Here is a 60,948-nt window from a genome sequence, read left to right on the forward strand (position 1 = left end):
CAAACATTAAAATCTATTCCTGAATCTAAATTCGTTGCAGAGATTACTAGTCAGAAAGTGTGTGCTGCACATAGGATCAATATTAGGTGTAATGGCTGTTTAATTCTTGGCCAGCATATCGCTTTGACGTTTTCATCCCCAGAAGCACATAAATTTTTAAGGTCTGGTTACATACCCCACAATGTCAGAATGTGTGTGCCGAATCCTCTTTAAGTATTAACGATATATATAATTTCCAGAGGAAAGGCTGATTGTTACGAACCACATACCGAAAGAAGAGTTTTCATATGCTTTGATTCTTTAAAATCCGTCTCAGGTATCGGTAATTTAGTAGGATCTAAAGGATCTCTCAGTACCTACTAAAATTCTTTTCCCTAGAATATCTCAAAAAATAATTTCAAAATCCTCTAGAAAGTTCTAGTTCCTGAACAAAGAAGTTTATGGAAACTTCCAAATCGCAAAAATCATCAGTTACGATTTGTATTCCTTCAACATCGAATACAACTCCCAAACAATATCACAAATCGTCTAAAAAAAGTGAAAACTTCTCTTTCAAAAAAGAACAAAAGACCAAAAACGTTTTCTTCTTAATTCTTACTGGGATACATACATCTGCTACACTCTCGGGTCGCATTTTAAGTAAAGATGATTTTTTTTTTACATAAAAAAAAGTAAATAAAATAATCAATAAAAGCAGCGACAGTGAGATTATTGCTGCGGATCTTTTATATAGCGAAATGTGGACTAGTTAAATTGAGGATTTTGCGTCATCTACCAGTGATATATGAGTGAAGACCGATTTAAAATATTGGGACTGCAAATAAAAATATAAAAAGAAAAGCATGCAGTTAAATCCTTAACATTATAGTCCCCCCCCCCTTTTTTTGAAGTAATCGTCATGGTTTCTGCCAGAAACTTGAACGTATGAAGAAATCTTGTCTTCTTATGGTTGAATATTCTTGTTGTATGGACTTTATTCATATGGTATTCTTATCTTCGGTTTTATTTTCCTCAGTGTTGTGAAAGTGTATTTTATTTATTCAGTATACTCAATCATCAGTTGATTATTGAAGGCAGTCCTTTTCAATTAAATAAATCACAAATAAAAATGAAATTAACTATTTTTTATAACTGTTTTTTTTTAATCTTTTTTTTGTTAGATTGTCATGGTGAGAAAATCATGCAGTTTTCAGCTTCTAAGAAACGAAGAATACAACACAATTGTGAACTGTGTCCTTATAGTACATTTTATTTAACTTGTCTCAAGACACATATGCTGAAACATACTAAAGAAATGCCATTCCAATGCGCTGTATGTAACAAACGCTTCAAAGAAGAGTGGAAACTCTTACTACATTTCACCAGTTTCACTTGTCATATGAATTCATAATAATTTTTTAAAAGATCTATCATTTATTGATCTTTATAGTGATTCTTCGAGTTTTGAAATATTGTGTTTTTATATTTGCTTTGAATGCATTTTTCTGGTCTGCTTATTTAATCTTTTTTGTTAAATACATTTGTTAATTATTATTGTTGAAATAAAATAATTCTGAAACTTGAAAAGTTGATTGTCATTATTGTAATAATTGTCATATATATTTCACAAATTTATATTGGATAATATATAAGGTAAAAATGCCAAGGTGAAAAAAAAATTATATTATTTGCAATATTTCTTTTCGTAATTTTCTTTCCCTATTTTCATTATCCATTTTCCTATATGCGAAAAATGTATATTTCTGCAATCTCTAATTCATATTGTAAGAATATTATTTTTATGGTATTTATATCATTGGTTTTATTTTTCATGTTGTTGTTATGATCTCTTCAGTATAGTAGACCAGTTGATTATTGAAGACAATTCCTTCAATTAAATAAATCGCGATTAAGAAATGATATTAATTAGTATTTATAAACATGTTTTTTTTTAAATTTGTTTTTACTCTCTTTTTCTTTTTAGCATTTCATGGTGAGCACACCATGGAGTCTTCAGCCTCTGAAAAAAGAAGAAAACGATGGAAACGTTATCAAGAATTCAATTTGGGTGATGAAGAGGAGGAAGATTCTAGTGATAAGCGCTATAACTCATGCTTTTTCTGTGACGCACGCATCAAAAATGACGTGAAATTTATAGAACATGTCAATGTTCATGTCTTTGGCAAGGGAGGCAGAAAGAAAAAATGATTTACATTTGTTCACGTTTATAATTATACTTCGAATTTGGAAATATTGTATTGTTTTTATGTTTGCTTTGAATTTATTTTCTGATCTGCTTTTATTAATTATTATTTTGAAATAAATTAATTGTGAAGCTTGAAAAGCTAATTACAATTATTGTAATAATTGTCATAAACGCCCAAATATGTCATGTAAAAATTAAGTTAGAGAATTTGATTATTAAAGACAATTCTTTCATTTAAATAAATCATAAATAAAAATGTTATTAATATTTGTAAGCATATTAAAAAACATTTTTCTTCTATATTTCTTTCCCCGTCAGGGGCTTACCTCAATTAAGTGAGTAATTTTGTCACTTGACAAGCTAATTGTCATAATTCTAATATTTATCATAAGCACCCAAATGTTGATATAAGTAGTATAATGTAAATAAATAGATAAGTGGTGAAAATGTAATGTTAGTAATAGTATACGTAATAGTTGTGTTGTAGATAAGTAGAATATTGTATGTAATGTAAAAAGTCGCATGGTGGGGAAAAATCGTATTGTTTTCAGGTATTCCTTTTCTTAAATTTTTTGCCTATTTTGCATCCTCCATTTTCTCATAATGCATGTTTTTGAAATCTGGTATTCTTATTGTTTGTACAATCATCACCAAAAAAACCCCTCTGTTATTTTCTTGTCTATTTTCTCATCTTCATAAATTTAGTGTCGATGGAAATGGTTCGTGAAGTCGGGTTTGTCGAGATCGACAAGCTGATTAGCCAATTTAATTAATATAATTAATTAACTACTATCTCGAAATTTTTCCCATTACGTTTTTTACGGAATCAATTTGTGGTCCTAAAATTAACCTCTTAATAAAATTTTATGGAATTCTGATGATAATTTCGAGAGTTATAGGTTTTTGAAAAATGATACTTCCAATGTTTAATGAGTCTTATGAACTTTTGGCGATATCTCGGAAACTATTATATATTTCTCGAAAAAATTTTTCTTTCACCTAAAAAAAAATTATTATTTTTCATAAATTAAATGCATGAACAACACAAATTTAATATTTTTTAAGAATTTAAAAAAAATGAGTGTGGGAAAAAAGTGAGATGTAACAGTAAAATTTTTTGCTGACATGCTGCAATTCCGGAATATTAAAAGAATGTGCACATATCCTTAATAATTTTAGAAATATTCGCGAAAATTGTGAAATTCCCACAGTCGATTTGCAACGCCCACTTTCTGAGAGATCATGTATTAAATTTATTCGTATTTATAGATCTACTTTTCATGAAGCATTAGCTTTAATGGCCATTATAATACTGCAGCTAGTTAAAGATAAAATGATCTATTATGAAAATAAATTTAAACTAAACATGAAGTTTGCTTTCTTTTTGAGGGGGGAAAAATGCCTCTATCACGGAGACGACATAAAATTTGATTACAAAACAGACTGATTGTTGGAATGTTTAATTTTTCTTCTTTACCAGCAGTTATTGTTTGCAAATAAACGAAATAAAGATCTGTGGAAATCCGTAGCATTTCTAACCACTCAGTATATTAATTTACTCTAAAATAAGGAAGCCTACATGCCAAGGAAATCCGTTCTATTTATTACCATTTAGGAAATTAACGGTAAAATACGAATTAATTAGGATCTATTATTTATATATCCAGTGGCTTAATGTTGAATATTCATTGATGATTTTTTTTTTTTTCAAATTAGGTTGCAAATGCTTTTAAAATATGTGTAAAATGTTTCCCTTTCAGTTATGAAGTAATTTTTCTTTGCAATGGCGTTTATTTTCATAAACGTAGCATAATTTTCGAACCGCTAGTTCGAGATACTGTAGCCTCATAAAGTGGTTGGCTCGGTTCGTTTGTATTTATTTGTCTTTATTACATCAGCCATTGTAAACAGAAATAATATCCATCGCTGTGTCATTCTTACAGTAACTTAAAATATCTTCTGTCGGATTAACAATGGTTTCCACCTGAATATTAAAGTTTATCCTGTTAATAAAAAGCGATAATTTCATTGGCTTACAATGTCTCCGGTATTCGCAACTCACCTATGAGCGACTTTGAAAGAAAATGATGGGCTAAACAAAGAATTTTATTCGCCATAAAAAGTAAGACGTATATTGATTTCTTAGATCGAGATGAACTAAAAAAGCTTAAATGATGAATTGATTTTAAAAGTAACGGAGTTATCCAATATTTAAATAAAAAGAAAATATTTATATTTTGAAAAATCATACTGATATTAAAGATAAATTGAGTCGAAAGATGTCAGTTCTGAAATTCCTGTAATAAAAAGGTGAAAAAAAACCCCTTTATTTTTCAATTAACAAGCCGATACTTTCTTAATATACGGTCCCGGGTTGGTTTTGTTTAGGCGGAGTTTTCAGCAAATAAAATTAAGTATATCTTGAGAACTACTGTGGATTTTGATACGCATACATAAAAAGACCTACTGAATTATTAAAATACAGACGAAACAGATAAATTTATTAACCGATTTAATTAACCACTATCTCAAGAAAACCTGTCCCTTTATGCCGTTTCCATCGACATATTTTGTAAAAATGCAATAATAAATAAAATGACAGAGGTTTTCCGTTTTTTTTTTTGACGACTGAACCTTATTATTATGGTATTCTGATTATTGGTTTTATTTTCCATATTGTTATGACTGGGGATTTTATGTATTTAGGGCAGTAGAACAGTTAAGTGTTGAAAACAATTTTCAATTAAATAAATCACAAATAAAAGTGTAGCTAACTAATATTTATAAACATGTTTTTTAATCTGCTTTCTCTCTTTTTCTTTTCACATTTCATGTTGAGCACATCTTTCAGTCTTCAGCTTTTAAGGAAAAAAAAAAAAAAAAAAGAATGTTATACTGTGAACTGTGTTATTATATTATAGTTTCTTTACAACTGTCTACACATAACTTGAGACATTCTAGAAACACGCCCTTCATTTGCACAGAATCTTCTACAGCATTTCAATAATTATTTGAATCCATAATGATATGAAAAAGGTTTTACATTTGTTCACCTTTATATTGATCTCTTGTTTTGAAATATTGTAGTTTTTTTTATACTTGCTTTGAATGTTTTTTTCGGATCTGTTTATTTAATCCTTTTTGTAAATACTTTTATTAACTATAATGTTGAAATAAATTAGTTTAGAAGCTTGAAGAGATAATTGTCATTAATTTAATAATTGTCATGAGCACCCAGATGTTTATTGGATTAAAATATGTGAGGTAAACGATATAGTAGAGCATTTGTTTATTGAGGACAATTCTTTCAATTGAATAAATCAAAAATAGAAATTTAATTAACTAATATCTAAACATATATATTTATATTTTTTTATTCACTCAAGGCTCACCTTTTTTCTGTAAATTCGGGTGTCCCATTCCCGAAGTACTCTTGGATTCTTCCTCACTTTAAATTTCTCCTCCTCTATGCCCTCTGCTGTCAGAAAACTACTTGTATCCTATGGTGGTATACGAGGGATCTCACCATGAGTAGCTGTCGCCAATCTTATCTGTTTCGTCCTTCTCATGGACCTCTAAAATCCCTACATATTAACCCATTATATGGGTGATCCACTGCTGGTCTTCGGTGTATCATTGAGGTGTAGCTTGGTCATCTAAGTGACCAAGGTTCGAGGAATCAAGTAAAAGTTGTCTACTTCTTGGGCTTGGCATTAAGAGTGGTCAACGTTCCCAGCTCATGTTCTGAATGTATTGGTTCAGTTTAGCACCAAGGTAAGCGTCGAGGTTGGGGACATCTTAAACTGGTGGCTGCCTTCCCTTGTTGGACTCGGTGGCATGACTCTTCTTACTAACACAAATGTTTCTATTGACATCAAATTCTTCGTCATGAGTACTACTAATACATTTCATGGCGCTTCACCATTAATGATTTAGAAATCTTATGTTAAGAATTTGCGAAGAAAGAATATCCCCCCGAAAAATTCATTCTACCAATTTGCTAATCGAAGCATTAAATCCTTCACAGGCCACAAGTTTTAACTCAATTCGGCACTCTACCATAACAGTCTCGCCTCATCAATCTTGTAACGTTTCCTGTGGTGTTATTTTGGATCAAAAATTAAAATCAATTCCTGAATTTAATTTATTGCAGAAATTACTTGTCAGAAAGTGTGAGTTGCTCATCTGTTAAATATTATGCGTAATGGCTGCATAATACTTGTCCAGCATATCGCTTTGACCTTTTCATCCCCATAAGCACCTAAATTTTTATGGGCTGGTTACATACCCTACAAAGTCAGCAAGTGTGTTCCAAATCCTCTTGGATGCTTTAAGTATTAACGATTCAAGCACTGTCATTCTATTTGCAGTGCACCACCATGCGCCAGATGTGCAGATACCAATCTTGTGGGTCTAACACACTTAAATGCATGAGCGTCTCTGGACATCATCCTATCAATTCAAGAAATTGCCCAAAATGGAACTCTGAAAAAGCGATTTTATTTGTTAACAAATATATATAAATAATATAAATTTCTCAGAGGCAAGGAAAATTGTTACAAACCATACACCAAAAGAAGGGTTTTCATATGCAGTTCCTGACAATTTAATGGAATCTAAAGAATCTTTGAGTACTTACTAAAATTCTTTACCCTAGAATATCATCAAAAATAACTTCTTAAACCTCCAAAAAAGTTCAGAGAAAGTTCTAGTACCAGAACAAACAAGTCTACCGGAACTGCTAAATCTTAAAAATTCATCAGTTATGACTTGCATTCGTTCAGCATCAAATACAAGTTCGAGACAAGCCCACAAATTATCAAAAAATTCAAGAAATGCAAGACCTAAAAAAAAAAAAAAAAACTCCGTTTTTTAGCTCTTACTGTTAAACAAGCATTTACAACGTTCATAGGTCATCCTTTATATAAAATTTATTTTCCCTGAAAACCAAAAATTAACAAAAGCAGCGATAGTGGTACTGTTGTTGCCAATCTTTTAGATACTGACGAAATGTCGACTTGCGAAGCGAAATTGGGCATTTGGTATCCTCTCCATCTGATGTGAGTGAAGATACATGTTCAATTTCGAATGTTCGAATAGCAAATAAAAGGTTTAAAGAAAAGCTTGCAATTAAATTCTAATCATAATGGTCTTTTTTACTTGGAAATGTTGTGGTTTCTGTCATAAGCGTGGCCATATCAAACATCTGATTCATAATAAACATCCAAATTGCATAGCATTGCCAGAAACATTTTTGAAACCAACGGACACAGCTAAAATTAAAAGATACAGTACAGTACTTAAGGATCTTATCTCTCATACATCCTGAGGAGGTGCTGCTATGCTCACATAATAGTTCAACCTCAGGTATTCCTTTGCATACCAACTTGCAAGCTGTGGCTGCGGGCGTCTCTATACACTCATCAATTACTGTGTGCAATCCATATATCATTGTTCCCATTTCTCGGAGAGAGATTGATAAGTTGAATGAGGATTTACCATTTCCCTTCATTACTTTTGATGACCACAGTCCACTTTGGGGAAAGTCTGTTAATGCTCGAGGGAGGTAGATTGAAGAATTTATCAATGGCCACTCTTTCGGTAGGTTGAATAATGGTGAGCATACATCATCTCCTCAATGGAACATAATATTTCATTCAATGGAGAACTTTGTACTCCATTTTTAGTTACTAATTTCAATTTCAGAGTAGGAAAAGATTTACTTGAAAACGATTATTCTCCCATTCTCATTGAATTCGATTGACTCTTTGTTGCAACGTCCATCTCGATATATCCGCCAAAGCTGACTAAAAGAGTTTCTCGACTAGGGCTATCATTATAAGAGACGTGGTAGACACTGAGAACATTAATGATGTCTTTGATATGATAATTCACACTCTTAATTGTTGCTACAAATGCATGCATTCCAAAATCTGGAAATAGTTATTCCAAATATTGAAACCCATTGTGGATGGAATTCAAATTGTACGGAAGCCCGGCAGCAAGAAAAATGGGCGTGGGATAAATTTAGAAGATAACCTACAACATCGAAGCTTATCGCTTTCCAGCTGGCATAAGGCATTGTGTTTTTAATTAGACAAGGCAATCAGAGAGGTTCCTAGATAAATTTTGCCTCTATAATTAATTCCTGTGTCACTGCTAAAGAAATGTAATCCAATGTTAAAGGAGCTTACAGAATTTACTCGGATTCCCATTCTTCATATCTCAAAAAGGGTGGCAGAGACATGAAGAATGATGATGTAGAAATAGTTAACATACTTGTGGATGTTTTTGCATCTATATGCTTTTTCTGCAACTATGAAAAGCCTTTCGTCTTAATAAAAAGGAATAAAAAGGATTATTTCAATACGATTTCACACAACACGGCACCTTTTGTATAATTCAGACTGCACTTTTCAGGAACTACAACGTGCCTGAATTAATATAAAACAGACAACACCTAAACCAGACAGCATCACCCAATGCTAAAATATTGATTCGCTTCGATTTAAAGATTTTAGTTCCGACATTTGTTATTTACCATATTTAAATGGGTAAAAACCACATATTAACATCTTTGCAATTTTAGAAGAAGCGGGTGTTTTACGTGATATTTGATTTTATTGACATACTTTTTTAGCTTCTACCATTTCTAGTTTTATTCCTTATACGTGGCTTATATTTACTTTCTGAATAAAATTACAGTTATGTTCAGACCTTAAACTTCGACGCAGTTTATCCTACAAAAGAAAAATACGCAATAAACCATCATCATCTACTCTCTTATTTCTTCTAGCGTTTCATGGTGACATCACACATTCTTCAGTTCTAAGAAACAAAGAATACAACACAAATATGTCCTTATATTATAGTTTATTTAATTTGTCTAAAGGCACATACGAAGAAGCATTGTAGAAAAACGCTTTTTGAAAGCACTGTATGTAAAAAATGCTTCAAAGTGGAATTTTCTACTATATTTCACTAGTCATTTGAAGCCAAAATGATTTTAAAAATAATTGCATTTGTTGACCTTTATAATGATGTCTCGAGATTTGAAATATCTGCTTTGAATGCATCTTTCTGATCTGCTTATTTAATCTTTTTTAAATACTTTTATTTTTCTTGAAATAAGCTAATTTTTTCATAAGCATCCTAATGTTGGTTCGATTAAAATTATTAACATAAAATGTTTCAAGGTGAAAAATAAATGTTATTATTTGCAAGTATTCTCTTTCTTAATTTTTTTTTTCCTATTTTACATCACTCCTCAGAGGCACATTTTAAGTTGTAACGGGCGTCACAGCACCGAAGTACCCTTGTGATCTGATCTGCCTTTCAGATTCTCCCCCCGTCAGCCCTTTGCGTTCTCTTTATTTCTTCCTTCCTTGAGTACAAGCGAGGGAGCTCTCCATGAAGATAATCCTCCATCCTCTTTTCGCCATACTATTAATTTCTGGTTTTTCATGGACAGCCGTGAACACCACTTGTTGGCCGTTCATGGTGACCCATTGAAAAGTTGGTGCACTGTGTGTGTGGCTTGGCGTTAAGGATGATCATTGGAGGTGAGTCCCAGGGCTTAGGTTCCAGCTAGGACTAAGTTAAGCGCTAAGGCTGGAGATGACCAGAGTCGGTGGCTGCTTTCCCTTGTAGGGATTCATGTTCAAAGGAATCGTCAGTCCTGAATTTCTATCGATATCGTAGGGAGAAATCAAAATGTGTTCCCTTCAATGAGCAACACATTGCATCAAATGTTGAACAGAACTTTCCATAGTTTTTTTTATTATTCATAACTATCTTATTCAAAAGAAAGATTTCATGGTATCACAATTTTCTTGTTCAAAAGGGCATTTCTAGCAGCATTGGCAAGGTGAAATAGATCTAGAAACTTAGATCAGGAGACTTTCTGGTTGAAGTAGGTTTCTTTAAACAAGCAAAACAAATTGTTAATTTGAAATCCCTATCAACAATCCTTATTCTTGTCAGTCTTTACCCAATATTGAATACATACATCTAAAGGAGTCATATCCCGTGGGGAATTATTCAACATCCGAATTGAAGAGATTACTGTAAAACTAAAAAGTCATACAGCGACCCATGTACGGCGTATTACAATACGAAAAGATTGTCATCTCCTGAATACGAAATACCTTGTATTAACTTTCAATTCAGCTACATTATCGGAGCTATTAAGGTAGGATACATACGCCTATCTCTTAGAACATATAACTGAAATTCTTTAAGGAGCTTCCAGTGCCAACGTTTCGGGCATTCAAAATTTTCTTGCCACAGGACACTGACACGTGTCCGTTGTGTATAATTCGTCCTTGATAGCACTAACTGTTCAGTTCAAGAGAAGTGTCTTAATTGTAAAGGCGGACATACTTCGTTTTCACGAAACTGCCTCTCCTGGAAACAAGAGAAATAAGTCTTATGAAAAAAGATAATCAGATTTCTTATACAAAAGCCCAAAAGCTTGTGAAATTCAAAACTTCTGTAGCTGGGAATAGTTGCACTTCTGCAGTTGAAAAAATATCCGCCACAATATAACTCAATGAGATCTAATTGATATTTCTTCTAATACTAGAGTGAATCCTTCAGATTCTAAAATATCATCTCGCCTAGTAAATTTACAGAATTCTTCCTCTTTATGTGCTATACCTGCTGGTGAATCAGTTTCCGATTCAATTGACAATCTGTCTATCAACTAGTAAAAAATCAAAAAAAGCTTAAGAAAAAGTCTCCTTTTAAAGCAAATAATGCCACCAGTGGAGAAAATTTTCAAAATTTTATATGACCTCGCCTTGTCTAGTTCCCACTTCCATTATAATATAAAATATCTCAACAAAGAGAATTGCATTAAATATCGCGGCAGTTTTTTCTGTGAAAGCTCCTTCTGTTGACTCTGCATCTCCATCTGTATGACAAAAATTTCACAATCTCGGGAATCGGATGCTAATGCCGAGATCAGCCTTCCACTGAATCAAAAGGTAACAGTTAAGAGTACAACATGTCTGAAAACTAGGAGGGTTCAACAGAAATTGTTTCCCCTCCATCATCTTCCAAACCTGAAAAGAATAAAAGAAAATACATTATTCCTACCAAATATAAGAACATGTAATAATTTTCACCCTTTTCTTATTCAGCATTGTTTCCTGTTCATAAGTATAAAAGTTGAATAGATATTTTTTTAAGTTAACTTGTTTACAATGTTTTAGTATTTTATCAATATTAATACATCTCTGTCGAGACAATTATTCTTAGCTTATCATTTGATATTGTAGACATATTTTGCACCCAAAATTTTAGATTTTGTATTTGCGATTTTACTTTATAATTTTTTCAAACCAATCAGTTTTCACAATAGATTTTTAGATTTCACTATGTTTAATTTTTATAATAAATTTAGAATTTTATCTGCCTTTATACTATATCAACAAATTTTTTAACACCTTGAACATGTTTATCTATCATATACTTTGCGCAGTAATATTAAGGAGGATTAACACACACGCACACGCACACGCACACGCACACACACACGCCTTTAGTATCTTTCATTTTGGGCAAGAAACAAGATAGTGAGGATCCATAAACTTTACTCTTTACAGTGATTCATCTTTCGTATTTATTTCACTCACCATACTAAACTTCTATAACTCATTATAAATACAATATCCGAGTATACATTTTTTTTATTAGCGCAAATAACGTTTATTGCTTTTTACACAAATTAAAGGTGAGGTTTTTTTTTTTTTTTTTAATACCACAGCTGATTCACTAGACACAAGCATTTCCTAGTCATGTTGACTGAAAGTTGTGAAATAGTTTTGTTCTTGGAAGCGTTTCAAGAAGTTTGATGCAACTTTCCAAAATCAGGTGAGTAGAAAAGCCATTTCTTTAGAAATGCGTAAGGAATTAGTATTTGTAATGCTGTTTTTGAAAAATTCAGAATTCATTTGGTTCTATAATTTGTTTATTCAGATGTCATTAAAGATTTTAAGTTTCTGATAAACATTTGTATGCACCCCATTCTACCATACTTTTTTTCCACGTGTAGGTGCAAAAAATGACCAATGAGTTTTGAGTTGAAAGCCCGTTTCATACAGGCTATATTTATTTTTATACTGCCCAGCATATTTATCACTAAAATAGTGAAAGCTTGTTTTTTGTGTGTAGTTATCGTCCACAACGGCAGTAACAGTTTTTTAATCTCTTGCACTGTATTCACCTTATGTCATCAGATATAATACAAAGAGGCAAAATAAATTTTTTATTGTTTCCATCCTTGCACTGAATCATGATAGGATAAATAGTGCATGAATCTGAGGTCCATTCATGACTTAGAATATCTTCTTGCATTATGGGAGCATAGTTTTCGCTAAAATTCATTGAGATAACATCTGTATTTGAGGAAGTTATTATCTTTACTTGTTTCTTAAAAAAAGCTTGTGATTTGGCAGTATATATATGTGGTATTATTGTTTATTTTTCTCTTAATTTATCAATAAATTCAATCATTGAACTTAGATAACTTATCATATCAGCTCACTCAGTCAAAACCCACTGACTGTTTTCAACAGGGTTTTCACCATCATAGTCTTTAAAATTCGAACCGTAAAAATTGTACAAAGTAATCTTTAATAGGTAATTGTCACAATGTCTCAGCTTACATTCTTCCTGATTTTTCACGAACAATGAATGATATCAGTTATTTGTAATCCTCTTCAATATTGAAATAAATAAAATAACATTTTTATGAATTGTGCATTCATATATTGTGTGTCCCCGATACTAGCAAAAACACACCATATAGGTCTTAAAGAACAAAATTTCGTAATGATTATTTTCAAGTAAGAGTGTTCCAGTTAAAATTTATATATAAATCATTAAGGTTATAGAAAATCAAAAAAGTTCTCTCCTATCTCTCCCATGCTCCAATTCTTCATTTCTGGAAAAATTCTAGACGATTCATCAATGTGATAAAACTTCTTTTTCTTATCATTCCTTACCAACTGCTTCTCATGTCTATAAGCTGATTCTGTTTTTTTTTTTTTTTATGGAATAATTTTTGAACTTTACAAACGGAATCAGGTAAATTGAAAGTTTTTTCCCTCCTAGATCATGTTCGTGAAGCTGGAAATGTCCGCATTTTTATCAATGCACCGCTTATTTCATTTGTGATAATTTTTCAGAAGGTCTTTATATGTTTTTCACGCTTTTTCCCCAAATCCTTTTATTTTTCTGGTAAATCAATTCCAAAACAGTTTGAATGTTTCTTTTTACATTTTCAATATTCTTTGTAGCTTTTCTTTACTTTAAGATGATATGCTGTGTTCTCTACTCAAATCAGATTATATGCACTACTCAAATCAGATTATATGCACAAGGTGCATGCATGTAATCTGATTTGAGTAGGGGAGACCTGTGTATCTAGTGCAATTATGTACCCAGGGCCTTCACTCTTAGATTGAATAATTTTTAATTTTTAGTTCTACACCATAAGTGGCAACACTAACTGATATTTTATCAGCCATTTTGAAATTTTGTAGAAGAAAGATGTGGCAAGTTATAAATGAAAAAAGTTTTTAAAGTAAGAGCCTGCAATTCGCTTCTATCGTTTCACAAAGTTGAATCAAATACTTTTCTATGAATTTCTTTAGTAAATAATTTTATTTGTAATATTAGGTAATTAAAATATTATAAAAGTCCTTTCTTCGTCTGAGGTTTTCAACAGAAGGCAGTTTGTGGGAAATTACATTATCTTCTATCGAGAACTACATAGTTCCCTTGTATTTAGGACCATGGATCGAAATACAATAGTAAAAATATTCTTTATGTTGTTATTTTTTATAGTTATTTCATAATAAATTGAATAAAGGCCTTTTGAATTAATCAAATTTTTCTAATTTTCTAATTCAATTAATTTTGAATTAATTATTTTTGTTTTTAGAGGGTTTTTTTAAAAATGGAAATGGCATATATATTGCTCAGTAACTCTCAATAGCTTGACTTATGCTATTATTATTACTGCAGATTATTTATTCGTTTAAATAAACATGAGAATATATTTTAAAAAGATAAATTTTTATATTTTAAAAAGCAAAAATATGATTTTAAATAAGATTTATTTCATATTGTAATCAAATTTTCAATCTTAATTCAACTTTTATACCAGAATTCTGAATTTATCAGCGTCCCTCTTTTATTATATATTCATAATTATATATTTAGATGGTTAGAAATCCTGCTGGAATAAAGAAGTCAAAACCTAATACAGATAAAAATTTGCCGCTCTAGAACTAGTTTTAAAAGATCAAGTTCCAGTTTGGACTGCAGCGCTACATTTTGTGAATAAACTGAAGAATGATGCATTGATTTTTGATGGAAGATTAATTCCCAATATACAGAATATAACTGTATATATTCTAATCGATATACTGTTTGGACGGTATACTCTAAAGATAAGGAGAACGCCCTCGTTCAGTATCGTATCTCTGCCTTGTTAGCGAAGTGGTCAATAACCAGGGAGATGCAGAATTCAGATAGATACTCCAAAAAAGAAAGAAACTGGAGAAAAATAAACAATTAGAATGGTTTACGTCTGGAATAGTGGAGGGAATGCCACCATTCCCGCCACTCGTTCTTCCATTTACAAGCCCCGCCACTATTAAGCTGATTTGCTACAGTAATTGGTAGGAATTGGTCTTTTCCCATTAACTATATAATTCCTGAAAAATTTAAATATTCCACAAAAAATCTAAAAATTTTTTTATGAGATTTTTATATAGATAAAGAGCATCAAATGGCATTCCACAGTTTGTATAAGTAAAGACTTTTTCAAAGATCTCACCTTCCTTACCACTGCTTAGTCAAGTCTGGCGTCTTGGTTTTTTCGAATTTACACATTTGTCTTTTATTCCCAATGATTCATTCTCCTTGGAATATTATAACTTTCAAATGCTTTCCCGATATTAAAATTTCCTTCTTAAAAACAGGACAAATAGAAAATTGCAATAAATATCATTATGATTTTGATACTGCGGTTTCTCAACATGGTCCTAATGCGTCTCGTTATCTAAAATATTGTACAAACACGGAAAACACAGGATTTGAAAAAAAAAAGTGCAAGAGACAGGGACGGCCTTAGTCGACTGCTTCCAATAGAGCCTCGGTTGTAAGGGATCTCTCGCCAGAATACACAACTATTTTACTGTGTGGTACACTTTTATGTTGATATAAGAGCACCCATATATTAAAATGTTAAAATATTTGTTTGGTTTATTAATTCCACTAAAAAGCACATTACTACCTGTTTACTATTCAACTACAGAGGTATGAAGTTTGTAAGTTACATGTGGTTTTCAGTTATTTATTAAGATCTGAAAAGAAATGAATTGAGATGAAAGCGTATAAAATATGATGTTGAAATAATGAATGGACAAATCTAAAAATGCAGCTTCTTAAAGTGAAACAGTGATTCTAAAACAGAATTGGCATTGCATCACTGTTTTGACATTCATCAGAAACGTTTGACACAAATAAAAAAACAGTGTTAAGAAGTACTAAATAGCAAATATAAAAGCAAATAGCTTTTAAAATTTAAAAATATTTCATTGCCATTTTTGATCAAAAAATTGGTAAGATGTAACAAAAGATCAAAAACAATGAGAATTAAAAGAAGGGTTTTCAGCTAAAATGTGATTCACTGTTAAATCAACACAGTGAAGTCTGTAACATTCTTTTAATTTACTTGCTTTATTTCATTTTGTAATAAGGTTTTCATTTATTTTTTTGATGTATTAGACTTTTGAGAATTTATACACGCGGTTTCTCTATGATAAAACAATTTCAATTTTCTAAGAACTTTCTTAAGAATTAATGCATCAAAAGGAAATAAATTTCTCCCTTATGTGAGCGACATTATCTGTTAGTGAAGTTGAGAATTTATTTTAAAGGTTCCGTATTATGATTAATAACAATTAATGTTTAAAAAGTAGGAAACAATTTTAAAAACATCTTTTTTAGAAATTTGGAAATCATGGAAATTTATTTTATATTCTTATGATTCGGCAAACATTAGTGAAAAGTTGAATGGTAAGCAGGTGCTATAAAAAACTGCACCTCCTAATGTCAGTCCAGTCCAGAAAACAAAATTCTAGATTGGCAAAGTTTCCCATTTTTACCCAGACGTCTGATGCAACGTTGCCAAGTTATATTATTAAACAAAAATGCTAAAAATTTTAAATCTAAAAGTGTGCCTGAAATGGGATTACATACTGGTTTAAGCAAAACAACTAGTTTTTTTACTTAATGAAACAAACAATTTATTCAAACATGACTACCAAAAACATTTATTCAACAAATTAAAAACTAAAGAAGCGTTGATTATAGATTATAAATAATTGTTAAAAAGGCTCAAAATTGATATCGTTAAATGTTTTATTTGTACGATGAAATCATTGGCATCTTTATTACTTGACTCAGGAACTTAGTTAGGAACCAAATATTTTTTTAAAAACAGACAAAGTTATCGCACGTGGCAAAGTTGCTCATTATGTAAAGAAATACAACAATTTATATAGTTTACACTATATAAAGAAATAAAAAAAAAATGACTTCTATTAGTAAGACATGGTTGACTTTTAATATCACTAAACTGTTTATTATAATGCAGTATTTGTTATTGCTAAATCATTCATGCAATACAGAAATTGGCAGTTAAAGCTGAAAATCTTGTAAATCATAACTTTGCAGCAAATTATAATAAATAGTATAGCTTTGATCCATTTAACAAGAAAATCTAATTGTTTAAAAGGAGAAGTATTGACGAACTGGTGCAAAAGGATAATAATTGTTAAGATATTACTTTGTGAGTATTGAAAATTTAGAAAGAAAAAATTCCAGATTTCAATCTTCCACTTTTTTAAGGTAGGTAAAAGTGTACTTCATTGATAATTTTAATATTGCATTCGTACTGAATGAGGGATATTTTCATTTTTACTTAACATTAAATGAAGTTCCATTGAAAAGATCTCTAAAAGGATTTCTTCCAAGTGTAAAAAATCATGCAGTCAGTAATGCTCATCATTTTCCTATGTAGTGCAACAGGGCGACCTTATTAAGAAAGCAAAATTTTTAAAGGAAGAAAAGTTTCGAATTTCTTTCATATGCCAAAAAAAAAATCCGAAACGTTTACGGAGATTGATCAATGGCCAATTTTGAAAACAAGAGGATATAATTGCAAATCTGCCTGGAGATCCATCTTCCTACCAAATATAGTAAATTCGGCGTAGGCTTAGCACTGAGATGTACATCTTAAATATTGAGGTTTCCCAGGATTTCTAGGCTAGTGCCTCTACTGCCTATGGAAGAATCCGCCAGTTGCAAAGATGTAGTTTACAACGATATTTAATAATAAGTCATATCACTGACCCGCCCGAAGGCACACACATAAATAATGCTGAATGACCGGACAGCCGTAACAGCAACACTACGGGAACTGTGGTCGAGTCCAAAGGGCTATCACCAGCCACAGTACAACCCTTCCCTAAGGAAGTACGTCTCGTCATCGATGGGAGGAGCCATACCCCCACTTTTTCGTGTACCCTCCAGGGTGGCGAGAACTAACCACCATGCCGGACGCTTTTCATTCTCATTTCTAGGTGTGCCTGGGGTTAAAATAAACAATAAGCCTACAGAGATTGCTTTCTTTGATAAAATTTCTTTATTTCATTAAGTCAAGTTAAGTTAAAGTATAATTTCCATCGAGATAATTTAATCTGCTTTTCAAACAGTGAGGTTTATTCCAAATATTTTATTCCTTTATATATATATATATATATATATATATATATATATATTGAGAAAATTAGCTATTTTCCTATCTTGAATTTTATTTGAAAAAAGTATTTTAAAAATATAAAATAATTCCGGTTCAGACGGCATTAGTTGGCCCACATCATGTTTATTCGAAAGCATGATAAATTTAGAATTCGAGTAACAAGGAAATATAATGATCATCGGAATATTTTCGATTAACATCTGACAGGAAATCAAGGGGGAAGTGCATTTATTCCAAAGAAAAACAAAACCTTTTCTTCTAAATATACAAAATAATTTTTTTTCTCTCACACGAAAATGCCTTTGAAGATTAGATATAAATCAATTATTTGAAAATTTCAAAGTGTTCGCTCGAATCGTAGCCCAAAAGCAGGGTTCTAAACCATTAGAGATAGGCATACACTTCGAATTTTAAAAAAATGCTTTAAATGACAAGAAATTACACTTTATGCGGTCTGACTCAATAAATGTACTGCTGAAGAAATTATGAAAGCTAAATTAATAGCCCAATCTTATTATCATATTTAGTAAAATATTTTGAAATAATTTAATAAAAATCCTTTTTAATTAAAATTTTATATTTATTTATAAATAAAATATAATATACATTATAAAAATTAATTTCAAGCGTTGAGAATTCTATTACAAAATACATTTGAAAGAGAAGTAATGCATACTAAATGCGTGATTTTTAAAAATAATTTTTAGATTTAAATTAAAATTGCTTTCTTATTATTTAAATGACTCTATAGAAAAAAAATTAAATTTTATGATTTCAGACTATTAAAATTGCTATAAATGAAAAAAAAAATTAATTTTCTGGATTTTATTACAGTCAATAATTTTTAAAAAAAACTCAAACTGAATATCATTCTATCATTATTAGGTCTATGGCATTTAAACGAAACAAAAAAGCAATTTACGATCCGAATATTTGAAAACTCTTCCTTTCTTTTTCACTTATTTCTTTTATAATGGACATCTAATGTTACTTTATATATATTTATAATAATATCTTAGATCTATTAAAATAAGTCGTGTTCTTGTAAACAAATATGCAAAATGACGAAAAGAACAAAACTTAACTAATTCGGTGTTCCACAATAAACTTGATTTACCGAAACATTTGAATTAAGATTAGTTTGTTTTAAAAATTCAGCAAGGAAAAACGCTGAAATTTAAACTAAAATTGGCATAGAGTGATTCATTAATAATATTAAATTATTCCAATAAATAGTACATGATAAACGAATAGATTATGAAATTAAAAAAAATAATAAAGTTACATTTACTCATAAAATATTTAACAATTATAGCTAACTTACTTAATTTCCTTTAAAAAAAAATCAGAATTCGAGAATTTTTTAATCGGATGCATTGAATAGTAGTCAAATGTGGGAGGGAATGGAACACCTTAAAAAGTTATTTATTCATGATCATTTAGATATAAAATGAGGTTATATTTAACTAATGAAAACAACTCAAAAATTTAAAATAAAAATCAGTCTGTAGTTTTGACTTTAAAATAAGCTAAATAAAATAGTCTTTCACAGACGATATTTTATTATATTAACAGGAAACTCAAGGGACGAGAGAAAATATTCGTATTGTCACGAAGTAGAATGTTAAACGTTCAAATTAGTTTTAGTCATATTTACATTAGTTCTATTTCACAACAATACTGGGGCTATTATTTTGAATCGTGTTCAAATATCGAGGATAACACCTGAGCTGGTGCCTTCTCTTCAACCCTTCCGCACCATACCAAAGTGGGCGGGGGAAATTTGACCCATACTAACTTAACGTGTACCAGCGGGGAAGTAGAAGAAAAAATAGATAATAATAGAAAATAAAAATAATTTATAGAAAATATTCCAATTTCTGAAAAAGTGCACATAGAGACAGAGTATTTGAAATTCTCTAAATTTTTAACATGTTTATAATTCTTACGCATTTAGGAAGTTCCTAATTCAACCAGGATCACTTACTAACAGAAGCGGTTAATCTCCAACCTGATTTTTAAAAAACCCGCAAAGAATAAACAAAAGTAATCTAATTGTGCAAATGCAATGAATTTTTCAAAATCCATATAATATAAATATGCAATGCATTTATCAATTATGTGCAAAAGGAAGATTTCCTTGTTACTCAGTATAATTATTTTAAATAATTAATGGGGAAATTATCTCTTTTGGTAGGATAAAAATACAGATAATTACAGAAGTAATCCAGCCATTTTGATTGCAATAGTTCTTCCAAGATCTATATTCTATGAATTGCGAAAAAAAAAAAAAATATTGTAGAAAAAAATTCTTAAATTTGTGCTATGTTTGTTATGTCTACGGAAACTTTTCTCCTTACCCAGGATAATATTTTAAAAGACGACGACAGTTTCTCTTTGATTAAAAAAATGCAAAGAATAAGCTAATGTAATCCAGTCATTTAGATTTGAATAATTTTTTAAAGATCAAATATACTACGAATTGTGGGAAAAAAGGGTGCAGAAAAGGAAATCCTTAAATTTATAGAGTGTTTACCGTGTCTACGGAAGAAGTCACTTTACACTGTATTCAGAAAATATTTTAAAAGACGAGGACAGTTTCTCTTTAATTAAAAAAAAAAATGCAAAGAATAAGCAAAAGTAATCCCCTTATTTTGATAAGAATAATTTTTTAAAGATCAAATATACTACGAATTGTGGGAAAGAAAAAGGGTGTAGAAAAAGAAATCCTTAAATTTAGAGAGTGTTTATCATTTCTACGGAAGAAGTCACTTTACTTAAAATAATATTTTAAAATACGAGGAAGTTTCTCTTTGATTAAAAAATGCAAAGAATAAGCTAAGGTAATTCAGTCATTTTGATTAGAATAGTTTCTTGAATATCAAATATACTACGGATATTTGAATTGTGGAAAAAGAGTGTAGAAAAAGAAAAATCTTAAATTTATAGAGTGTTTACCGTTTTTAGGAAAGAAATCAATTTACACTTTACTCAGAAAATATTTTATAAGACGAGAACAATTTCTCTTTAATTAAAAAAATGCAAAGAATAAGCAAAAGTAATCCAGTCACATTTTGATTAAAATTATCGCTTCAATATCAAATATGCTACGAATTGTGAAAAAAACAAACAACGGGTGTAGAAAAATAAATTCTTAAATTTATAGTGTTTACCGTGTCTACGGAAGAAGTCACTTTACACTTTACTTAGAATAATATTTTAAAAGACGAGGACAGTATCTTTTTTGATGAACACAAGAGGGTCTAAACGTCTGGTCTTGTAGTAAGAGTCAACGCCGAGAAGCATTTTTACTTGTGAGATTGCCAAGCGCTCTCATTCCATAGTTTCAGGCCAGATGCCAAAATCAGGTATTCCTAGTTCTCCACCGATGAGACTTGTTGGAGATGCGGATGTGGAACGAAGTTTTTTAATGATACCGTAAATCTTTTCCCCGGAAAAGTATCATTTTTTATAAATTGTGCGGTATTTAGGATACGCTGGAATCATTTTTCGAACGAAACTGTCTTTCAAGTTCAAGATCGAACCGAAACGTTCAGCTTACTTACCTGAGAGATTGCTAAGATTTCAAATATATTTTTCGGTTCAATTTGATAAACGTTGATGATAGAAGTTTGTGTTTTGACATGTGGAAGATGTTTTGCGTGACAAGTGCTGCAAGTGTTTGTGTTAGATTAAGAAAATTCGTGGTATAATTCAGAGTGTATTTTGAGATCAAAAGTACATATAAGGAGAAGTTCCATTTGTTTCAAAGATGGATACTTTATTAACCAGTCTTGTCTTTTATTTGTTTTCGCTGAATTTACGGCTGATATCAGGTAGGAAAAATTTGAATTTAGAATAAGTTTTAACAAAATAATTAGAATTATATTTTATTTACAGTTTTTTTGAATATTTTTGTTTATTTTGTTTAAAAAATGAGTGGTTTTGTTGTAATAAATATTTTGTGAATGAATAATTGTCTGATATTCTGTTATATTCTCATCAGTGAAGAGAGTTTCAAAATGCATTTTTTTCAACTCAAGATATAACGTAATAGAACGAATTATTTAAACTATTAATGAAATTTCTTAAATGCTTTTAGTTTTTAAATCAAAACTATGTATTAAACTATCACTCATTTTAATGCTGTCTATCATTTTGTGTAGATGAATTAATAAAATTATGTGTAAGAGCTTTATACATTCGAAATTAGGTTTTAATATTTATTCCATTATATTTAATATTTTTCCAATAAATATTTCCATTTTGTATTTTACATTCCATTTATTTCTGCGACTTAGCTTCTTTTGCATATTTTTATTCAGTTTCTAGTGTTTCAAAAGCAATGCTCTTTTTCAGATAGTAACTTCCAAATAAAATACGCAACTAATATCCGAGAATAATTAGTTTTCTAATTTTTTACATCATTTTACTATCTCAAGTAAACAGTTTAATATTATTTGTGTCTGAGAGTTTGTGATGCATTTAGGCATTATTAGCTAAAACGAATGCTCCTGAATTTAATACATTTATCTTAAATAAATTTGTCTTTTTGTAGCAAAAAATAAATACGTCATATAATTCAAATCCTATAATTCATGTTTCTAGAATATGTATACAGTGTGATACTGGAAGTCTATTATTGTAATTTTCACAAACTGAAATGCACTCTAGAATTCAGGAAAAATTCATATACTGATATTTATAGAACATCGCAAAAATAAAGATTGCTAAAACATATTAAGTTCATAACAAATGATTTTTTCAAAAAATGAGCTAAGAATTTTAAATAATATTAGATTTCAGAAATTAGAAACTTTATTTCCAATCAAAATTAGAACTATTTTTTGCATTTAACTTGCAACAAATGAGTTAAATAATATATTTGTAATATATTTCTTTAGTATAATCTAATATAACATTTAAATTCTAAAAAACTGATAACGCATTTATGTTGATATATATACTATCAAAATGCAATAGATGTACGATTTAAAATTTCCTTCGTTTTCAAATCAATAATTTTGGAAAGATTCTGATCAAATATGAATAATCAAAGAAGTTTCATCATAATTATTCATTCAGTATCCAACTAATACTCTCTTATACTGTATGATAATACACAGTAATTATTTAAGACATCCGATGAAGTTTTATATGTATTGTAAAAAATTACAAAATGTAATGGATAATTTTTTTTGTGCAAAAATCGAGTATATCTGAAATATTTCACAAAATTTTAATATCACGTAAAAAAAAGTAATTTGAATACTGAATTAATAAGGAGGATATTCATCCATAATTTTTTTGTTATCTGCATTATTATGAAAATCCTTAATAATACAGATAATTATCTTTCACGTTGTATTTAATAACTTTCCAGTCAAATTGTTACATTTTGGCAGTATGTACAGCCTAAACAGAGTATCAAACTCTAATTAAATTTTGAGTTTGCGCTGTGAAAATTTGTCTGTGAATGCTTCTAGTGATGACATACTGGCACATCTCCAGTCCCAAAGAGACTCACTTTGGTGAGAATAAAAATAAACTCTAATTTTATCCCAAATTACGAGTAGGTTCCCGGAATGTCCTGACTGCAGTTGAATACGATAAGGATACTGAAAATTGGTTATTCGTAAAATTTTTGTGATTTTTTAAAATTAAATTATTACAGATAAGCGTGCCTTTTTTTAATTTGGAATTTTTCTTTTCTTTTTCTCTTTTAGTTTCAATAACAGAAAATAAAATTTTCAATCAAAAATATAATTAGCTTACGCTATCTGAAAAAAAAAATTGAAAGAAATGAAAATATATATTAACCCCTTAACAGGTTTGCCCGTATCCCATGAGAGCATCGATTTATCTTATTTTGCCTCTTTTAAACATCAATTAAGCTGTATATAATTGCTATAATGCTATACAAAAATTACAAAGAAAAAAATAAAATCTCAATTATTTTAAATGAATTCTCAATTAAATCATAACGACAGAACATCCTCAAAATTGAAGACTTCATCTAATTTCATAGTAAAGAAAATAAATCAGTGAAGGGGTTAATACATTATATACAGTTAAAATTTTAGCAATGACGTTCAGTGCATTTCTTAAGGTTAACTTTTTTTATTTGCACGAAAATTTGCCCATTAAGTTTGCACGAAGTTAAATGTATTCTTCAATAATTTTAAAATCAGATCAAAGTGTATAGGAAAAAGAAGCAACAATAATGTTTTGCGATAAAGAAATAAGGAATAATATAAAGTAATTATTTCTTTATTTTTCGGCTAATTATTATTAGCGCTTTTTATTCATATTTAATACAAAAGTGACAACGATTTCTTTTAACCCTTTCTAGGGCCGTGGGAAGTATGCTTCCCACCAAATTTATCAATCTTTGTATGAAATTATGTAGGTTGGCATAAGTTCTGACAAATTTTTTTTAGAAAGACAGAAACTTAGATGCTTCAGTTCTTTATCTCAGACAAAATGATGTGTCTTGATTTGTTACTTAATCATTAATTAACCAAATTAATTAATTTATCAAATTAAATGTATCTAATAATCTAAATGAATCTCTTTACTTATTCTAATTTCAAGCCTAAAATATTTTAACATAATATGACTAGAAAAAAATGGCCCTTTAAAGGGTTAAATAAAATAAATAATTCTTAATAAGATAAATAATGTATTTTTAAATTATAATGAACAGTCCTGTTCTCATATTTTTGAAAAAATTTTATAAATGAAGATTGAACTGGTTTAAATCAAGTCATATTTCAACACTTTTAACAAAACTTATATCTAAATTTGCAATGCTATGATTAAGAAAGTTATTTCATTCACTTCAGGAAAGAAAATGCATTTTGTTAAAATAATCAAAATTGATATTTACTAAACGAAATTTCATTTTTTTCAAAAATTTGAATTGAAAGAAGACTTTTGCCATGCTTGATGAATAATTTCTTAATCTGCTAGATATCCCTGTTTCTGCAATGCATAATACAGCTTAATCGAAATAATAATAATATATATATTTCCATTACACTAAAAGAAATCAATCGTTTATACTTAAATGAACATATTTAATGAGATACAAACGTAAATGAATGACAGTCAAAAAGCCTCTTTAATTAGGAAATATATTAATTGCCCTATAAAAATTAAGTTTCTAAATAATTTGATGTGTCAGCTGGCTCTGAGCCAAGAAAGCACTTTCTTCAAAACACTGTCATACTCTGAAACTGAAATACAAGACTGTTAACTGGCCATATAATTTAGAATATTCGATCAGACAGAATGCAACTTCGCACTGTCATAAATAACGTCATTTCATGCCACAGTGAACTGTGCCTTTTTGATCGCTAATAATCAGATTATTTAACTGTGCTTTAACCGCATGCATTCTGAAACTGTGGATCATGACTTCAAGAGATTGACTTCATAAGTTATTCTTATTTCAGATTCTTCAGTTTTGTAAGCCCTAATAAAACAATAGAAACATAAAAATATTTCACAAAAAACTGCCCAAGAAGTTGCAAGATACAGAATTCCTGGCACGGTGCATTCCGCCTTGTTTGCATGTTTTTTGATGTAAAAAAGTGTGCAATCAGACTGAAACAATGGATTTTCGAAAATAGACATGAAAAGAGTTAGTGACAGCTAAGATGACAGTGCGTTGTTGTAAATACAGAAGGCACTCCAAATTTAGATCTAATATGATTAAATTATTATTGTTCTAAATGTGATTATAATGTATTTAAAATGTTCACTAAATAGCCCTTATTGAATAGGGTCAAATAACATATTAATGCATTTATAAAAGTACTTAATATATTCGAAAAAGATTCAGTTTTAAATAAATATGGATATTCTGTGGTATGAAACTGTATATTTCAAATGAAAATTTGCTGATTTTACAAAAACTCTTTATTTATAATCCTCAGATGTATAGAAACAGGTATATCATTATTAAGCTATAATTCGATGACTTCCATCTTTCTACGTATGAGCCGATTGCTTGGGTATGAGGGTAACTTGAGTATGGAGGTGACACTTAAATTGGCAATGATTTGATTACTTGTATAACATTCTGAGGCAACAAGGTGTGATTTTGGCGAAGGGTTTAATTAAATGGGGCCTTTATCAGTCGACAAGTTTGAAATGCTTAACTGGGGATTATATCAGGCTCGCTGATTTCTAAACAGCAAGTATACCGTTCCAATTTTGCTGGCTAAGATTTTAGAGAAACAGATATTATGAAATCTACAATAAAATCTTGTAACATTTCTTTAAAATTCTTATTTTATAAAATAGGTTCGTATTTACCAAATCATTTGAATTTCTTTGAAGAATGTAGGACATTGCCTCCGAATATATTAAAAATGTTGGTTGCATAATTTTACTGCAATTCCATGAACAAACACTGAGAAAATGGATGATTGATGATTTTAATCATAAACTGTTGTATGCAAATAACTGCCATAATATGAATGGAATAACGTAATCTTTAAGTATAGCAACCTTTCATCTGTTTCAAAAACTACTGCTATGTAGGTAACTGCTTTAAAGAGATGCAAAATCTATAACAGTCACAGAATGATCAATGAAAATTACCACAGATTCCGTACATTTATTTTTGAATAATCACATTATTTTTTGAATTAATCAATTGTTTAAAAAAATAAGTAATCGTGTAAAACCATCTGGAGAGCTTGATATTGTTTACTAGCTATTGACTAATTAAAATATTTCCTTTAATATAATTTGAAAAGCTTGCATTGCTTTCAAGACCAATCGCTTTATTTTAAAGAAAAAGATACGAGATCAGTTCTAAAAAATTCCTAATATGATAACTTGATACATATTTACTCTCTAAAATATTCTAGCCATTTTAAATCTTATATATTTAACATATTTTTTAAGTTGTAGTGTGGCCGAAGAGAGATGGCACTTCTGTACTCATTTGTGCACAAGGAAGAAGCGACGAATACGTCAGTTTACATCACGATACAAGAGCAAAAGAGACCGAACTTTTTTCATCAGTGATTTGATACTATGAGATACTAATAGAGATTTCTTTGACTCATGTCGTTTCAGGAAAGGGAATTTAGGCATCTTTAAAAGAATGCGATAAACATTAAGCGTTTTTAATCCCTTCACTCGGAACATGAGAACCTATTGATTAAAGCAGTTTTACAGAGTTCGAGTAGCATTAATTAAATAAAAAGGGTGGAATTGGATCAGGAAATAAGATACCATTTGAGAATGAAATTAATATGGGTTAAATTAAGATAAAAATTAGGAAATTAAGTAAGATTTAAATTAGATTAAGAGATATCATTACATTGTATATATATAGAGAGATATTACGAAATAAGCATGAATAATATTGAAAATTCTAGATCTTTAAGGGCTCCATTTAAATTAATAAAACTAATGACTATTTTGTCACTTATACACTTTTTTTTTTATGGAAATAATACTCTACAAACGCTTGTAAGTTAGTGCTTTATCTAAGAGGATTTGAAGGTGTGCATTCAACTTAAGAATCTGAAGGTGTTTGTGCAACTTACAAGAGTGGAATTAATTCATGAGATGTCACAGTGAAAAGTATAATTGTGCATGCTATTTTGCCTCTGACCATAAGAGATGTGATTAAAAAGCACCAAGAATTGTCCCTTGCCCTCAAGACTGATACGCAGAGTGAAGGCGCATGACAGATATTAACCTCGAACTCTCACACGCATGTGCCGGAAAGTAAACGATGGTAGCCCCAATACTTCTGTACAGAAGAGCTTCGAGCAATTGTTATAATTCATTAGTTAGTTATGGCAGCTGAATTGAAAGTTCATTCAATCTTCTTGGATTCTAAATCTCCATGAATTCTCACGTTTCGTCACCTACTGCGATCCTTATTTTTAGTACAGTCAAGTTGTCTCTTCAGTTCACACAGAGCGTTTTGACACAGATTTGGCAGACATATGTCTTATGTAGATCTTCTGCTGGAATGGTTTGGACTGAATGGTATCTAAATGTTGCAATTTCAAATAACTCAGAAATAAAGATTTGACGATTTTCACACACAGCTGAAAATATACATTGGGAGCTGCTGCGACATTTCTCGATATTCTAGATGTCATCTTTTTCAACACTTGCTTAATCATGTTGGAGATGATTTAGCAACTAACTCACAAACATTTGTGCCGCTGAGGCATCTCTCCTCATATTCTTTCTTCAATTTTTAATAAGCCATCAAGCTTTTAACAAAATTTGATATTGATTCTTTGCTCAAATTACCTTTTTATTAAAATGTGACTATAACACAATGCATTCGTTTGGTTAAAACTCCAATATGTTGCAGCAATAGTTGTGGCTGTTTAGCTTTCGACTTGTGCGTAAAAGGGCTTAAGATCAATAACTGCCAAACATCTCCACTCGATGTGTTTTAGCCTTGGGTATAGGACACTTTCCCTAGTATTTTTTTGATCACACCTCTTACCTTTACTTACGCTATTTTATGAAGTAGTAACTTTTTTTTCCCTGTACGACCAGCAGTTGATTGTAAAATTGGCAAATTGGTACTACACATTTGACATGCATCAACTAAGCATGAATTAATCCTATTGAGACTTCGAGCTGTAGTTGTAGATTATATATTTTGACCTTTTTCGATAGAGACACTTGAGCCTTTTTTCTTTATCAATGCATTAAACAGTAGATAAAACTACAAAACTACCATAGAAAATTTCTCTTCTAATTTTAACTATTACAATTCTAATTGATATTGATTTTAATGGAAATCAAAGATGAACACCGAATTCATTCTGGAATCCCATTTTTGTTTTATCATGAAAATATAAGAGATACCACTGTCGAAAGCTGTGAATAAACTTTACAATTTATCGGAGATTAAAAAATGATAAGGGAATCGTGTGGGCGATTCTAGTATGCCTGTCAGAAAATGTGTAGATTGATGAAATATTTAACACTTTAAACACTACAACACACACAAAATAAAATTAAGGTGCTTGTCTGTACCATGGGAAACAACCTATTCATCATGCATGCAAAATGCGAAAAATCACCCAATAATTATTGAGAAAATATTTGATAAAATTAGCGAAATAATATTTGTGGACGTGAAGCTTGTTTTACACGACTTCCGGAAAAAAAAAATTAAGCAGACCGGGTGAAGCATACGTGATTCAGAACAAGAACGGACTCGTTCTTGTTGCTTATTTGCAGTTGCATTCTGCTTGTAGCACAGTAAAGAGCGAAGCACCATAGTATAAAATTAGTTATTTCACAAATTTTAGTTCAATATATAATTTATACATATTCTTAAAAGAAATATAAGCAGTTACGAGAAGGAAAGAAATAGGTAACTGATACACTGTCTAATGAAATCCATGTATGAATATAAACACAAATATAACGATTCATTATCAAACAGATCAGCAGATATCGATACATCTTTAATAAAAAAAGAAACTTATTTTAAACATAAAGCCGATCAAGTTATATTTGGTTTGGTAGGCTTGGGTTAATTAGTTATTACGCATTTATATTATCAGTACGGACCATCATTGAGCTACCCCCCCCCCAAAAAAAAGCAAAAAGTTTTATGGGAAGAATATGCGATTCATGCTGCCCGACATTACTTGCGCTACTAATACATTACTTGCGCTTAAACGCCCAAATTCGTGACTTAAAATAATGTATTGTTTTCGATTTTTGTCTGCACAATCTAAGAAATTTTGACGATATCAACAATAATTGCACTTAATATTTTAATCACTGAACTTGTAAACCACCATTTTCTTTCGGACATTAGTTTATCCGCCGTTTAGATGGGCATTTTAAATAATATTCCATTCCTTTCATATCAATTGTTTTCAATACAAACTCTGGTATTACCTATTTTCTCCTTTTATTTAAGCTTAATCTAATCATTCTAAGACCCTTTGCCTAGAAGCATTAGAATTTCTTCAGATTATGAGGGAGGAATCATTAATCAGTTGTCGAAACTCAATATATTTCTAGCAACCATATTTCTGCTTACTCACTATTAAGTATAATATCGTTTACAGAATTTACGTTTTTATTGAAGATGATACTAAGCTTACTTACAAAAAAAGATTTTCAGCCTCTTTTTATAAAAACTCTTAACTCTGTCAATGTTGCCTGTTGACAACATTTCGTACCATCAAATAAATATTAAATCCATTCTTCGACGACGACATCCATCACTGTCGTGAGGTTGAAAGCTTTATTTTCTATAAAGGACATAAAATAAAGTCACTCTGAAGCTTGCTGACTATATTTCGTATTATTTATCAATAAATCTCAAATTCGTCGACGAAATTTTTTACCGTTTGGAGATTTATCTTGTCTCAGAACTGGCCTTTAATAAAAATTTTAAATCCCACAGTGTTTTGATATTTTAAATATTATATTACAATGGTTATTTTTACAAAAACAATATTTTGCTTAAACGTTTATATATGTTAAAGCCAAATCTTAGAAGTATTAGAAATAATAGAATATCCAAAAGATATGTTGGAGATAATCCATGCGAGAAATATGAAAGATTTAAAATTAGTGTACGATAGCAAGCAGTTGATAGAAAGGAATAAAAATGAATCTGGTTTCCAGGTTTCAGGACGCATCACTTTCAGGCAAGGTTTGCGAGATTTAGAAATTGATTCAGTATTAATATGGATGTTTAAGCAATTTTTTTTAACCAATCTTAGTAAAAAATGTAAATTTTAAACTCTTAATAGTTTTACTTTTTTATTATCTAATTTTATCTACTTTTTATTATATAATTAGACGATACCTCACTTTCAGGAACCTACTGTCTTATTGACTTAATTAAGAATTCAAAAAATATTTTATATGCTTATGGGCATTGTGTAATTTTTATGTCTAACCACCGAGACTTTGAAAGATTTAATTTCAGCTTAAAGTTACGAAAAGATAATTCGATTCTTGTATGATGGACGGGTTCGACGATTAAAGGGTTAAAATAATCGTATTGGGAATTATTTGAATTTGTAAGATTTTCTTATCTCTTTAATAAAGAAAAAAACGTGTTTTCAAAAGCGCATTTTTATCAGTGAAAAATGTAGATAATTTAGCTAGACTTCTTTTAGGAAGTCTACCTACTGTAATGGTTCTCATGACATGACTTCAGGAAAATTCCTGCAAGACTTTTTTGATCATAGTCTCAAGAATCCAAATCAGCCGTCGTTCAAAAGTTTTTACTATATATATATATATATATATATATATATATATATATATACATTGGTCGCCTTTGGTGACCAGTTAGTTCGCTAAGAATATTGGTTGTTTAATTTTAGTTGACTCTCTTATATATGACATGTTCATGATACATTCTATAAAGTATTTTTAAGCATCGAATTTCAAATTATTATAGATCTTAATGTCGTAGTATTTTCAGAGCGTTACATTTATTTTGTTTATTGCTTACTTGAACTTTTCTAATAGAATCAAACATCATGACATCATAAAAAAGACCTATCCAGATAATCTAACTGCACATTGTCTTTCGAGGTATAGTAGTTTCACTTTCTAATTCCGTTTGTAAAGAGCACAGATAATAAAAAAAATCTTTCTTTTTAAGATTGCAGCATTGGAAAAAAAATTAATAATTTAATAAATAATAAATATTTAATGCAACAATGAAAATAAAACACAATTTGAATTTAATTTCAGGAATGGAAAGAACCGTTGAAATTTGTGTAAAAAGTATTCTTAAAATTTGTCGAAAAAATTTAATGGAAAAAAAGAACGACATTCTAAATTAATGTAATGAAACTATTTTTTTTTTGAAATTTTGAATAGCGTTAAAATTAAGGCGTTGCAATAATATTTTCGGAAGTTGTTGCGGATAAACATATTCCACTTTACTTTTAATTAATTAAAATTTTAAAAATCATTCCTAGATTCACGTTTCCACCCTCTAAACCACATTTGTGCCAAATTTGGCAACTCTAGGCCAAAAAGGCTGATTTGTGGAATATTAATAAAAAATTTTCGCCTTTATTATTAGCATATTATAAACATTATGAGTAGAAACGCTTTCCTCATGTTATCTGGTGATTAAGATAACTAGTATAATTTTCATAATATTTGAAACAGTGTGTGATATGTTTAGAGTGGGTGAAAGTTCGAAGAGAGATCATCCAACTGAAAGGAGGTGGGGGTAAGATGAAATTTCATTTCACTCTAATTTAACTATCTAAGATGGGAAAAATTATCCAAATTAGGCGAATTAGACTTCAATATGAACATATTTGTGCAATTTTTTTTTTATATCTATCACCATTTAGAAGTTAAGAATCGATAAAATTATCCAAATTAGGGGAATTAGACTTCAATATGAACATATTTTTGCAATTTTTTTTATATCTATCACCATTTAGAAGTTAAGAATCGATAAAATTATCCAAATTAGGGGAATTAGACTTCAATAGGAACATATTTGTGCAATTTTTTTTATATCTATCACCATTTAGAAGTTAAGAATCGATACTTTTATTCATGGATAAAAACATTGGATATATATATTTATAACAAATATAGAAGTTATCTAGTGATTGATGACCTTAAGGTAAGCTCGGTTTTGATACTGGAGGATGCGAATTCGGAACTCGATTCCACAGCAGACTTTGATAAATACAAGTAATATATTTGTATTCTGTAAAACAATTACAGAAATTCTTTTCATTTTAATTATTTTCTACTACTTAGTCTTTTATTTATAATTCGCTAGTCAATATACCCAGCATTACACGGAGTGAACATATTTTCATTCAGAAGTAAAATAAATAAATAAAATAAAATTTTTTAGTAGACAAAATCGCCTTATTGTTTTAAATCCGACTTTTTATTAAAATGAAAATACTAATTACAACAGACAGTTAAATTCTGGTATTTTCTTTAAATATTAAAGACTGTACTAAATGATTTTTAAAAATTGCCGCAATCTGATTTTTTTCATAAATTATGAATGATTTTTAAAGCCCAATACGTATAGTTTACGTATAGTAACGTATAGTAATTTAGTTTAATTATATTAACGTTCCGCTGGAAAATAATTTTATCCCGGTTAGATGACAAACACTACAACTGAGCTGGTACTACCTCTCCCAAGTTCTGCAACATACCAAGGGCGGACATTTGGTCCACGGCGTAGATTTCATGTGTACCAGACTCGCATTTATGAAGGAACTCAATAGAGATCTGGTTTCGAAAATTGAACCCTTCGATCCCGATGACAAAAACTTATCACTAGGCCCCAACGGTACAGCCAAACACAGGGAATAGCAACTAGGAGGCAAATAAAAGGGTTTAGAATATCTATTATTTTAATCCGATGAGAAGGGCAGCAGAAAGGTGTTTTCTTTAAGTATGGAGAAATAATTTTTAAATTAAAAAAATTAAATATTTAATAAATTATTGCGAATGCTTCACTTAAACATTCCTTATATTTACTGTACTTGTGTGTAAAATTTGAAGATAATCTATTTTATAATTTGATTTTTAATGGGAACAAAATATTTTTTTTTTACTTTCATTTATAAAGATTACTATATTATCCTATATATTATAGAAATTTCTTATACCGTTTTAACTAAACGGTCGCTAACTGAATATTAGTCACTGCAACGATACAGGAGGCAAAAGAGTATCACTAGAAACTATCCAACAGCGATGAATGCACTTCATTCTGAAGTTCCTTTGTCAGAGTTTTAAAACTCGGACCTATGTACTGGATTTTAACTTTGACAAGTTCCCCATATCACGATCAATTATTTTTTTCAGATAATTTAATATCCATTTGCATAATAGTAGATGCTTTCAGATATGGGGATATGTCTTTTAGGCATGAAATAACAGAAGAGAGCGCAAAAATACTACATAGCAAATAAAACATATATTGGGAAGAATAAGGAAACAGCGAGACTGCCCTTCCCACGAGTGTCTTGTATATTGCCACAACTGACAAGTTCCGAGTCGAGTTCCATCAAGAATTGAGTAAATGTTTTGGATTTTCTAAATTCGATTGTATCAAAATTGTAATATAGATCTAGGTCAAAGCCAGGACCAATTTGCAAACTGGTCCTTAATTCTGGCTTATTTCATTTTTGAATAAGAGAGAGAATAGAGAAGTCTAAAGGCAGGCAATCTTTGAAAGATTTGTTCCATAACAGACAAATATAAAAATCTAATAATGATACCATGAGTCAGGTTTTATTCAGACTTCCTGCAAATAGAATTTTCTCACAGTTTATTGGATTTTTTTTGTAAAGAATGCATGCCAAATTTCGTTTGTCTAGATGCTCCCTTTTTGAGTTATCGAGCACGCAGAGGCATATAATTCTAAAAAAGTTAGGTTTTTGAACTCGGGGATACCTAAATAATTAACCAAAATCTCAAGCTATACGTTTTAACGATTACAATACTTTCTGGTTACCTACGTTGCATACAAGAAAAAAAAAACAAGATACATTATATTTATGTAAGAGCAAAACAAAAGCCTTTAAAAATAAGTAAAACTCGTTAATAACATAAATTACTTTTTTTATTGATCATTAATTCAGTGGAATGTGTGTAGAGGAGGTGGAGGTCAAATTCATCAAAAAGAGGATCGGAATTCCGTAATTCAGTGGAATGTGTGTATGGGAGGTGGAGGTCAAATTTATCAAAAAGAGGATCGGAATTCCGTAATTCAGTGGAATGTGTGTATGAGAATTGGAGGTCAAATTCATCAAAAAGAGGATCGGAATTCAATTATTCAGTGGAATGTGTGTATGGGTGGTGGAGGTCAAATTCATCAAAAAGAGGATCGGAATAAGTCGGGTATGCATGTTAGATGTTGATAGTTACTACATTTATCTTTATTTTAAAAATAACAAAAATAATTCATTCAAGTATAACAAAAAATTCAGTTTAATCTTAGATATTGTTAAAAATTCTGAAAAAAGTAGTAAGTATTGATTTGAACAACCGAAATCATTAATAGTTTTTTGAGAAAATTGCCAAAGCAAATTAGTAATTTTTCGTTGAAAATTCGATTGAGAAAGCAATTATATTTGAATTGCTTCTAGAAATTTACTGGATTCAAATCATTCTATTTAATCACTTTGATCTTCTTCGAAACTCTGATGCTTTGAAAACAATAATGATTCATTTCCAAATTCCTATGATTAGCAAATGAATTATTATTATTATTTATTTTGATAAACAATGATTCATCTCCAATTCCTTAATCCTTCAAATATTTGCATGAAATAATTATATATAAATCTGTTTGATCTTTTAATTTATTAGTTAATAAATACATAAATTTATAAAAACAAAATAAACTAGCGTTTAATTCTTTTTTGAAGACACATTTCAAATTTAAAGTGCATGATTATTTCAAAATATGGAAATTTACATTTATGCAATGTAATTGCTATTAATTTGAATAGAACTACACGTAATTATCTTTAACACGTCATCTATATAATTACTGCAAAACATATATGCGCCAGTAATTTTTGTGCATAAATACTTCAAATTATTCTTTTCAGTAATTCTGGTAATATGCATAATGGCATTGCACAGCGAGGTGAGTTTAGACAGGAATCATATTCTCAGCTACTGGTGGAACACAACTTAGAAGCTTCACAGGACTAGTTGTTTGACAGAACCTGCTAACTTGTTTCTTTAAGGCTTGTAAAGACGTTGGTTTAAACCGGGCACATTGCCAGTATTGTTATCGGTCAACTATTTTAGTCTCAACCTGATATCTTAATAGTGAACTACACATTCATCCTGATAAGAGTAATTAGTTATTTCGGTACAAGAAAATGTTAACATTCAGGTATTAATCAACTAACTCTTTGTCTTGACTTTTGTTTTACATTTTTAAAAAAAAATTCTCTTTTATGTGCTCGCTTTTATATTAGGTCTGTATGTGGTCCGGATGTAAATTTCGTTTCTTTAATTTTACGTTTTGAAATCCGAAATTTCGGAAATTACTGGATGTGTATTACTTATTATTTATGTCATAATATTGTTATAAGATATAACTATAACTGAGACTGACGGCTGAAAATAAAAAAAAATATAGAACAGCCTGTTAATGAACTAAATATTATAGCAGTATTGATAGACTAGATGATATGAGACGGTGGTATGTAATTTAAACCAGCAAAATAAAGATATGTATGAAAAGTTAGGTCAGAAACCTATATGTAATTTATTGAAATGATAGACTGCTTATCAAAACTGTCCACATTTTATATAAAACATTCTCATCCTTCTAGTAGTTTCACATCATTCATTCGGTATACGATTCAACTATTGTACGATATGTTCTACTCGAATAATTGAAGTGTTAAGCGAAAAGTTATTATCTACATCAATATGTTTTACAGATAATACTGAATTTGCAGTTGTTAGGAAAGAACATTTTAATGTAAATATTCCATATATTTTTCCTACCCATCTAAATAAAGAAGCTGATTTTGTCAATTATTTTACATTGTTTCAAAATATTTGTCTATGCGTGTGCTTTAAATAAGTTGAAGTAATGCCAGATTTGCACTTCCTGAAAACTAATATATATATATATATATATATATATATATATATATATATATATACACAAGGCGTCCACTCTAATCCTGGTCCATTTGCTAGTTTCTAAAGTCTCAAAATATATCCAATGCGGTTTTGAAATGAAACGAAAATATAACTAAACTATTCCGATGGAGAAGCTGAAACCTTATTGATAGGTTGCCGCTGAACTGAATTTGTAACCGAAAACTATGCTTTTTACATATTTGTTCTTGATGAAGCAATGAGGCTAATCGCCCCAACTGACGATTGAAGTTTTCAGTTAAAACTATCCATGCTCATGGAATATAATTTCCTATTAAATCTCCGAAGCTGACGATCTTTCTAATTGACTTTTTTTCTTTTTCTTTTAAGGTATCATTTCTCACGATTTGCCGCTACAGGCACCAATATATTTAATTACCTTTGAATAATGTCTTATTGCATAGCATATTGTTACGAAATTTCCGGGGTTCGTTTGGATAGTGGGAGTTATATGGTGTGGAGAACACTCAATCAGCAGGTGGCAGTAGAAAATGAAATAACGACGTTTATTTACACGAAGACACACAGGACAACACAAAGACGACAACTATATACAGCACACAATTATCTCCAGCCGAGACGTGCAGACAACATACTCTAATGCCGACCGTACAGCTTAATTCAACACTCACTTGACTCAGTCGCTGCTCCTCTAATCTCTGGAAGGCCAGTTCTTTCTGTCGATTCCGACTACTCTCCGATCTCCACTGGTCCACGACCCGACTCACCACTGCTCGGCAGCTGCGGGTGCTTCCTTTTATAGGTCTCAGGAGGCGGGGCTAGAAGCCTCCCAACCAATCAGGAACGTGCGAGGCGTATCTCCGTTCCTACTAGACGATGTTTCGATGTTCGATGTTTCGGGTATAATTTATTTTGGCGCCAAAGTCGCCAAATGGTCGCTAAGTTTGTCGCCAAGCTCTGGGATCTCCAATGGAACTCACTATGTTGGGAAGCCGCATCAAGGATTCGTAACAATATATTTACCATCACTTGCGCAGACAATTTTTTTTTATAATTGTATGGACATTCGCTCTCATGTGATTGTATAACTAATTCGCTTCTTTCCATCCTTTAAATACAAATTGTCCACTCTAATCTTGATTCATTTTCTAATTTCTCATCTGTTAGAGGTAGGCATTCATTTACTGTTCGAAAAGTGCTTTAAATTGAAGTAAAGCAAAATATTTTATGTTTCGGTCAATAACATTGTTGCTAAAAAAATTTTGTACAGTTGAAAAGTTTACATTCAGAATTTTTATGCACTCCTCCCATTCCTATTAATCATATTTAGTAAAACATTCTCAACATGCTACCATTCATAAAAAATGTCAAACACTTCTACGATTCTATCTTCATTGTCTATTGACAGAGAATCTCTCACTTTCAAATTTCACCTCTAGTTACGCAGTGAAAGGTCTCACTGTGTCGCGAAAACTGATTAGCTGATGGGTATACATCGCTTTTATTATTACATCCTTTCACTAATCAAATTCCGGAAACAGGGGAAGCCTTATATGGAAGTGAGAGTTGCCTTACGCAAATTGTTTAAAACAGTGAGGCTTTTAACGCTATGGATGTGAAATGGACGTGTTAAATTCTTAGTTTTTTTAAAAATCTAATTGTACGATAATCAGAGAGAAACAGTTAACTGATATTTTCAAGGACAGAGCAGCTTTGCTATATAGGTCACGCTATGATGGTCCAACTTTGTAATGAAAAGTCTCATTCTATTATAGATAACAAATGATGTATACGAGAGGATTTTCGTGATTAAAAAGAGGAGGAAAAAAAAAAGACTTTTTTTTCATGGAGATCTGGGTAAAAAGTGGTTAAAAGTGGTAAAAAGTTAAAATAAATAATCAAAATAAAAGTTAAAAAATAGTTTCTAAGAGTAATTGTAATAAAACAAAATGTCAGTGTAGTGTTTGGGGGTCATTCAAATCGTTATTACTCTGTTGCAGCATCCAAGTATAGAGATAATAATTTAGTTTAGCATGAGTTATCATGTACGAAATACTTATGAGGACAGCCTATAGTGGACAACCTGGATGGAGAATGAAAGGGACTATAGGAGTAAGCGTGTTAGGAGCTAGTTTATAGGAGCAAGCATGGATTTGAGACCAGCCCTAAGAACACGAATGAGTCCTAAAAGAAATAATTTTGATGTAAAATAAAAGGATTTCTTATAGTTTCAAAGAAAATTAATTTTTTTATTATTTTAGTTAGTTTTAAAAGATATATGTAATCTTGTATGCCACTCGATGCTTAATAATTATCATATATTGAATAGCCTTTCTGTATAGATTTAAACTGAAAATTTCAATAAAAATTGATATGAAAGTCGAGAATCGATCAGTTATTCGAATGTCTGCATTATAGAATGGAGCTTAAATAACTCATTCTGAGCTCTTTTTGAACGATTGCCAAAAGATCCACAGATGTGCGTGCCAAAACAGTCCACTGTAACTCACAGCTAGGCCACACAAAGTACCCGATATCTAATAGAAATCAGAAAAAGATTTATATCTCCTAAATGAATCAATATTCGACATAAGACTGTGCTTCTGCAAATTTGCTTTGACAAACAATCTCAACTGATGGGTTGTGAACATCTTTTTTAAGCGTATGATAACTGCCTGCCGATATGTAAAATATGCAGTTGGGGATTTTATGACAAAAACATTTCGACGTGCATGGCACAACTTTCCAGCGCAAGCGGAAATTTCTGTATTTCAACTATCTGCAGTCAATTTAACTTTTGGGCTAGGTAGGTCATTTTGGACTTATGAATAGAGTAAAAATTCACAAAGCGGCAGAACGCAGTGAGCGTGGAAAATTCTTTCAATGAAAATGCTAATTAATGAGATATTTGTGACAATTGTTACAATAAATGTTAATAATAACATCTTTGATTATTTATGCCCCTACTTCATGCCCAAAAGCATTAAAAATATACTGATATTCAACGCACTCAATTGTGAGGTTTAATATAAACTATTGTGAACAATCAAAATGTATCTTTATTTTTTATAAGAAAGTATCAGAACCTATTTTTAGACTTCTATTCAGAATTTACGGGGGGAAAGGGGTTGGAAAGCGTAGGTACTCGCCAATGAATAGTTTCTTTAAATATAACTAGATTTAACAAACGCCAAATCCTGCTTAATTCATTCACATGAAAAAAATCATAATACGATAAATGGTAAAATTATAGATTAATGAAAGATAAATTGGATTTTTTAAAGTATGTATTTGAAACCTTGAGAAGCACATAGTATTGCTTGTTGCTGAATGGAACTGTCATTAAACGCGGAAGAATTTCTCTCAATCCTCGATGAGATTAATTAGATATTAATTCTAATTTGGTAAGATGCATAAGCAAATTCTGAGGAAAAGCAACAAGTTGAATTCATATTTCAGAATTCACACTATTTGTAAACATATTTCAGTAAGTTTCGGTTTTAAAAACTCGGTAAAACGAAACAATGTTTCGTTCTTGAAGAGAATTTTCCAATAACACTGGGGAACAAAGTTTTTGTTGACATGCATCTGGTACTTTTTAAGTTTGTTTTACAAAATTGGGTTATGAATCCAAAAATACCTCAATTTTTTTTCTATCTCATCTACATTGTACAAGATACAGTACACAAGTATATGATTAATGGAAAATTGGAACACTGTATATCAAACTTATTTTTACTGGTAACTACTGATGCCTTTATTATGCAAAAATAACAGCAATTTATATCGGTCACTTGTAAGAGTTCTCAAGATCATTTTCCACCACTTCCCACAATTCATATTCAGCAACTATTTCCTTTAATTCGGTTACAACAATTGCATGTAGAAAAGAGAAAGAAACCTGTCGTCATATAGGATTATAAAACAAACTGCTGTTTCGGAATCAGTATACTTGTTACAATCCAAATCAGTAGAAAAATTGAACAAAAAATTAAAATAATTAAATTAAGAAATGCTAACTTTTTAGTGTTCTAAAAGCTGCAATTTTTATCTTATTTAAAAAAAAACTTATTTTTTATTTAAACTTATTTTATCATTTTTTTTAGAAATTCCTAACATTATTTTAGAGTCTATGTAATAACATACTGCTCCGGCCTTTATTTATGGAGTTTGAAATCATATGTTTCTTGGAATAAAAAGAATGGAAATCAAAAAGACAAGAGCACCATTGCATTAATTAAAGAATGTTTACAAATATGTACAAGAGTACAAATTCATTTCAAGAAAGCAAGCATAATAGCGTTACACAAATCTATCCTCTCCCGATGTGGAGGGAGCAGTAGAAATTATCAAGAATAGAAAATAAAATTATCATTCTAACTTTAAAAATATATATAAAAAAGTAATCATACGAATATATTGACAAAAATGTTTCGTAAATTGATCTAAATGAATCTATTATTGACTAAATTTATTTATTAAGATTTTTTTTTTGTAGCAAAACAGCTTACTTGTGGATTTCCTGGTACCCCAGCATATGGATATGTCAAACCAGACAGAGCTGCGTATTTTGAAGGAGAAGTCGTTTCATATTCCTGTAGAGTAGGTTACATCCTTCTGGGATCACCTATCAGTAGGTGTACCGATGACGGATCTTGGTCAGAAGATGTGCCTATATGTGGTTTGTATAAATATTTTGTAAACGTATATTATTTTGCATTTTAATATGTCAAGTAGAAAAAAATAACTAGGATGCTTAAAAAGTTTCTTCTCATTTTATAATTATTATTTTTTTTAAGAAAAAGTATTATAAAAAACTCATTCCATACCATTATATTCATACTGCATTATAATATGCCTATGTCCATATAATTAACCTTATGCATTTATGCGTGCATTACCAGTTCAAGAAGTCTAAAGCATGCCTAAAGTGTTGAGTTTCAAACAGGATTCACATAAAGTTGATTTTTTCAGGGAATAAAGGTAATTTTACTATTCCAATTTTTTGAACAGTTGGTTGTTGGTGATATGACACTATAAAGTTACCATTCTGAAATTTTCCTGATTAGAAAAACCACTGAACCACTGAACTTCGATAATGTCATTTCGTAGCTCAGCGATCTTTAGTTCACTATCAAATTGATGTGTAAAATATACTTGCCATGCATTTTTTCTGTCCCTTCGTACTAATATAAAATAAAAAATAAAAAGAGCCATCTAATAAATTGTTGCATTTCGTGAAAAAGACTATACAATTGAGAAAAGTTGATTTTTCGTTGAATGTTGATTTAAGTAAACTGGAACCTTCTCTATAAAGAAAATGGTCGGAACTGGAGGTGTAAATAAGGGGGGGGGAGGTATCTTTTTGCAAATAAATGTTATACTCGACGTAAAAGAATGAATAGGAAGAATGGGTTGTTTTCATTACAATAGAGCATGAAAATATTTGTTTCGTGAAGTAGTTGTTTTTTAAACAACAAATTGAATGCTGTGGGATGGAAGGAATTTTCAAGTTCATACACGCATATCGATAATCTCTGAATAAAGAATTCTCAATAAATACACGCTACAATTATCACAATATGTGAATTCTGGATATATAAGTTTAATGAACTTATTTCAATTTAATATACTTTAAATGAAAATTTTATATCAATATTGAATACCATGCAAGTTAAAAATCCTAATAAGTGCATTTTTCATGATAAATAACCTCTTAAAAATATACTACTACGTACAGAAAAGCAAAAATAGGTTTAATAGGTGCACAAGGCTTGTAAAAATATTGTGAGATTGCGATATTGCCATAAAAATAATATAGAACTATAATTGCAATGCAGAGAATTTTATATATGTATACTGAAAGTTAACAAAAAGACTTGCTTTGGGGAAAAAGTAAAGGAAAAAATACCCAATCTTAAATTATTGGAGCGTTTTTTAAATATATTGTCAAAAGTCACTTAGTGAGCTCTCCTCTTTTTCAATCCTGTGTACGTGACATATTTCTGTAAATGATGAAATGATTTTCATTTTATGAGACTAAAACTGAAAAATCAACTTTTTAAAGGTACAAATCACTCCAGTTTCTTTAAGTAAAAAAGGTAAAAAAACCTTTCCAATATAGTTTTTCAGATATTTCAAAAAATCGAAATTTTGCTTAAAAGTTTGGTGTTACATGATAAGCAAAAACAGTTATGCTTAAATTTTTCTATATTCCTCTTCCCTCTAATGGAGTTTCTATGTTCCCGCTGTAAACAGTCTGAGATTTCTGCCCCTTTCTTTCTGATATATTTCCACAGTAAGGCGCGTTTTGTGTTGAGCTTCGTCGTAAAGAAGAATTGACATACATTTTGGAAAAGTTCTCTTTTAACCTAAATTGATACAAGATAATTTGATATAAATCTACAATCTTGATGTTAAAATTATATACTAAATTTCATCCATTTGTCTTGCTGTCTTTCTCTTCTTTTGTATTACAATTTTCATACAAATGGAGAGAAAGCGGATTTTATCAAAAGGTTTATGTGGACCTAAAACTCCGCTGTTAAAATCGAACGCCAAATTTCATCAATCAAGCTCGTTACATTTTTGAATTACAAATTTCGTTCATCTAGTTTTCTCCCTTTATGACTTAGGGAATCCACAAATAGTCATAATATTTCAAATGATGTTTTCCGACTCAGAAAGGAAGAAAACGGGGAGATTTATAAAAATCTCGTGGTCGAATTTCTTAACATTATAATCCTTTCTCTTTAATGCTCCGTGTACGAGTATGAAAAAAAAAAACACACTAATAATACTTAAGGATTTGAAATTGGATTTGAATCGGATTTGAGAAGTTTTATTATGGTAATAAAAGTGGTATAAAAAGCTTACTGAATCATTTAAAAGTCTTACTGAATATATAAAAAACACATTTTTATCTGGCCAATTTTTACGAACAACATTTGTTTCTATGAATTAAAGTTTAAGAAGAATCATATTAAATCTTTTTTTATCCTTGTTAGATGACAGTATGACAACGTTAGGTGTTGCATTTTCAACGCCGACAGTCCCAGGTAATCCAGCCGAGCTCGCCATTGACCGAGACAAAAATACCTGCGCATATCTGAAACCAAAGAAGCCCCGATGGTGGAGAATAGATCTAGGAGAGGAGCATAAAGTATTGTCTGTTGCTGTAACAATGATTTCTCCAGGTAAGACTGTCTTCACTTTTTATTTTTGTCCTATTAATCCCGATGTATGCATATCCGCTGACAACAAAAATTGTATGAACTCTAGTAAATTTGTTCTTCTTTTTTCGATCCGTTCCGATATTTTCATTCTTTGAATTATCGCAATTTTAGTTGATTTTTGAAATTCAGAATATCTCTAACTTTGAATTATTTTGTTAGTTTTAGTCAAAAAGCAATTTTATTTTGAATCTTTTATAAGTAGGGTGGATTAATTAGATACAGAATTGTTGTATTAAGAAGGAATTGCTTTTTGCTTTAGTAAATACACAAAAGGATTCAAAATTCAGGGCACAAATTGTTGTTAAGAAAAGTAGGAAATAAATAAAAACAAATTAAATTGAAATAGGAAATACCAGTCGAATAAGATACAGGTTCACCAAGGCCGCTGTTGGATTTCAGCAACGATCATTAAAAGTTCCTACTGTGCAGAGAGTATGATACAGTTTCGAATACCGAGAAACATGCCTATCGTATATGGTAAAGCTGACTGTAACAGAAGGTATAGAGGCTTAATTGTATAAGAAATACAGGGTTTTGTTAAGAATATTCCCCAATTCGCAAACCTTAATTGCTCATTAGCTCGGAATGACAAGAACTTTTAATAATTATTGTGAAATTGATGCGTGCGAGTACTTTCCGAGAGTAAAGTGTCGCGAAAGAAAATATTTTACGAAAGAAATATTATTGGCTCACCTCTGCAACATTCTGCATTCTCATGTAGGTGTCACTTTCAGTGATAGAATTTTATGGGATTTCAGCTTATTTCTGTCTTTCTACCTCCACTAACATTTTGTACACCGAATTTCGAATCACTTGCAAGTTTCGTCTTATTTTTTTTTATACCCTGGCAGTTTTGCAATGTTATTAAAATTATCAATGATGAAAAATAACGGGCCATTTTTTTACTGTCAGTTATAATTACAAATGTTCTAAAATGTAAGGCAGTTACGAGGAGAATTTTTTTGACTGCGATTAGTGCAATCGCTTACAAATTACACAGGCATAAGCAAATATTTTTCACTTATGAACATAGGCATTATTATAAGACGTTCATACAAGAGAACCAGTGACTTCACTGTGGAGGTTTAACAGCTCAGACGTTTTTAGTTGCTAATGAATTATATATATTTCACTTATGACACAAATATTTTTACACAATTATATTTATCACAAATATTTTTCACTTATGAACATAGGCATTATTATAGGACGTTTATGCAAGAGAACTAGTGATTTCACTGTAGAGTTTCAACAGTTCCGACGTTTTTAGTTGTTAATGCCTTTTCTTTCGTTAAATTACTTCTAATGATTACATAATAAAGTGCTTTATTTCTTGCTAGTTAAAGTTTTGAAAGGCTGAAAAAAAATTCTTGTATTTTTCAAGTTTAACGGTGTTCCTAAATCAACAACCATGGTTTGCATTTTAGGTTTCGGTACAATGTATTTGTTGTGTTTCGTGTAAGAGGGCGAGCCATTTTAAAATATTTTTTTACCTCTTTAGCTTCGACCAATAGTTTTAATGTATGTTAAAATAAAGTATAATTTTTAATTCAAACCTGTGTTTTTTAATGACTTGAAAAAACGTATTATAGACATATTTGCATCAATATTATTTACAATTATGCATTAAAAACAAATGGCAGAACTAAAGAACCGATCCCCCAGTCGCAATAATTGGTCCAATTTTGCCAGTTTTTATTTTTGCCTCTATTTATTGCGCCCATTTTTGCCGAGAGAAATACAGCAAAATGAAACTTTGGCAGAATCCTAAGTTTCAACACCTGGAACGATTTCGATGCTTTAAAAACTTAATTACCCAATCAGAATATTTTTTTTGAGCATATATAGTTTAAAAGTGTACTTTTCTTTCTTGTACAAAATATAGTTAATCAAAGTCGGTTGTCATAATTGAATTGACTATTAATATAATGGATAAATAGTTGTTCGCGAAGAGCGACTAATTTAATATAGTAAATATCTCAAAATATAATGGATAAATTATTGATCATGATCATTTTATGCATGCATTAAATGTATTCCATTTTTCAGATAAGTACGTGAAGTTTACGGTGTTTGTTATAAAAACGCTAGGGACCAGTGCTTCTTACAAAAGATGCGCATCCTTCACTGGAAAATTTGGTACGTTTTTGTACATTATTAAAGTTTTGAATTGAGATACTTTCTTTTATTTAAATTAAGGTGAACTTGTTAAATTATGTTTTTTTGTGTGTATTTTGAATTTTTCAAAATTTTAGGCACTCAAACTGTTGTTTTATCTTGCGCCGAGGGAAAGGGCATTGAAGGTCAGAAAGTCCATATAGAAGACCATCTCCAGGAAGAAGGGATATTCGAAATTTGTGAGGTCGAAGTTCAAGTTGAGAAAGGTTAGTTTAAATAGAACAAAATTATTCAACATTTCTTGTTGAAAATTTCAATATCCCTGACATTTACTACTATAAAATTCGTATAATGTGAAACTACTGTCAGAAAAGTTTTTACTATCCTGCCCTCAATTAACCTTATTTTCCACTAACTGGATCTGAGAGGATATTATTTTCTTTTCAAAATACGGCCCGTTTTTTGCCTACCTCAAAAGGTTCAGTCTGTCGGAGAGTGATCAGTGCAGTTGTGGTGAGATTGGCCTTGCTCTTCATTATGCTACGCAATGCATCTTGCCCTCTTTTGGCATGTGTAAAAACAATCACCAAGCCATGAACAAGAATGGATGAAAAGAGTCACCATCATCTTCCTCTCTAGTCAAAAAATCCATTGGATGATTAAATTTATCAGTGACAATAGAAATCATTTCTTGCCTCTCTAGCTCTCAAAATCAAGTGTCATGTTCACAAAGATTAAGGGGAGGGAAAAAAAGCACCACAGTTTCTTCACATACATTTGCATTCATAAATATCAATCAAAGTTTTTCTTTGTTACCATTAAAAAAATTATTTTCCATTTGATTTTGTAATTGTATCCTCATCTACTATGTCATGATAACAAGTGAACACAGAATTCTTGTGTTTTTTTATATACATTTCATCCTTCTAAGTATTATTAGTCCAAATAATTTGAAAATCTTTGTAAATGGTTTCATTCCACTATTATTTCACATATGTTTGTAAATTCTGTACATAGTTATATTTGTTTTTTTTCCTGCTGTACATTTTTTGGTATTTAATAAAATTCCTGCAACATGGCCATCAAACCGTTCAGTGATCAGAATGGTTACAGATACGGGGGTATGAGAAGGCGTTCTGTTCTATATTGCAAAACTATTAAAATTTTGAAATGACTATTTTCCCTGAAACAAGTTTCTATAAAAAATTTTCTTTTTTATTTTAGAGCCATTTAGAGCAAAAAAGCTTTTTTTAAAGTGGATATCCATCCCGCATTATATCGCACCACTTTTTAAAAAATACACAAACGGGGATATTAAGCTTCATTTAAGATCATTTCGAAAATATGGCGATTTTACTGATAATAAAAATTCTAGTGCTGGAAAATGGGAAATGCCTCTGACTTTATCTGCTGGAAAATAGAATTAAAATGCACCTCTGACTGCATTCGATATATTTTTCGTTCCATAAAAAAGATGAATTTCTTCCTAATTAGTTATCTAATTGGATAGTAGGCTTGAAACAATAAGAGTGTAGTTATGAATCGCATTCAAGTTAATGCGTTAGGATAAGAGGTATAGTGAAGATAATAGTCTTAGCATCATTAGAAACTTAGATATGTTTCCTTCATTTTGATATATATTTGTGTTGCTCATTTATCTTGTTATTTTCACTGTATAGGTATATGATAATCAGCTTTCACTGTACTGTAAAAAGACATAAGATTCTTCTTCTTTCTTTTTAGACACTGGATACGATTGTGGTAGGCCCAGCCGAAGTCTCTACTCTGTCACCTACGAGCCCAAAAATGATATGGTGGAATATGGATGCATCAGAGGGTATGAGATCAAAGGCAATGACTTTAGATACTGTTTAAGTACTGGTCAATGGTCAGGTGATCCGCCCATCTGCGAGCGTAAGTTTTTTGAAGGCAAGGTGTTTGAAAAAGCTATAGTTTATTAAAATGACAAAATATAAAGCTTTCAAAATCTTATGTAATTGATTATTATTAAAATGAAAATATGTTATTGATTATTTTTAAAATGAGTAACAGCATGATTGATCAATTAATACTTCAAACAGCAGATTAGTTTCATTCATGAAAGTTCAAGTTGGAATTTTAGTGTCATTTTATATAAACATCGTTAAGAAACGTTTAGTATATCATAAAAAAAGATATATCTACAAAATAATTTGTTTTTCGAAATAAGTATCATGAAATTTTTGATTAACATAGAAGAACAAATTTTTTAAATAAAAATGAACAGCTAAAAACATAACCAAAATGTATTTTGAACTTTCTTGAATTTAACTATAAACGCCAGATATTGATTGTCATGAATTAGAAGTACAACTAAGCAAGGTTATGTTTGTATAAATAATTCTGTTCAGTTCTTTTGGAAGATTTACTTTCCTTTGTAGTAAATTTAGTATAATTTTTTTAAAGTGCATTTTTATTTTAAATAACTCATAAAACTAAACGATTATTTTTTACAATTATAATTATTTTTAAAATTTTATAATTATTTATAATTAATTTTAGACCTTTATTTGAAAAAAAAAAATTCCTTTCTGCTGTTCCGAAACTTAATTCATTGACTTCAATTTCTTTCTAGAAGTATTTTGAAAGTATTATTTCGTTTTGATAATTTTTGTAGATTATTTCATTTATGTAAAAAAAATAATTAGCCTTAAAAGGAAAAATTTTAGAACTGATGGTAAGAATACATATAACAAGAAATTGTTATTTTTCAGCAAACAATTATGTTACTTTCAATTCAATTGGCATTAACCTAATTAAAATTTTTTTAGCAATTCTCTGTGATGATCTGGATGACCTTGAGCATGGTACCATCAAGATCACTCATGAGAATGATGGGCCACCATTGGAAGGAGCTGTTGCAATTTACAAATGCGATGAACGTTATAAACTTGAGGGACCGTTCACACGAAATTGCTTGAAAGATGGATCATGGAGTGGTAAAGAACCAGAATGCAAAGGTACAAACCAGTAATAAAATCTGATCTACAATATTCAAAATTTTCCATTACTGGAGCCAAGTGACAGAATGGCTACGCACTTTCAATCAATTAATAAACTTATTGTAAATATTCATATTTTTATTATTAATTTAATTATTAGCATCAGTTTGTTTTAACTGACTATTTCTTATACATGTGAAAATATTCCCATTTTTAAAAAAATTCTCTTAGAAGAAAAAAAATGGCTAAAAGTATGATTTTTTCCATACTTTTATTTAACTAGACATTTTCATGTCTGCAGAAATGAAATTTTATAATCAATATTTCACTCATTTTATGACTTGCTACAGCTTTAGAATTTCATACACTTTGTTATACGATAACAATACTTTAACATTTTCGAAACGTAATTATTCATTAATCAATCAATTTAATTAAATTTTTATATGGCATGGTATCTGGTAGGACATTTGAAAAATAATTTCATGATTCTATAATTTCATAATAATGAATTATAAATCTAAGTCGAGAAAGTAGAAAAACAAATAAAAATAATTAAAAGATTATGTTTTTACAATAAGAAATTATTTTATGAAATTTATCTGGAATAATTAGAATGCTTTTGCTATAAAAATATTTTTTATATTATCGAACTTTGGTGATGAGATCATCAAGATTTTGATAATAACTAGTAAAATTTCAAAGTTATAACTACACAATACGACATACTTCGTGTTAATCTTCATAGTAGAGTGAAGAGAATGGAATGATGCATTTTGGAATCACGGATACACTTTTACAGTTTTGGTGTCAAGATCACAAACGAAAATTAAATTTATCTTTTGTTTTCTATTTCAGTGTTTGTGCATATACGCATAAACAGACCAACTACGGAATAGTTTACATGTAGATTACCTGCTTTTAAAATTGGACATAGATTTGCACTTTGAGTGCAAAACTTGGGTACTATGATATGCTTCTCTAGTTTTTTGCATTTTTGAGTTACCATATTTATGTAAACAAGAAAAAGGAGATTGATATATTGTCAATTCTTGATAGATTGATTCTAAAATTTGTCGCGGATTTAATTGTATAAATAAGATTTGGCTGGTTTTGTTTTAAGACATTATATTTTATACACAAGCAAATGTGTGGATAAGCAGATAGAATTTTAATGCAAAGAAAGAAAGTTTGTCAAAATTTACTTTGATTAACTGGTGGGGACACACACACACACACACACACACACACACACACACACACACACACACACACACACACACACACACACACACACACACACACACACACACACACACACACACACACACACACACACACACACACACACACACACACACACACACACACACACACACACACACACACACACACACACACACACACACACACACACACACACACACACACACACACACACACACACACACACACACACACACACACTTCCTGCAAACTCGGGGAGGTTTGAAGGGTTGAGTTTTATTGAAATCTCGAGATCGAATATTATGACGGTTTCAATATTTTCTTTACAATACATAAAATTAAGTACTTACGCTTTTCTAGTATGGCATGATTGTGAATTTTTACAGCCGTCCGGTTTCTCTGAAATTTAAGAAAAAGTAATCGTTTTCGCCTCTCTACAACTTTGAGGTGCCCTATTTTACAACATAAACAAATAATCAATTACTACTGAGTTTCGAGGCATTTTTCTTTCTTGTTGTAGAAAGAAAAAAAAAATTCGTTCATAGTAAATGAATGCATATTTTGTCTGTTTTCAGGTACGGAATACCTCCCCGCATTTGCGCGTGTGCCAGTCGGGTTTTATTTATCCAAAATAGGGGCGGGGATGAAAGAATGGGAAAAAATTGTATTTCTTATGAAGCAATATTAAGAAAAATATATACAAGTTTAAATTTGAAACAAAATCGTACATTAAAAAAAGAAACGGAAAATCTACTTATAAAAAAGAAAAATTACAAGAAAAACTTACTCAACAAAGTACTCCAGGAAAGTGCTCTCATCGCCTATTGACCCTCTGAAGAGAAAAATTGTTCTAAAGGGAAAGGCACGGGAGTCTGAAAAAAGAGTATATTAAAATTAGTTACCATAATTTTCTAATATAATTTTTTTACGAATTTCTATAGTTTCTCGATTTTTCTTAAATTAATGAAGACAATATTTAAAAAAAAAACTTTAAGTAATAAAGTAATCATTTTCCCGGTCCTAGAATATAGAAAAATACTTGATAATTTATCGAATTTTATTCAATACATTTTTATTTCATAGAGTAGAGCTGAAAAGAAAAAAAAATGCGTATGTTTTAAATGTCCTTTCATAAAACTAAGTTATTACAACATCCTTTTATGATTTACGAATTTCTAAATTATTTTGGAAGTAAAAAGTTCTAATTTTTTATTATTTTAGAAGATTGATGGTAATTATTTTTAATGTTTCTGCAGCCATCCGGTGCCCAGTTCCAGATGGCAAAGATCAAGGAGGAGTTTATAGGCTAGTCAACAAAACGAATAGTATGGGGAGTATGGCAATGTTAAGATGTAAAGGTGGCAAGAGAGAAGGAGACAATCCATACATCATATGTACTGAAGATGGCGAATGGACAAAGCCAGAAGCTTACTGTATTTTACGTAAGCTCGTCACTTTATCATATAAAGAGCATAGGATGTAAAGCAATGAAATTGTTTCATGTCTTAATAACATGATTCAGACGTTGAATTCTATAAAATTAAAGCAGTAATATTTAAAGATTTTACACACATATGTTGCTTTTCTTTAATGTAGAATTTTGAACTGATTTTTTGCTCACTTTTTGATATGCTAAATTTTGAAATTATGTGCACTTGTATGTCAGCGATGGTAGTATATTATTTTGATATTTTCTGCAATTATCGATTATAATTAATCAATTAATTTCGCTCTCATCAGTGTCATCACGTCATATTAAAGCCGAAAAAAACTTCTACCCTGATTTCAAAATATTTATAATTATGTTATAATAGTTATTTATTATTATATATTTATAATATTTATTACAATGCCTTGTAAAAATGTATTCTTAAAATCTTTTTTTATTAAATTTATTCTTATAATTATTCAGTATGAAAGCTTTTAATCATGAAATTTTATGGTTCTTCACGGACCTTTTTAATTTTATGGTCATTGAATTTTATTAAGAAGGTTAATTCGTTGAAAATACGAATTTTTTTTCAGTCAGTTTGGGAACCCTCGATAAATATAGAGAAATATTTTAGGTACTTTCCAGGTTTTCTTGAAACTAAAAGAAATTCTGTAATGAAATTACAGAAAGGAAATGTACAAGGAAAGGCCTGTACATTTTTTAATATCTGCACTAAACGCTTACTAATATTTTTTTTTTGAATCTACTGATTATGGTTAAGAGATCTTGTTGAATAAGATGGAATGTGGAGAAAAACCGACAGTTGTTTTTGCATTTACATTGAAGACAAACCTTAATGGCGTAGATGTTTTTTATGCTTTGTATACTACATGATGTGGAATGTAATAGTTTGTGGGGGTAACAGCTATGCTACACGAGCAATTGCTTTTGTATTATGGTCATGTTACTTGGCTGCGAACCACAAGGTCCCACGTTCTATCCTCGCCCATACCAATCCGCTACAAGTTCATATTGTCCATAGCATCATTTTAAATCTCTTCTATATGGCCTAAAAGTTCATACTCACTCACACATTCCTTATACAAAGTCTCCATAATATTATTATTTTTTAATTTCTTCTAAATATCATTCAGTTGTTCGACTACATTCTCTTTGGAATATCCTAATAATGACTACATTTTCCTTTACGGGTAATATAACTATAAATCGTCCCATCTGATCTCTTTCACAGATTCTAAAAAATCTTCGTCACAGTAAATTTCCTCTCAACTTTTAGTAATTTCTTTAGAATCATCTGGAAGGGATTTTGGTTCAAAGAATTTCTTTAGTGTTGCATTTAAGATTGACTCACTTATAAAACAACAATTGACTTGTTTTTTTTTAACTGAGGAAGAGTACTTGTAACTAAATAGTCAAACTTTTTATTTTGTGATATTATTTTTCAATTCCACAAATAATGCTGTTCGGTTTTAAAATTTCAAAAAGTAGTTAACTTTCCATCAATATATCAATGTAATCCGGCATATGGACATTAGAATCTGCTAGCTCAATCGAAGAAGGAATATTTAAATCCGATATATTTAATTTCGATACAGGTAGTACTGAGAATTGCACATTGCACGAAAAAGTGTATTCATGGTTTGAAGCACATATTTGCTGCATACTTTGCGGATTATGTTACTCCATTTCCGTCTATTATTCCTTGATTATAGACTTCAGTTTAATTCTTGACTTCCTTTCTGCATTTTTCCCATGATTCAAATTGTTGACACGTTACCTAATACACCTCTTAATTTAACACTGCATCCGTCACTAGCCTTAACGTATACCACAAATGTATTTCAATGAAACGCATTTATTCCCAAACGTCAAAACAGAAACTTCGGCCTGATCTTTGATTGGTCTCTCTCCCCTTCCCTTCCCTTTCCCCCACACCGAGAACTTTAGCTACAGTGCGAAGGTCATTTGTCTCATGAAGCAGCGAATGATGTAATTCCTTGCAACTGTACATCTGAATTTAGACATGAAAACACTAGAATGGAATCTGCGGCTATTAATGTCAAGATATTATTGTTAACAATTTTTTTCTGCATTCTGAGGACATATTTTGAAATATAATAGAATTATAAAGAGAATGAGAATTTTGATACAGAATATAAGGCCAAATATTTCCTTTTTTACTATAACTAAGATTGTTTTTGCCTAGTTGACACTGCATTAATTTTATATATTATGTTAGAATTAGAAACGCGCGTAATTTTTTTAATACTGCACATCATTTCTCTAAAAATTTCATAACAGACTCAAATGTTGAGATTTCTACAGTTTTCAATGAAAGTTCGAACTGTTTTCTTGATTCTTAATCATTTTTTTGAATAATATTTATTGAAATTATGTCAGACAGATCAATCTGTTCATATTTCAAAATCTTTAATGCTCGCAATTTTTTTTTATTAATACAGGTTATTAAAGCTCACAATTCTTTTGATTATTCACCATGAATTTTGTTATAATTTTTTATTTCAAGGACATGAGAATCTATCAGTTTATGTTTATTTTCATGATGACATTCTAATGCTTTAAATAGAGAATCGAATTTATCATTTGGCGATTTGAAGAGTTTTGCTTCTCCTTTTTGAAATTACTCGTGGCTAGTGTAGCTTCTGTGGTGAAGCTTATAAGCCAGATAACAGCTACGAGACATGAGTAATTACTTTTGTCTTGTGTTACTTGGCTACGAACCCAAACATTGCGAGTTCAGTCCTCGCTATAACCAAATCGTTACATTTCTGAGAATCATTCAGTTCAACATTATAAGTTATCAAATTAATAAATTGTTTTTGAAAAGCGCAAATTCTGTTACTACGTCAGAAAACTCGGGTAATGAAATTTGATACTCACAGAAACTAGATTTACCGATGTCATTCAAATGAATGCTTATATTATCAATGTTTTTCAAAGTATACATTTACATTAACAATTTGACATTGGCTACTCCAAGGTAAATGTCTCTAACCTGCTTCAAGTTCCTCTTATTGGTCCTTTCCCATCATCCAGTTTTTCTTTATTAGCTGGGTTGGAATTTTTTTATCGTTAAATTTTTCCAACATTTCACCTGTGATTCTTTCGGCCAATGTTCCGTCACATTAAGTGGAAGTATATTTTTTGGATGAAATGCAAATATTTTGTAATCGCTTTTTTTTATAATTTATCCTTTCGCTTGCATCAGGATACTGTTCCCAATTCGCTGTTTTACAAAATTCTTTTACAGATTCCGCTACAGAGCGGTTTTGCTATTTGACGTAACACATAACATGTATTTAATATCAAGAAAAGACACACACACTTGATTTAAAAGTAAATCTTAACACATTATAGAAAAGGATAGTCAAAACCATTTGTTCCATGGTTCTTTCTGTCTGATGAGAATTTTTTCGTCTTTAAGCCCTTGCCTGATGATTTTGACCGTGAACGGGTTTCTTCTACCAGAGTTTCCTCCTTTATAGATTTCATGTTGTGTACCTACAAAATGGATATAATGTTGCTCTATAATACTTCAAATAAATGTGTCTAAAACTGTGGCTTCCTATCTGACTAATGATAATGGCTCTGTTTTTAAAGATAATTGCCTACATTAAGTTGATATATTGCCCTTAACTCTTACTCTTTTCAGTAATTAATTGATAATATAGTTTTAATTATTTGATAATAATTTGGCAATTTATTTTCATGAGACTATTCTAAATAATTAGAGTCTCTCTGATAATTTATTATACATTAATAATATTAATGATGATTTTGATGAATGGATATCTTTTAGCTGCAAGAGCTGCTTATGAAAGTCAAGAGTCGCCAAGAATAGAAAATCAAGGAGGTAAGAAAAAATTACTGCTTTCATAAATAATCTTTAATTTAATAAGCTATTATTTTTATGAACTATTTTGTTGAGGAAACAGAAACAGTATACTCTTATATATAGTTATATTCTTTCCTCATAAAGATTTTGCTGTTATTGAATGTTGTAGAAAACATGTGTGTAAACAAGATTAATGATAAAACTGACCGCACTTTCAATCTAAACCACTCGTAATTATCAGTATTAATCGGCGGGATTAAGGTGATCATCTTTTAAGACCAAGAATACATATTTAAAGAACACATACAAATCTGAATTTTATTTTTTAAACACTGGCCATCACCGGACATATCAGTTTCTTGTATTTAGGGGTTTGTGCTTTGATTGATATTCACAGATTCTTTACAAATTCGATATCCATGAATGACTTAAGAAATAAAAATATACTCTCGAAAAGAACCCAGTGGCAGTGGTTCTTTTCGAGAGTATATTTTTTATTTTTTATCATGGGGATATTACAGAGGTTTCATCATAAAAAATGAATATATTTTTAGACAGACACGAGTTTCTTTCCTTAACCAAATCTGTACTGTTTTAAAATATATGTTTTAACTGTGCATTATTTACTGTACTACTATTAATTATTACTACTATTAATTTTTCGCAGTTATTATATTTGGAATGGTTGTTGCTGCTATCATGATCGTCGTTGTATTAGTTGCCATATATCTCTATGGACAAAGAAGGTAACAAAGTTTGCGAAGCATACATTTCAAAGATGAATATTCGCAAGTTACAGTGAAAGTATGGTTTAAAAACTGCTCTTTTGTTTTGTTAAACAGAAATTCAAATAAACCAGAACTTCCAAGTCGTTCAATTGAACCTCCTGTGCCACCCCCAAGACCACCTCCAAGGATTAATAAAGGTGCTGCATTTAAATCTGCTTTCATGGGGCTCATCAATCGAGATAATTCTGGCAATCAAGACGAACCCAAAGTTGCATGGAAAACCCAAAGCCTTCCAACAAACCATGCTAATGCCTCTGATGAGGCAGGTAAATATAGTCCTAAAAAAGCATTGTCATACGGAGACACATTAGACAAAGATGAGCCAGCTGTCATTCAAGTAGAAGTATTGGCTCATGATGATTCTGGAAAGAAGGTAGGACGTTTCCCACCAGTTCCTGAACAAAATGAAGATACCAGTCTTGAAAATGTAGTTCTCGACTTAGAAGACAAGAGTAATAAAGGTATATACATTGTTTATTTTGAATAATTTAGATATTAAGATTTAATTGAAAGTGCCACTGTTGAAAATACCATCAGTGTGTGGGAAATATTTAGAATAAAATACAGATATATTGAATTCATGCTACTATACATGGTTACCAAAGAATTCAAGATTAGATATGCATAATTTAAAATGAATGACATATGATAATTGAATAAAGGATAAGTAATATCTAAACATAATGATTACTTTTAATTGATCTTATTATATAATTATGATATAATTAACATTTTACGGATTTCGAGTTCACCAGTAAAACTTTTTCTTCAAAATGCCTACTTTTCAAAGTAAAATTGAATCAGTTGCAATCCATTCTACAACAAATTGTTATGATATAATAATTTTTGCAATGTACAGCTTTAAATGCTTTATATAACCTTAGACTAACACTACCGCATCTCAAAATTTGTTCCTAACTATGTTTAATCGCTGTTATAGATGTGACATTTTAATACTATAAAAAGAAACAGGAAAAGGATATCAGAAAGATATATATACAAAAAAAATTCTTATAAAATAATTAGTAGATGGTAAGAACTAGTATTAATAATTTCAGCTTAAAATATTTAAATTCAGCAAATTGATCCATTTCGGGAATAGAATTCCAACGTAATATGTGAGGCATGGCGATTGATTGCACGTGGCTTCTGAAAATTCTTTGCATTTTTCTTTTCTTTTCTTTTTTTGAAATGTAAATAACGGGAATTTCCCAACCAGAAATCATGCAACCCCGTCAAAAGAACGGCTAGATCACTAGTCGTGCTAAAGCAGCAAAGAAAGGAGTTTTGCTCTTTCTAGCTTGAATTACTAATTCAAGCAATTCTGTTGAGAGTAAATTTATAATTGCAATAAAAATAACGAATTTTTTAAATGGCTAAGGACTTTTCAGTTTTTGTTTTTAACAATACTTTTTGGGAAGCAAATACGAGGTTGTCAGTATATATCAATTACATTAACTTTTGTACCATGAAATATATATAAAGAAACATCATTTGTACTTTTTTTTCTTTTAACATTCTAAAAAATTGAATCATACGACGTATTGTATTTGTAAATACTCATAACGCATATCTCTGCGTTAAACAATTTAATTTTAATGTAATTTTTTTTTCATTTTAGATTCAACTCCAAAAGAACCAAGAAGTGCTGCAAGTGATTATGCAGCAGTTGATTATGAAAAGAAACGTCAATCGCGTCTTCTCAAAGAACAAGATTCTTTGGATTCCTCTTCAACAGCAGGGGCCAGTCCACTTCCTCCGGATGAACCGGATAAGAAAGAATCCCGCTCTCCAACTCCTCCGAAGCATGCTTCCATAAACGAATCTGAAGAAGAGGAGGAAGAGGAGGAGGAGGAGGAAGAAGAAGAAGAAAGTGAAACGTCCAGTGTCCAAGCCAAGGAAGATATTGAACAACAACGCAAAGCTAAGGAGGAAGAAGAAAGAAAGGCGAAGGAAGAAGAAGAGAGGAAAGCAAAGGAAGAAGAGGAAAGGAAAGCCAAGGAGGAAGAAGAAAGGAAGGCCAAAGAAGAGGAAGAGAAGAGAGCTAAAGAAGAAGAAGAAAAGAAAAAAGCCGAAGCTCCTCCAGGCCGTCGGAGGAGGATAAGGGATGAACCACCACCGCCACCAGTAGAGGATAAACCAGTTTTGCGCCGATTCCGACGATAGTTAAGTCTGTGATGAAATGGTATACAATAAGAACCATTGAAGTTATTTATTTAATAAGGAAATCGAATGAATAGTGTACAGGGTGTTTAGAAAAGCAACAAATGTGGAGGGCTTTTCTATTTTGTTATGACGAACTAATGTCTCCGGACATTTAATTCCAGAATCTTATAAATTGAAACAAATTAAAGGGTGTCCTAGAATTAACGCAAAATTTGAATTTGCCACCATTCATGCAGTAAAGTGTTGGCAATCCTATTAAAAAAACCAATTGACAGCTGATAGTTTAGGGTTAGTAAAAATGGATCGTTACACGATAGAACAACGTGAGATTTGAATTAAATAATTAAAACAAATAAATAATTTAATAATAAACAAAATTTTTTCCCTTTAAATTGTTAAATTTTTATTGAATCGTAAAGTACACAGGATAGAGTTATATATAGAATAACACAAAAGGCAAATGGCTTTCACGGCTTCAATGGCACATGCGCACTCTTTTGTCGAAATTTTCCATGATAATTTTGCTTAAATGTGGTTGAATTTCGTTGATGCAGCGTTGAATTTCCTCCTTCAATGCACGCATACATATGGTCTTGTTGGTATAGATCTTTAATTTCAAGTAACCTCATAAAAAGAAATCCAATGGTGTTAAATGACACGATGTAGTTGGCCAATTTCGAACTGTGGCCTCCAAACTCATTATTTTTGAAATATTGTTCGACAATGATAACACGTTGTTCGAACGTGTAATGCTCCATTTTCACCAATCCTAAACTATCAGCCGTCAAATGGTTTTTTAAATAGGGTTGCCAACACTTTAATGTACGAATGGTGCCAAATTCAAATCTTCCGTTAATTTCGGGACACCTTTAATTACGTTACAATTACTATCTTTTACATTTTTAATGACTACAGGGGAAAAAAAATCACAAAATACACACAGATACGCTTTAATTATCAAGAATTTTTTTCTGAGATATTTTTTGCAAGTTCTCTTTAGAAGAAATGTGTATTTTGATTAACACTTACTTGAACTTAATGTAAAATAAAACACAGTCCATGATATCATATTACTACATCTTTATGATTAATTTTCTACAGCTTGAAGAAATTGCATTTATTCAAAAAATAAGTTTATCGTGGTCTACATATCTAAAATAAATATATGAGAAAAAAATTATGTTGAAAAAAAATTGTTAAGAATTTATCTATGAAGTTTTTCTTCTTCTAGGACTTTCAATTTTTTTTCTTGATAGATCAAATGAGGATTAATAGTTTAAGTATAATTTTTTTATTACATTTGTCATAAGATCCGGAAAGTGATATACAATAAGAGCCTTTTTTCTTAATCTATTTGAGATCTTATAATATTTAATGAGGTAAAAAATTTTCTCTATATAATAAAAGTTTTTTTGAAACACTCTGTATATTTCAAGTTGATCCTTAAATGATAGTATTCATTTAAGAGTCATTGACGAAAGATTAATGCAATGACATTCCTTTCTTGAATCTTGAGATCTTGCAAGAAGAAAGTGCGTTCAGTAATGATAGTTGCCATCCTAAGGAAATATTTTGGGTTTAAGTTCGCATCAAAATTCCTTGAATTTCTTAAATTAAAAAAAAAATCCTGCTTTTTTTATTAGAAATATTGACAAATTAAATGATGCACAACATGAAAACATTTTTATATGCATTCGCACTGCCTGGTTTTTTTTATTATCAGTATTGTGTTCTAAGTTATTTTTTATGAAAAGTTAATTCAGTAAATATAACTCTTTGTTGTGAGATAATTTTTTTGCAACCTTCAAAATAAGTTTTGCTCTCTGAGACTATTGTTTTTCATATAATTGTACTATTGATTTAATTCTAAGATATAAACTTAGTATACTATAGTTGTCAAGAATTGTCTTATTAAACAAATGATTGACAAAAATAGAACAGAGCATCACATATATTCCCAATCAGTAAAATCCTACGTTTAATTTGTTTTATGTATTTGTTATTTGCTTTTGTTTTAGACTGTTTTGTATTGATGACAAATCAGACATAAAATATTGTGTCAAGAATTTTGTGTTATTTATAATTTAAAAGTATTCATTTATTTTCTGGGTAATACAGAATATGCAATAATTTATTCCTTAATTTTTTTTCAATAAAATGACAATAACAGAAATGTTAAATGTAAAAGGGGACTTACTAAATATTTCATCTTAAAATTTGCTACACGTGCTCTCTAAGTTTTAGCAAAAAAACATTTTGCAAAAAAGAAAGAAAGAAAAAGAAATACAGGTTTTCTAGATTAAACTAATAGTTTATACAGAGCCATGAAATTTGATAAATTCATTTTCATCTATCAAAGTTTAAATTATAGATATCAATTAAGGAAAAAAAGCAAACAAGATGTCCTGACTAAAATAAAAAGTAAGGATTTATATAGATGGAGTCATTCACAATTAGAA

At 30.3% G+C, this 60,948-nt stretch overlaps 1 protein-coding gene across 1 annotated transcript; it reads left to right on the top strand.

Moving 5' to 3' along the window:
* The first annotated feature begins 21,357 nt into the window (after positions 1–21,357).
* LOC129960105 (CUB and sushi domain-containing protein 3-like) lies at positions 21,358–60,547 on the top strand. Its single transcript, XM_056073228.1, has 12 exons — positions 21,358–21,862; positions 41,164–41,346; positions 43,673–43,861; positions 45,950–46,039; positions 46,156–46,284; positions 47,762–47,932; positions 48,829–49,017; positions 51,483–51,668; positions 55,500–55,553; positions 56,203–56,281; positions 56,378–56,784; positions 57,945–60,547. Exons 1-12 carry the CDS (start codon positions 21,799–21,801, stop codon positions 58,487–58,489), a joined length of 2,286 nt encoding a protein of 761 aa, XP_055929203.1. The 5' UTR covers positions 21,358–21,798; the 3' UTR covers positions 58,490–60,547.
* The last annotated feature ends 401 nt before the right edge of the window (positions 60,548–60,948 follow it).

This window comes from Argiope bruennichi, chromosome X2 (genome assembly GCF_947563725.1).
Source record: "Argiope bruennichi chromosome X2, qqArgBrue1.1, whole genome shotgun sequence".
Taxonomy (NCBI): Eukaryota; Metazoa; Arthropoda; class Arachnida; order Araneae; family Araneidae; genus Argiope; species Argiope bruennichi.

What these genes read in the sequence shown, in the direction of transcription:
- LOC129960105 (XM_056073228.1), top strand. Translation starts at nt 21,799, where the DNA reads ATGGATACTTTATTAACCAGTCTTGTCTTTTATTTGTTTTCGCTGAAT. An exon ending in AGAAGATGTGCCTATATGTG is followed by an intron (nt 41,347 to 43,672) that starts GTTTGTATAAAT and finishes TATCCTTGTTAG; the next exon opens with ATGACAGTATGACAACGTTA. An exon ending in AGAAGACAAGAGTAATAAAG is followed by an intron (nt 56,785 to 57,944) that starts GTATATACATTG and finishes TTTTCATTTTAG; the next exon opens with ATTCAACTCCAAAAGAACCA.